The 72,089-nt window shown below is 36.3% G+C and overlaps 4 protein-coding genes across 7 annotated transcripts in view; 3 read left to right on the top strand and 1 right to left on the bottom strand.

Annotated features, from left to right (window-relative positions):
* The first annotated feature begins 8,156 nt into the window (after positions 1 to 8,156).
* Positions 8,157 to 11,242, top strand: LOC128243974 (uncharacterized). Its single transcript, XM_052961993.1, has 6 exons — positions 8,157 to 8,244; positions 8,653 to 8,821; positions 9,778 to 10,028; positions 10,248 to 10,364; positions 10,639 to 10,850; positions 11,027 to 11,242. Exons 1-6 carry the CDS (start codon positions 8,157 to 8,159, stop codon positions 11,240 to 11,242), a joined length of 1,053 nt encoding a protein of 350 aa, XP_052817953.1.
* A 255-nt stretch (positions 11,243 to 11,497) lies between these two features.
* On the bottom strand, positions 11,498 to 19,858 carry LOC128242237 (uncharacterized). Its single transcript, XM_052959323.1, has 4 exons — positions 19,636 to 19,858; positions 18,239 to 18,393; positions 13,666 to 13,749; positions 11,498 to 13,455 (listed from the first exon to the last, which is right to left on the bottom strand). The coding sequence occupies exons 1-4, from the start codon at positions 19,646 to 19,648 to the stop codon at positions 12,847 to 12,849; spliced, it is 861 nt and encodes a 286-aa protein (XP_052815283.1). The 5' UTR covers positions 19,649 to 19,858; the 3' UTR covers positions 11,498 to 12,846.
* An 11,089-nt stretch (positions 19,859 to 30,947) lies between these two features.
* LOC128243239 (low-density lipoprotein receptor-related protein 4-like) lies at positions 30,948 to 60,418 on the top strand. 4 transcript variants are annotated; one of them, XM_052960857.1, is made up of 28 exons: positions 30,948 to 31,373; positions 31,574 to 31,668; positions 32,990 to 33,073; positions 33,795 to 33,993; positions 35,043 to 35,136; positions 36,532 to 36,698; positions 37,176 to 37,428; positions 37,902 to 38,058; positions 43,013 to 43,123; positions 43,866 to 43,982; positions 45,430 to 45,588; positions 46,201 to 46,348; positions 46,829 to 46,954; positions 47,638 to 47,755; positions 48,622 to 48,778; positions 49,849 to 49,986; positions 50,812 to 51,042; positions 51,393 to 51,579; positions 52,139 to 52,293; positions 53,323 to 53,485; positions 53,871 to 53,983; positions 54,499 to 54,630; positions 55,717 to 55,911; positions 56,547 to 56,732; positions 57,550 to 57,729; positions 58,550 to 58,685; positions 59,015 to 59,188; positions 59,805 to 60,418. In XM_052960857.1, the coding sequence occupies exons 3-28, from the start codon at positions 32,998 to 33,000 to the stop codon at positions 59,932 to 59,934; spliced, it is 4,002 nt and encodes a 1,333-aa protein (XP_052816817.1). In that variant the 5' UTR covers positions 30,948 to 31,373; positions 31,574 to 31,668; positions 32,990 to 32,997; the 3' UTR covers positions 59,935 to 60,418. The 4 variants fall into 4 exon arrangements, with proteins under 4 accessions (XP_052816817.1, XP_052816821.1, XP_052816819.1 ...); XM_052960861.1 differs by having other exon boundaries at positions 31,574 to 31,664; XM_052960859.1 differs by having other exon boundaries at positions 31,574 to 31,658.
* A 2,999-nt stretch (positions 60,419 to 63,417) lies between these two features.
* The window catches only part of LOC128242063 (serine/threonine-protein kinase Nek4-like), a 20,253-nt gene continuing 11,581 nt past the window's right edge, over positions 63,418 to 72,089 (top strand). The window contains exons 1-3 of the mRNA XM_052959097.1: positions 63,418 to 63,789; positions 67,961 to 68,141; positions 68,396 to 68,478. Coding sequence (XP_052815057.1) covers positions 63,694 to 63,789; positions 67,961 to 68,141; positions 68,396 to 68,478 — 360 coding nt within the window. The 5' untranslated portion in view covers positions 63,418 to 63,693. The remainder of the gene's footprint in view (positions 63,790 to 67,960; positions 68,142 to 68,395; positions 68,479 to 72,089) is intronic.

Consider the following 72,089-nt stretch of genomic DNA (forward strand, 5'->3'; position numbering starts at 1 on the left):
CTCTCTGAGCATACTCATAGTTTGTGTACTTGTTAATATCAATATGTTTCATGGTTGTAATGTTTGCATTGTTTGTGCACATTTTTAAAACATTATTTGAAGCTTCAAATTATTTAATTCATATGCGTTTATTAAAGTTACAATAAAATATGGTGGTGTTGTTGCTTTACTTTGATTTAAAACTAGCATGTTTATGTATTAAATGTTGTACAAACAAGTATTCATACAAGCAATTACTTAAAACAGATATCTGTTCTTCATACATTTCTTTAAGAGTACTTATTTTGTCAACATCTGCTGGTGTGGATATTTACACTGGTCAATATATTCACGAATTTTGTCAATTCGCGAAATTCGCATTCATTTCAACGTCGCGAACTTAATCACTTATACAGTACATTTAAGAACCCACGTGCTGGAACTTTAGTATGTTGGTTGTTTGCTTTGCCTTCATTAAGTATTCTACGTAGTGTAAGTCAGAACCTTCATCGGCATATTCTGTCTAATGTATTTATCAAAATTATAAAAAAAAAATATGGTGGTATTGTTGCGTTTAATCATTTTATACTAGCATGACCATGTTGTATAAACAAGTATTCATGCAAGTCATTATTAACATCAGCTAGAGATCTGATTATTTCTTAAAAATGCGTTTAAAGACTTGTAGCAACCCTGACTTGTTGAAACAATGCCATTTTAAGGCAGGGTTTGCTCCAGCATGTTGTTTGGTTTTTGTTTGATTTAACCATTTCCTTAAATTTAATTCGGAGCCTTATCAATGAAATGATTGCATTTTTAAAAAATCGTGGTAGCTTCAGGTAAGGAAAACAAAATAATATTAATTGTACTTTATTATCTCCCTTGTTTTATTAATTTATTCTGCCCGGCAACCACAGAGGCGGTGATCACGTGGATCATTGTTTTAATACACTGGTAGCGCCAAGTGAGACGGTATGTACAAATGATTTGTTTTCTCTCGATTTGATGCGATATGAGCAATGTTTGGTTACGAATGTAGCACGGCTTGGTAAAAAATATAGCACGGTTTAATTTCGAATGAAGCACAGTTTGATTTCGAATGAAGCACGGTTTGATTTCGAATGAATTCGAATGAAGCACGGTTTGATTTCGAATGAAGCACAGTTTGATTTCGAATGAAGCACGGTTTGATTTCGAATGAAGCACAGTTTGATTTCGAATGAAGCACAGTTTGATTTCGAATATATCACGGTTTGGTTACCAATGTAGCATGGTTTCATATGATGATATAAGCTTTAGTTTTATTTATAAGTTCAATGCGGCAAAGAACTGAACACGTGCACAAATATATGATAACTGCGACTACTCTTTGAAAGATGAAGTCTTCCACGACTTTATGCGAATGCGAATGCACTGTATACGTTGTTACTATAATGTCCGAAGAATCGCGATGTCACATGACCCCACATGAGAAATATATGCTTCCGTTCGTACTCACACCGTGATGAAATTAGGAGCTAACTAATAGCTTTAAATGCTACATTTACTTATTCTTTGTACATGTTCGTTTTAGATATTTCACGTCCTAGGCCGGTGTTTAAGATGGTAGTTCACGTCTATTGCCGGAATGTCACGTCTGAGGCCGGTATTTCACGTATACGCAAAATAAATCCGGATAGATACTAATTCTTAATCAGTGCCCCAATGTGCAAAGTCATTGTTTCACAATTGTATGATAGGATAAGAACAATATCATGTGCTTCTTTTAAATAACGCAACTATGAAAGCATTTCATGTTAAAAATGTTGTTTTATTTTACATGTCCGAAACTTTCGAATAACACAACAGTATGAATGCAATTTAATTAGGGCCACATGCTTAGTTATCATAAATGTCTTTTATGTGAAATGTTTAACGGCAGTATCGTATAGTCCAAACCATTTGTATCTTATTTACAGAAAATGCATTTTTTTAATGTTTATTCAAACTCATTTTCTACGGCAGTGATTTATTTTTTTCAAATTGGTTATACATATATATATATACATGTATATAATTGTTTTAATATCTTAAATTCCCTTAGCAAAGTGTAGTCTAAAGAAGTCATTAACTTTATACATAACGCATTGCATGAACACACACTCAAATAACCTTTTAATATGTACATTTAGACGCCATGTCTTTCATTGTTGGCAATGACATATTTTGGCGCACAGGTGTCCGTCACAAAGCTTGGGTACTAAAATATTGCCCTTCAGTATTTTGATATTGCTTAAAAAGTAAAAATATGACTATATACCAATATCAATACAATGCATTCACTACTAGAACAATGCATTCACTACTAGAACAATGCATTCACTACTAGAACAATGCATTCACTACTAGAACAAGGCATTCACTACTAGAACAATGCATTCACTTCTAGAAAAATGCATTCACTACTAGAAAAATGCATTCACTACTAGAACAATACATTCACTACTAGAACAATGCATTCACTACTAGAACAATACATTCACTACTAGAACAATGCATTCACTACTAGAACAATGCATTCACTTCTAGAAAAATGCATTCACTACTAGAACAATGCATTCACTACTAGAACAATACATTCACTACTAGAACAATGCATTCACTACTAGAACAATGCATTCACTTCTAGAAAAATGCATTCACTACTAGAAAAATGCATTCACTACTAGAACAATACATTCACTACTAGAACAATGCATTCACTACTAGAACAATACATTCACTACTAGAACAATGCATTCACTACTAGAACAATGCATTCACTTCTAGAAAAATGCATTCACTACTAGAAAAATGCATTCACTACTAGAACAATACATTCACTTCTAGAACAATGCATTCACTACTAGAACAATGCATTCACTACTAGAACAATGCATTCACTACTAGAACAATACATTCACTACTAGAACAATGCATTCACTACTAGAACAAGGCATTCACTACTAGAACAATGCATTCACTACTAGAAAAATGCATTCACTACTAGAACAATGCATTCACTACTAGAACAATGCATTCACTACTAGAACAATGCATTCACTACTAGAACAATACATTCACTACTAGAACAATGCATTCACTACTAGAACAATGCATTCACTTCAACGAAGAGACAAATAAAATCCCAGCATGAGTGCTACGAGGAAGAGCAGGTTTGTATAAAACTAAGCTACACAATGTCCAGTTATCAGAAACTTAAACATGGCACAGGGCCAAAAAAACTGCAATAAGTCATTTACAACCAAGCAATCTAAAGTTCATCATTAACAGTACTTATATCAGATAATGAGCACTGATGTTTTTCTATGCTTTTGTCTTATACCCGAGGCATTTTAAACGCAATCCAATACTAAGTTTTTGAAGAAGAGACATCTGCCTTAAATGGATAAAACCGTCACATATCAAATAACCCTTTACCTTAAACTGCAGTGTCCCAACTGTAATCTCACACTGTGTAAACGCGACGTTGGCAACGAAAGTCCCGATTGTACGCATTTGACACGACAGACATACAGTTTATCCGACTTGTACATTAAACCTGTTCAACAATACTACTCTGGAACCAACCGCGTGGCGGCTCACGTGTGCAGTGGATAGTCTTGTTTGACGGAGTGGGAAGTTTTAAATAAAATTGAACAGCAATTAACTGAACTGTAGGAATGCAGATTTTTTTCTTCATTTTTCTGCTTTTCATTAATCTAATTCAAAAGAAATCTTAACGAACCAATCTGCCACCATATTTTCAGGGAAACGAACTATTTCGTTCCGTTTTACAGTCAATTATTTTAAAGCTTAGTCGAGTATTACAATTTACACTTACTGAGTTTCAATTGCAAATCAGATATGTCCGTATTATTGGACATATCTGATTTGCAATTGAAACTCAGTAAGTGTAAATTGTAATACTCGACTTAAAAAAGGTTATAATGGTTAAAAAGAACCGTATCCAAGCAACACCATTTGCATCGAATACAACACAAAGCTTACGTTTAAACATTTTATTTACAAAAATTATTGGAAATGTTAAAAAAAAAGTCAACTTTCTCGTGGGGGATGCTCACGTGAATGTTACTGCGCATGCGCAATTGAATAAATTTGCATATCTTATTATAGCACTAGCATTTACCGACAGTCAAGTGTTGGTTATGAACGATTATTCGTCGATGAATCACAGCAAAATGTATTTTTAAAAAGCCTGTTGAAATGATATTTTCATATTGCCCGCTTTCAAACAATATTGAGACATATTCAATTTTTTATGTGTCCATGGTGTGGTTTTAGACGCGTTGTTAAAGCGAGACTACCCCAGCGCTTGGTTACCAGTATTACATCCCTGTTCAATAGAGGCGCCCCATGGGGAAATTATACTTAATAAGCCGATAAATATCGGTTTTATAGTCAAGGAGCGGTACTGAAATCAAACTGCCGGGTACTGCTTCTCATAATCCGTAAATTGGCACTAATTGATTACCCCCTTTGTGGCCCCAATTAGGCACGCGCTTCGTGACGACACAAATTTTAATATTGTAAAGTTAGTAGACCATGACCCCTAGTTTAATAAAATTTAAGTATTATTTCCGTTACATTTCGATCTACCGAGAAAAGGTTCAAAAACATGCAAAAACTGCCGGCTACTGCTCTCCAACCAGTAAGTATTGTTTGAACTTCAAAGCAACTTCAAATGATTCATTATCGTTCTTTTAAACGTTAGATAAATATGTGATGTACTTTGAATATAAATGTATGAGTTGAGAAACAGGGAACAATTTAACAATAAACAGAACTATAACTTTTTAGAAAATGATCAAAATACTATAGTCTAGAAATGCTTATACATATAAAATCACGTTTGACTACAAACGAAATATTGGACGTGGTGAACATATTTTTAAAACTGGAGTGGTTAAGGAATAGAAATATTACAGACAAACAGAGCGCATTTGTACCAGTTGCTCCCTTCTTTATACATATTAATTATAATTGGAGAGAACGTGAGTCCTTTAAACCCAAATCAATTTTGACTTAACTTTTACTGATCATGCCTAGCGCGATAACTTATCATGGCGATATTTTGGTAGTTTACGTAATGTTTGTTGCCCTTTTGTTTGGTGTTTGTTTCGCCTTGATCCTGATGAGTCTTAGGTTACAGTAATGGTCCCTAAAGTTTCCATCGTTTTAGTAAATGATGTTGATAAATATTTGTTGCAAAATTCCTTTGTAATAGTTAGATGACATGAAGTTAGTTCTTAATAATTAAGAATAGGCGGAGTGAGAGTAAGAATTCACTTCATGTCATCTTACTGACTTAGAATACAACCTCATTGGCTGATACATTGTCGACGCAAAATCTGACGCAGGGAAGTGTATCGGATGATTAGCAGTAGGCGGATCTTGAAACACGCGCGAAAGTTGAAATTCTTAATGATTAAAGCTACACTCTCACAGATTGAACGTTTGGACAATTTTTTTTTTAATTTTTTGTCTTGGTATAAGTCAATTTTTGCGAAGTCCATGGAAACCAGTTATATAAGACTGCTGACAGAAAATTCGATCGCAGATTTTTATATGTAAGTTCAATATATGATGTTTTATATATTTTTCTTAAGCCGTTATTAACGGTTTGAGCCATAAAGCACTATTTTTCGAACGGAAATATGAAAATCTACGATCTCAGCTTTTGTCAGCAATCTTATATCACTGGTTTGCAGATATTTACGCAAAAAAATGCTCTTTCCGAGACAAAAAATAAAAAAAAGTTGTAAAAATGTTATATCTGTGAGAGTGCAGCTTTAATACTACTACTTAACGGTTGCCTGTCTGGAATCTCATTTTCTGAAAATGTAAGTTGTATTCTAACACCGGATACATTTATGAAGAAATATTATTATATAATATTATCGTACAAAAGAATGTGCGACAACAGTCGGCCAAAAAGTAGTCATCTACATCCGGGCGTTTGATTTTTACCCAAGGTTAAAGTTGAGTTTATCTTCCATATGTGAAATATCCGTATATGGACCCATGTCCGAGTGAGATAAATTAACTTTGAGTGTGTGTTAAAAGATCATCGCATTAGTTATTATTGGAAAATAAAGAAATCCAAAGTAGGAAGCGTCGTCTCAAATATTTTCATACGTAAAATTGCGTTATTGCATTAAAGGCCTTGTTCAAAGTGTAATGAATTCCCAAACCGATCGTAAGCCGTTTCCGTAGCGATTCTTTAACCAGTTCAAGACTAAATCAGAACAAAAACTGTTTGCCTTCGTAGAGCAAGTGTCATATCCGACTTCAAATAGGCTATGGATTAAAATGTAATAAATTGTCTTGGTCTTCACCCGGGTACCAGAGTTACCTCTATCAACTATGGCTGAATTTATCGGGGATACGAGGATGCCATTCGAAACACCTCTGCCATTTTCCATCGAAAAAACTTCGGATGTGTATGGACTGTTTACTATGTCAGAAATCTTTACATTTAACTACGCTGCTAGTAAATCGCGTAGTATTTTCAATTTAGTAATTAAACTTTGACTTTTTTCTCGGGAATCAAAATTATTTATGCAATAACACATGTCCCTGGCAATCTATTCAAACTTACTTATACACAACACATTAAAACACTTCAATTGATAAATAATATTTATTGGGGGGGATTAGCAAAAGGTATCGTCTGCATAGACGTGGTGCACATATCAATGACTTTAAAAATATATATCGAATTTGTCGATTTCTTCCTTATTTCTTATATGTTTTTTTATGCCCCCGAAGGTGGGCATATTAAAATCGCACCGTCCGTCCGTCCGTCCGTCCGTCCGGCTCTGTAACTTTCCCTTGTATGGACAGATTTTAAAATAACTTGCCACATGTGTTCCACATACCAAGACGACGAGTGGCATGCAAGACTAGTGTCCCTATCTCAAAGGTCAAGGTCACACTTAGTGTTTATTCACAATGGAGTGCTGCATATAAGGACATAGAGTATAGGTTGTCGTGTCCGGGCTGTAACTTTCTCTTGTATGGACAGATTTTAAAATAACTTGCCAAATGTGTTCCACATACCAAGACGACGTGTCGCGTGCAAGACCCGTGTCCCTATCTCAAAGGTCAAGGTCACACTTAGTGTTTATTCACCATAGAGTGCTGCATATAAGCATAGAGTATAGGTGGTCGTGTCCGGGCTGTTACTTTCTCTTGTATGGACAGATTTTAAAATAACTTGCCACATGTGTACCACATACCAAGATGACGTGTCGCGTGCAAGACCCGTGTCCCTACCTCAAAGGTCAAGGTCACAGTGTTTATTCACAATGGAGTGCTGCATACAAGGACATAGGGTATAGGTTGTCGTGTCCGGGCTGTAACTTTCCCTTGTATGGACAGATTTTAAAATAACTTGCTACATGTGTTCCACATACGAAGATGACGTGTCCTGTGCAAGACCCATGTCCCTACCTCTAAAGTGAAAGTGTTTATTCACAAGGGAATTCTGAATATAAGGACATAACAGTGTAGGTTGTCAAGTATGGGTGGTATTTTTTTATGTTCAGAGGAAATTTAAAATAACTAGCCATATGTATTTGACACATAAAGGCAAGATCAGCTTTTCATGTACTGACCTTGTTCGTAGGTCAATGTCACATTCGGGGCATTCGTCACATACTGTGACAGCTCTTGTTTTATTCTTCAAACTCTTATATGGCATCGCCCTGGAATAACATTTCAGCAGCGTTGTGGTATATATATTGATAATGTTTGATGGTAACAATCGGCAAGAGATGTCCTCGCATTCTCAATCCGCTGATGTCATTGAACAATACAATCAAACAATAACTATAAGCGAATGGTTTAGTAAAGATAAGCGTCAAGTAACGTTCAATAAATTAGGCATCTAAATCCAAAAGTTAATAACGCATCAGCTGATAAGACAAGTAAGCAGGATTTTGTCTATTGTCGCATTCAAATATTCATGTGTTTCCATAATCCCTTAAATATTTCATTCGTAGGTTTATCTATGCGTTGGTACAAATTTAAAACGTCAACTGGTGAAATGTGTTTTCTGGGGTCAACCATTCATTTTAATTAAAAACAGACCTATTTTTGGCGTATTTGTATTCACTCATAATAATTTAAGCAAAATGTTGACAAAAAGAAGAGTTGAAATTGCTTTAACTTTTTTGATTCTCTTTGTTTCTTTGTCCATGGGATTTTACCTAATTTCGGATTGTAAGTATAAAACAGTTCATAATATTTTAACTTGAAAGTATAGCGGACTTTTAATGTGACATTTGTGTGTTTGATACAAATATATCAAAAGGAGTCTGGAAACCATGCCTTGCATAAACAGGCTGCTGTTTTTTAATTAGAAAACCTTCTTTAAATTCAAAACAACTGCCATAAAACAGTGCTGTAGAAAACCCAAAATATAACACGAACTTCCAAAATCATACGTTACTGCCTCATTGTCTACTAAGGATATATAATTTTGGCTATATTCAAACGTTATTTGGCCCCAAAATCGGATCGGATGGAAATACGCCCCAAAGCTCACATACCCTATAACTGTTTTCGGTTCCGGATGCATGCCAGCGCCATCTTTAAACCAACCTTGTTGTTTTACTGCTTTGTTTTTAGACTATATGGACGACAGTTGGGCGGCGTCATTAGGGCAGGTGTGTGGGAAGACGGCTAAGGACGATTCACTTTATTTGAACTCGCATCTGAATCATCTCAAGATCGTGGACTATTCTGACAATATCCAGTGCACGACACAACTGGATGCGGGAAGACAACATGACGCGAGGTAAGGGAAACTTAGTCACATTCGGAACTCCTCGGCCATTGTCTATCGAAAACAAGCTCGGATGTATATGGGCGATTTACAATGTCAGAAAACTGTACACTTTAACTACGTTGCAAGTAGATCGTGTAGTAATTTCAATTTAGAAGTTAATCAAAATGACTTAACTCTTGGAAATCGTTATTATGTTTGCAATAAAACACTTTTCTTGCAATAACTTACTTAAATACACTTCCTATAATCATTATAATGAATAACATAATTTAAAATTGTACGAACTACTTCTACTGGTGTACCGGCATACATCCGAGGTTGATTTCGATAGAAAATGGCCGAGAAGTTCCGAATGTCAGCGACAGAATTGTAGTCCCCCTAGGGTCTAATGATTAAAACTTGCGCAGACAATACCATTTCTATGCAAAGAACATATGACATAAACACATATTAAAACAAACTCCGGATAGCGAATCCTTCCCTTGCAGAACAATTATGATTGTCAACTCGCATATCATGTGACGATGACCACATTCATGTGACGTCATTCAAATCGTTAAATTTACTTCATTTGAAATAACATTTTATTTCATACTTTAAGAATAAAAAAAATTCAGGGAACTTTTATAATATATTACATACATATATGCATAAAAAGTTAAAAACAAACATAGCTGACACCCAGCGTTTTTTTTGTACGCAGTGTCAGAAAACTTCTGCGCTCGTCAAGGCGATGATAATTGCTTCGAAGATTGATGTTGAAACACAAGTTTGAATATTTAATAATGTTATGAACGAAAATTATTTTAAACAGTTTTAAAGGAACAATATATTATACAGTATAGTTGTTTAAAATTGTGTAATTGACTAGTCTGGTATATACATTACCGTAACGTTTATATAAAAAATAGTAAAACAGAAACCTAGGTAAAGAACAACTATTAATTTCGTTTAATAACAATTAGGTACAAGATTGAGATCAAACGTTTTGACCTGGAATACACACATAACTGCACGGGCGACTATCTGGAGATCTATAACACCAACCTTGCAAACATCAGTTCAACGGTACCAGATGGAAGGTTTTGTGGGGATAAAGGACTCCTACCGAAAACGAGCTGGATTGCGAGCAGCCAGTACGTTGTTTTCAAGTTCAGGACGGATTACAATGTGGGAAAGAATGGTTTTAGGATTCTGGCAACTAGAACAATTCCTGGTAAAGTGTTTATTGTTTCATTCTTGGTATAAGTTCTGCAAAATCATTTTTTAAGTAAATAAATAAGACATGTACACATACATTTAGTGCACAGTTGTATTTTTGTTCTAACTGCGGCTAAAATTATTTTTGAAAAAGTAATTCCGAGACGTTTCAAAACATTCATATTATTCATATGAATAAAAAAAATAAATATGAATACTTTCTCCAATAAAAAAGCACCATGTCCTGAGGACTACTTTCATTGTCGAGCGGAGAATCGATGCATTGACCATCGTCTAAATTGTGATGGTACCCCACACTGTGATGACGAAGAAGACGAAACGGATTGCTCGTGTATGTATGAGACCATTGTATAATTCTTGCCTTTTTGTGGTATACAGCTCCTGGATATATCCCATCAGATTGTTGATAAAAATAATAATTTTTCACGGTCTAATTCAAATTCTAGAAATAAACGTGTTGTTGATAACATTTTGTACGTTCGCTCATTAGCTTGTTTAAATGCATTTAGTCGAAGCATTGATTAATATTATGATTAGTTAATTTTGAAACGGATTTTATTTGCTATAAGCAACTAATTATCACTATGATTCACTTCATATTTCAGTTTGGGAGAAGATCATAGGCGCCGTTTTTGCGCTAGGCGTTTCTGGCATAGTCGGTATTGTTTTTATCTGCATTGTTGGCTGTACGGGAATTGGCGTGGGAATATGTGTATGTACATGCTGTCGGAAACGATGCGCGCGCATATGTTGCAAAACACGTGATAACAAGGTGGGACACAACTTGAATGGAACTGAAACTCTGACCATTGATGACGTAAGTGTCACGTGTAGATTGTATCTATTGTATATATGACCTTTGAAAAACGATGACCTAATAAATAAGCCAAACCATCAATAGAAGCTTTTGTTACTTTCTTACATTCACAATATTTACCATTAAAAATAGAACATTGGAACATCTACACAATAATTCAAACACATTACTTACAGGAAAGGGCGAGCCAAACTCCGAATTCACCGACCCAAAAGTCCATTAAAACGTTGGGACCTACGCCGTCCTGCAAGTCTGAATCCTTGCCCATGCAAGACCTTCCCCCAACAACCAACTCGGGGAATGGACGCGCAGGTGCCAAGCAGAGTCTCGGGGGTGGGATGGGCGGTGAAAATGGGAGCAGGGACAGTCCGTCTATCCCCATGGTTGATTAAATGGATTTCTGACTTTGTCACAACTTCGTGATACGTGTCATGAACGTTTTTTTTATCGTTAAGAGGATATGTGAATGTCATCGTTGGGTTTTCAAGCATTATGTCTACATGTAATATTTCAAATATCTTATATTATTTCTTCGTACAGAAGACAATTTTTTATTTGTGTAGATTTGCAAACAAACACACCATATAATGTTGTTTCTTTCATCGAACAAGTAAAACAAACTTATAAAGGGCAATCAATTCAATACCTGTAAACAGTTTGTGTATTATATGAAACATGAATATCAAAGTAATCATTCTAACACGATAAAGCTATATGGCAAATATGTAAGCTCTGGAGGCTTGGTGATTCCATATTGTTTTAGCATTTATAACATCAAAGATGTATGTGTAGCGAAATAATAAATAATCAAACAAATAACATACTTTGTCAACGACAAAATGGAAATTAGGTAATTTCACAACTGGATACATGTTAAATAAACATCAAATAATAATAAACTGAAATAACACACTTAATTGTTTTTTTCGTCCTGATCATCAAACAATTAACTTTCAGATTTTCAAACTTATGTTGATGGATTTTATTTGTATCGTCAACTTAGCCTTCTTGTGGGTCGAAGTCGTTAATGTCCAAAATGATGATGGCAATGCTCCGTATGCGTTCTGTGAAGAAGGTACCCGTCCCAAAGATTGTTAAACACATCTATTAAGTTATTAGATGAAATCCATTAAAATTAAAATGATTATGAATGGGCAGTGTGAGCGTAGCGAACGAGTACTTTTTAATAATTAAGATTTAAATTCAGGTCATCTTACTGACCTAGAATGCAACCTCAATGGCTGATACATTGTCAACGCAAAATCGGGTAAAAGTAAGTGTGTGAGTGGCAGTAGGCGGAACTATTACACACGCAAAAGTTGAAATTCTTAATGATTAAGCATATTACTTAATGATTGCCTATCTGTAATTTCATTGGCTGAAAATAAAGGTTGTTTTCTAAATAATGTTGATGATGTCAATTGGACCTTTACAAACTATAATACCAAACTAAGCAACATTAAATGAACAAAACATACAACATTTTGCGAAAGTTCAATTTGTGTCATGAACAAGTCAATACATATTTACATATTCACAAGTGGAATTATCCAATGGTCTTCATCCAGTTTCCAAATCCAGTAACGTTGACTTCATCTCCATCGTTTATGCTATTTTCTATTAAACCAACGCTTCCCATACGATATAGTAATTTTTTGAATTTAGCGCAAATTGTGTTTTTCCCATTAGCAACAAAATCTGAACATATGTAGTTAAAACTCATGTCTTGATTCTGAATATTAGACTCTGTCCCAAAAGGCGAATTGTTAAAGTAAAAAGTGTGCGTTGAAAATCGTTATGAAAAAACACTAGTTTTTTGTAGAATATGCTCATTGCTCGATTTGTAGCAGTTTTACAAAACAAAATAGATTTGACGTTTTGATTAACCTCAAGTCTCGAGCTCAGACACAAGAAGTTGGTGAACTTGGGCCCTTGTATTGCAATGCATCATGTAATTTATACTTGTTTGCCCATTCATAAAGATTCACTTTCACTTTTACTTGTCCCCATACAAAGGGGGTGGAGCCGAGGGTTTTACAGGTGTCCGCAGCGGGGCCAAAGTGTAAGGAGGTGGTGGTTCCCCGCCCTTAAGCTGCTGGTGTGGTTGATGTTGCCTATTTTGTGTGTGCCATTCGTCGCTTTGCCGATGTTGCTGTTGTTGTTGTTGTTGTTGAAGTTTCTTTTGTAGAATTATCTGTTCTTTAAGTAATCGGTTTTGTTCCTGCAAACTAAGCATGTCTGTTTCTGATTGGCTAGTCCTGGGTAACGTAGGAATTGAATGTACGCTTGTTCTCTCAGTGCCTTGACTAGACGGTGATGGCCCAACAACATTGTCATCGATGAAAGTACGCCTTCTTCTTTTGCTGCTTCTTTTTCCGGTATCTAATCCAAACTCGTGTCCATAACAACAATAAAGACAAATACTCCCGATTGATGCAATAATGGTGATAATACAAGCAATCAAGGTTATGACTGCAATTGTTTTGTTTGCAACAACGGGGTCTCCTTCATATGCCGAATCGGCGATGCCACCAACGGAGGCGAATACAATTCCAACAAAGCATCCAAATACCAGAAACAATGACAACGCCCATTGGGCCCCGAGCTGAAGAGAGACAAAACGACTGATCAAAGTATCGCAAGAAGAGAATTTAAACAGAACGAAACGAAACAACGCAGTTACAACATCTTGCATGGTCCTGTTAATTGACACTCAAAAACCTCGTTTTAATTTTACAGTCAAGACATATGGAATAGACAAAATACATGGGATTACTTTTTGTTCTTTAGGATACATGTTTATGTTAAATCTTACCACATGTTTCATAGCGCTGCTCTCCGATGAGTTTGAAGACCCGCATTTTGATATCAGTATACTTGCAAGAGACATAATCAGCGCCTGAAACGAAAAACAACAACAACACCTTACAAGCATCATTGATATGTAGTTCTAGATGCATCAGTTTCTTTTAATGGATATTTATTTAAACATAAAGTTGAACATATCAAAGCATTTAGCGGAAATTCAGTACTCGCTATAATACTGATTTATATTCATTATCCAGTTATTTTGTTTCAGTCTCCAGACATGCCTTGCATTTTAATATATTTCCTTAACTAATGTAAATTACTTAAAATTTATTAAACATCCGCAGTATATTTTGAAGCTTGGACAACAAATAGATAATATTCATATCATTATATCAGGGTAAATCACGGAAAATGCTTTTGATGACAAAAATCGTTCAATTAATGACTGGCAATTTCCGGTCGAAGCTCGATAGTCTCCGCTAGTGATGACGTCAATAATCCCCATCAATTTTGTTGTGTAAATTACATTTTAAGTCGTTTTGCTGCGCATACGTCTTGTGCTTAGGCTTAAACATGGCATATGTACATACGCCATGGATTAAAGGTATCCTATGGACAAATACGTGCATTGGGGATACCACGTGACCCCATTTTATTTCAATATCGGGCGTAACGTCGTCGAAAATTATGTGTAGACCTAATATTATTTACAAATGGTTAAATATACCTGCAGTCATTAAGGCCGTCGATCACTAACTAAGTAAATGTTCATTTTAAATCAAAATTCTTTAAACGTTTCATGAATACACAGAGGGCAGGTTTATGTAAGACACACACACACACACACGCACGCGCACACGCACACGCACACACACACACACACACACACACACCTTCGTTGATTGAATCATTAATATTATCGAAGTGTCTTAAATGTATATAAATATCACAAAAAAAATCAAATATAACTTAGTTGGCATGTACTGTACCAGGAATAAATAATATTACCTGTATAACTAAGTGTTCATGTATAGCATGTACTTTTATGGCTTAACAACTTATATTGATTTTCACTGGTGCAAAACACTTTTAAGCTTGACTTAACAATTGAAGCTAGTAAGTAGGTAGATCAATGGAACTAAGTAGTTATACAGTATACATGACCATAGGCAGCTGGTTGGATTCAATGTACCGTTTTTCCCCCAGCATTAACAAAATATTTTAACGAAATCTGTGTTTTGATATGATACTGTTGATGATTTTTTTCATTGATGCACTTGTGGGAATGATAATGAATTTAATTAATAAATGCAATAATACGATGTAGTCATGATTATATTTTAGGTGTTTAATTGATCAACTAATTCTATTTTTTTAAGTATTTGGGAACTCATGTACCTAGAAAATGTGACCATTTGAGTTCATTTAAGGAATCAATTGCGAGGTTGATGTCATTATCGGGGTATGAACGCAAATGGGCTGGTCAAAGTGTGTGGAGTCCGAAAGACTCCATGCGTACTTGCGTTCATATCCCTGATAATGACATCAAACCCGCAATTCATTACGTACATTTAAACCAATAGTTCTTTATTTCATTGAAGAATTGTTGAAACAATACTTCATTTCATTTAAGAAAACCTTTCCGTAATCCTTTCTTACACATTCTGTAAATGGAAAGACCCGACTGTAACCGGAAACAGTTTATCCAATTGCGTCACAATAACACGGGAAAATATCGACCACTTGAAATCACGTTTAGACGCAAAATTGAAACACTTATGACAACAATACATTTAACATATCATAAATTAACACTTTCTAAAATGTTGATTTATATTTTACGGGACGTGCTGAGACAATACAAACAATAACAAGTTGAACAATTTTCATGTATATTGGTAATGCGATAAATTGCGATCCGAACATAGCCGAAGATGTTGCGTTCATCGGATGATAACCGCAATTTGCCAAAATGCAGTTCAATAAAGGAATGGAAGTTGAGGTGTTAATATTTATTACTTGAGAGAAAGTCTTACTTATTGAAGTTGTGTAAGCTGTTTTATTTGATGATAGTATTATGTTATCTGCCGTAGGCAGATTTCAAATTGAAAGCACTACCAGAGGTTCTGTGTAAATGCTAGTCGTAATCCATAACTCAACGTTCACAAGGTTGGCTTATGAATTTATACAAAAGTTTGATAACATTGTTTTTTCTAAAATAAAATAGTTTATAAAAATGGCATTTAAACAATAATACCATGTAACTTTGTACTACTTTATCTAAGGATTTAAGTTTAAAATAAGGAAAGGGAAGTAATTTTGCTAAAAAACACCTCGTGTTGTTTAACGCTGAATAAATCCCCGAAAACTGTTCAGGCACGCACATTGATGATTAAGTTGAGTTGAGTTGTGTTTTTGCAAATAAAAATATAAATATATGCACAGTACAGATCAATGGTTTATGGTTATAGCGACCTATTTATTTTTTAACCATGCGTAATGCTTAAGCTTAACTTATGCTTAATGCTTTACTTGTGCATAATATTTAAGCTTAACTTATGCTTAATGCTTTACTTATGCATAATATAATTGCACACCTTTTTTTACATTGGATACCTCAGGCCATAAATGAATTTAGTAAAAATATTATTCGTGGGCATTCAACATGTACTGTACAGTATAGTGTAAACCAGTTCAGTTTATTTTACTTGCCCGAGGTGCGTGCATTTAACATGCACATGCCTACCAGAGGTAATTTATATAATACAGTAGAGAGATTTAAGGAGTAGTTATTCAAAAGTGTATCTACCGAGGCAGACTTCAAATTAATAGCACTACTAGAAATTCTAAGTAGTTGCTAGGCGTATAACCATAACTCTGGCTCAACCTCATTCGGTAATGATTTTATAAGTAAGTTTATAACATAATTTTTTCCTAAAGGTGATAAATATTTAAAAAAATCAATAAATAACAAAAATAACAAATGCCAATCTTTTACAAATAAAAGTAGAAAAGTAAAAATTAAAAGGGAGATAATCTAACACCAAAAAAAATAAATAACCCAAAACTATAAAATGGTAGGGTTTCTTTGAAAACTGTTGACAAAAATATGATTTTACTGGTTTTTACCTGTCCTATCAGCCACATGTACCTTATACATGAAACCTCAAGCGACGTCTAACAGTTCTACAGTAAATGACATTTGTTTAGGCAAAGTTTCATTCACTAACCACGTCAAACCCGCTAAGGGAGTTCTATTACTTCTGGGCACTCTCACAATCTGACAGTCACCCGTCTTCCCCCAGACAAAATTCTTCTACTATGTGGTGCATTTTCCCTTGCACTACTAGCTCATTACAAATTTGCTCACTGTGTGACATTTACACCAGTTCGACCTATTTGCAATATCCCAGCAATATTTCTTTGAGAAAGTCCATCATTTGATAAGGATATTTAATACTGTACAATTTTCTTTTGCTCAGGTCATGTCTTTCCTTTTGGCAGAATTTTTTTGTTGCAGAAGATTTTTGTTTTAAGAGCATTTTCTGTTTCAAAACAGGTTTAAGAACAATAAATGATGCCATTGAAGACATAACAATGATTTAATTAAGCACAAAAGAAAATAGCAAAAAGAGAGATAACTCTAAAAATTGACCACCAAAAACAAGTAAGTAGTCATCTCCCTTTACAGGCAGCCATTTTGATGACTCGCTTATGGTCAGCTACTGTCTGAAACTTTTGTTAATGATGGTTTTCAATGAATGTAGCGTATGCAAATTTGATTGTGGGGGCAAAACTGATTTATCTTGAATAAAAGCTTTGAGATTTATATAAATGCATACAACGCATAGGATGAGCGAGGTATCATACTGCATAACGATATTATTATTACGCGAAGACTGTTGAGTGTTGACCCTGTTCTTAAACACACCGATAATAATATCACAAACTCAGAATTTTGGCCAAAACATATTGCATATTCAGAATTAATCTATCTCTAACGTTTTGTTAAATATTTCTACATACTTGTACTCTGTAAGAAATACCCTTTCAAATAAGCCTAAATTTATACGGATTTACCAGGCATTACAATTAAACAGTATGGCCAACAGCTCGCCGACATGACAAACCGGCATCCAATCGTATAAAACCTTTACTAGATGTCCAATATGGCCATATTTTGGCTACTTTGCACATATACATTATTTTATTGTCAATGGATGATAATGTACATACATGTAGACATTTCAAAGTTAAGCAGCTTGTCATAGAACTGGAACTTTTAACAGTGTGTGCAGTATGCTTGAGCGCGCGGCGCCCAAATAAAATTGTTCAGTGAGTATATCTGATTCAAACCGTTTGCTTAATGAGAAGGGAGGAGTCTGAGCGCGTAAGCATTTTAGGAGTGAGTACAGCCTGTTTGCCGCTCAGACATTATTAAGTAAAGACAGGCTATACCCTTTTGGGGTTCAATCATTAAAAAAGTTCCAAATATAACTATAGTCAAGCGCAATATTCCTTTAATGCCCTATGCTAGAGGATCATTAGATGCGTATTATACTGATCACAATACATACCAATGGGCCGGCTGAGAATCCACCTACATAATAAGGGATAGTGTCAACTTTGTTGTATATCAAGGCTCCCAGCAAACCACATATGAGAAGAATGATGCCCAGAACAGCCATCACACCTGCCAGGTACCCGTGCCTCCTGCGAGCTCTTTCAATGCCTGTCAGAACAAAATGAATGAACGTTATAACGTTGATTGTTTAACGCATTATTGCTATTATGAGCACGGTGTGTTTTGTCATATGCTTTCGTTTGGATGTTTTTCTCTTTGTTTTAACGTCGCCTTATTTTCCTGTAATTTCATTTATGACCATTTGTACCGTTCGATTTGTCTCGATGAGAACTCTTTAGTGGTGTACAGGTTTGTTTATGTGAAGTGTATGAATGATAAGTTATAAAATTCCCAAAGCATCTCAACTCGACAGTTTCAATTGAACTGTTAACACTGTGTATTTGATTTTCTTAAAACCTGAACAAACGAATGATATGCTGTGTTATCGACACAATTAAATCAAGCCATATTAGGGTTTTGTCTACAGGTCATGTCTATGTAGTTTCTATTGTACACCCCTGTAAGTAATATAATATCAAAGTTACTACTCGACACCATGGTTGGTATTTAATATGAAACTTCAGTCAATCTTATGGTCATACATCATTGACTCCATTCACCGCATATGTCGGTTATCTATATCGAGCAATCCGATTAGCTTCATCGTTCTTAAATCGAGTTAAGACCAGTATTGAATACCAACCAATATCTAGGCATATAATAAACGGATAAATTGTTTGATTCCGTGTAAAATTGCAATTTATTTCACCTCCTGATCATCAAACTAAGGCAAATGTTTCGCTTGTGGCTACCCCACCCGTGAAATATAACCTTTGATGTTTACTGGGTGAACTCTACAGAAGGGAACTGTTTGTTACAGTGTTATATCATAATAATACTTCACCGAGTGAGCACCAACGTATGAATCACAAGTTGCGTAGCCATTATCGAATTATTTATTATTTTGGTATTCACGATGCGAACTATATTGCGATCTTATACGCGGAATAAAACATTTGTTTTCCTTTCCTTTTTTTAGCCTGAAAATGGTAATAAAATACTTTTTTATTGCTTTTTAGTAGAAACTCGGGCCAAATTGTATTCGCACACAACGTCATTACGAAAATGACGTCGTTGATAATGTGTCCCAGCCCTGTGCGAGCTGGTGTTAGTTTTGGCTGACAGAACGGGCTAATATTTCATAAACAGTGATCAAGCAACGCTAAATCTCCGTAAACCACCGGAATGCATATAATAAATTGCGATCTCTTCACAATGTTTACAATGGTTTATATCAGTCAGATACAAGTACAACAACAACAACACATTCTCTATTGCGCATATTATAACCTGTAGTTTCCATTCGCGAAGATAGCAGTAATTCCTCTCAATAATCACATGCTGTTATATTGAATGAAATAGATTCACACAATAAGAAATGCCTCATGTCCGTCCATGCTTCTTATGATCAATATACTACGTCGAAAACAATTATTAGTTAACTTAAAGTCATATCTTTAAATCAGATCTACAATAGATCTGCAATACTCCAATAATCGTCATACATTCGTAGAGTGCGTCGATCGGGGGAATTCCAACATTGTATCATAGCCTGTATATAGAAGTTCTATAAAAAGACGTTCGAACGCAAATATATTAAACTTCCTAGATGTTCTTATGGTAAACAACAATCATATGATGTTAGGAATTGTTTGCAGTATTCTTTATAAAAAAATGTAATTTCTATATATATATATATATATATATATATATATATATTACTTACATTACCAATTTTAATATTATTTGTCATTTAAAAGGATAAACAAGGGAAATTTGTCACTCATTTATCACATGTAAAGGTTATCATACATCTGTAAACCAAATTGCGTTCAGGGTCAAAACTTTTACCAGTCGCAGCATGCCATGCAAGTAAGTTTTTATAAATGAGCGATTATTATTAACAATACGCTCAATAGAATCGGTTTGCGGATGCCAAGACCGTTCGAGAGGTCATTCTGTCATCCTTAGGGGGATGATGGACGAGATATGTCCGTTCGTGTGTGTCCCAGTGCCCACGGCCTGTTCGCATATACGAGTATAGAGTCCGCTTTCTGTTCACTTAAATGTATTTATGTTTTATTGAAACTCTTGAGAGGTGAACACGTACAAAAAGTTTTTTCAAAACAACACACTTAAACATTATCTAGATCTAGTCACACTGTATACGTAAATAATCTCAACTTTATAAACTTCACTTAGACTTGAACATGGCCTACATGAGTGTAGCAAGATGAACGCAAATGTATAACTATCTCATAAACTGTCCACTAATACTTACAATGTTTCCAACGTAATAAATGCACATTATGCATTAATCCTGCAACATAAATGTCAATACAGAGCAAAAAAAACTTAAAAGGGCTTCATTTAAAGTCAATACAGGATGACAAGAACTCATATATTAGTCTATCTAGCCATAATAATTCAGTTCAACTTTCCACAATTATATACTGCCATCACATACAATGAGATTTGACAAAATTCAGAAGTTCCCTATAGTGTGAGTAGAATCACTGTAGATAGTCGATTAATTAACATTTAAAGGGGCTGTACTCCGTAAGATGAAATAACGAAAAAAATAATAATAATTCTAAAACTGACATACACTTGGTATCGATGTGTACAATGCATTGAAACTTACTAACTGAAGTACCACATAGTTTATAATTAATTTATTTTTCACAGTTTTTATTGTATGTTTCCATTAAAAGATTACTAGGTATGCCTACCTAGTAGAATTCATTCCTTATGCGTGAATGGCTAGTCGAGGTTATCACGTGATATTAACAGGTAAGGGATATAGCTGAAATATTCCAACCGTTAGAAGTAAGCATTCGTGACACAACACCGAATTGCAATGTTGGCGACCCCACTTCGAACCCGGACTCCGGCTCGATTTTTTTACATTTTTGGTATGGGTTTTTTACAATTTTAAAATCAAAAAGTAAAACATTTTATTAAATAATTGTCCTGAGATTCGGTATAGAAAAACAACATTTTGGTGCCAATCTGGTGTACAGTCCTTTTAAGAACCAAAACTAAAAATGTTAAAAAAAATCATTTTTTAATTTAGTTTTGAGGTTCAATATTTAGCAACAATAATTCACATATCCGTTGCAACACGTGAAGCTGTAATTAGGAGTTGAGCAAATTTTACATAAGAATATTTTATCAGATTTCCAATAAAAAAGCTTTTACATTTACCCGGAAATGTCTTAATACAAAATGAACATGTTTATGTCTTAAGTCTTTGTGGTGATTGCAGCATTTAAAAAAAAAAAAGATATTTGCATTTTTGTTAATAGGAAATGAATGGCATCCACTATTTTTCATTAGTTGTATTGAATTACTTCTTGTTTGAAAAGATATCACCAAGAACTCTCAAGACATTTTAGATATGATTAGGTAGTCTGGTGCATTTTGACACAAAAACAAAGTTACAGTGTCGAAAGACTTTTCCGAAAATATGTGAATGCCTGTTATCCAAAATCTGATAAAATCTTTTTTAAAAAGTTGATAAACTCCCTACTACCCTAAAACATGTCACCAAGAATGTATGTTTTACTCCCGAAAAATATCGTTCCTCAAAACTAAATAAAACATGAAATTTTGTAACGTTTATTTTTTTTATCTGTTCCACCCACTTTTGCACTGTGGAAGGCCCTTAAATCAACACCATATAAAACCTGACTATGGCTACAGTCAAACCTATTTAGTTCAAATAACAGCCTGATCATAGGCTTCACTAAGTCCAATTTAGTTCCGAACAGGCTCCACTCCAGTTGATCTATGCCTAGATTATTTCCAGTTTCAATGAAGCCTAACAATTCCTACTATTAATCCCATTTGGCTCCAAATAAACTTCACATGAGCTATGCATGTGCCTCCCTAAAATTAAGTCTGAGTTGGACTTCAGTATGCAACCTTTAGTTCTATATTAATCTCCATATTAATCTCCATATAGACTATGCCTGTCTTGCTTCAAATGCAGTCTGCTGTAGACTACAGTTTGGTCCATTTAGTTCGGAATATACTTCGTATAGTTTATGCCTGTCTTGTTTCCAATAAAGTTTTATTTTGAATACAGTTTGGCCAATTGAGTTCAAAGAATGCATTGAACTGCACCTAAATGAATACCCTTTTAAACTTTAAATGTGAGGATAGTATTGCAATAAATCTCAGCAGATATTTAGTAAAATGTGTCATAATATTTTTATATATTAATTTCATTGTTTTTGACCAGACACGCTTAGTGATTATTTGAAAAACTGTAACACATTTTAGCATTATTTATTTAAAAATCTACAGAAACAAGTCAGTAGTCGAAAGTTCAAACTTAAAGGACCTCAGCCGATACTGGAGGTTGAAAACAACCCAAACATAAAATGTTTCCGACGGCAGAGAATCATAAACGATTGCCGCCTCAAACACATTCAGCAGCTAAATTACAGAAAGCGCATTTTTGTTTTTTTAGCATGAACAAATGATGAAAATTCTCTTTTAAAACGTAATTCTTTCTTCATCTTAACAATGAGTTGTCTTTTTCGTATGCTACAAAATAGAAATATACAATTTATATTTGATTGCGCGCAGTTCAGCACAATCTTCAGAGAATGGGTGACGTTAGACGCGCAACGTGATATTTGTAATTACTATGCTCTGTCGATGCATGACGTTTATCGAAGAAATGGGGAAAGTCACACCCGATAATGAAGCAACAAGTTGCTGTGTCACATAATATGGAAAGAAATGTTCCGCACTGTTTCAGAATCATCGAAAATTGTTTTAATTTCGATTTTGGGTGTTATCTTGATCTTTAATCAATATATTTTCCTTTTGTCTGTAATATGCTTTTGTGTTAGGTTGAGTTTGTACTGCATAAAAAATATAAATAAATGTGAAACCCCTTGTTCGTCCGTTTTAAATACCCCATCCCCCTACGCCCCCAGGTGATGCGTTAAAACCTTGAAATGTGTAAATGATACTCAAGAAATTATACTTATATTATATGGTCTTCAGTCCCCACCACAATGTTACAAGCATTAGTTAGGATGTTTATCTGCAATAGGCAGACTTCAAATCGCAGCACTACCAGAGATACTGCGGATGTGCTATTCGTAATCGATAACTCAACGAATATAGTTAAGCTGTATTGATATATGCATGTTTTATAACAATTTTTCTGTTTAAAGAGAATTAAATAACAATAAAAATACAATAAAACAATAAAAAAGTAGGAAATTTATACTCTAACAATTAATAAAAAACGTATAAAAATCAAAGGGAGGTAATATTACAAAGGGATATAATTTTACTATAAAACTAACTATTACGCTATTGCAGTTATACGTTTACAAGTATGCAAACATGCGTACACTGTAGTAGAAAACGTCAGGGTTTATTTAGCTAAGTGTGGGCTAAATTTCTTGTCATTTTTTTTTTTAATTTTGCATTGTTGAGCTTTACCATTTAATGCACCTAGATTTATCGAATGTTATGGAGAAAGGGGGTATACATTTGCTTAAATTGTGTTTTAGAAATCTATAAAAGAATCTTATAAAACATAGGAAAGGACATACAAGAAGTTAATCCATATGCAGTTACCTAAGTGTTATCTTGAATCCTATGACATCAATGATATATGTTGGTTCAACATTAGCCGGTTTTAAAAAGGAGTTAGTCTCCTAACGTTGGTAATGTCTGACGACCCCAGATCCTAAATATCCTTTACACATTCCAAGGTTTTAACGTCACCGTAAACAAACAATTGCTCTTCATTGGGTGCAGAAGGTCGTTAATAAAAAAATATCGCTGAAACATATAGAAAACAGTGTTAATACTCACCAAATCGAGGACGTTTTTCAGCCCAAACAATGAACCAGGAAACCTGGACGCACCTGACATTACTGCCATTGTTATTGTGCCTCACGTTTTTAATGTCAAAACTCTCGTCTAAGTAATTTCTACTCCGATTTATTTCAGGCAATAAGTAACCTCTATGTGGTTTTGGCCTATAATTATGATAAATCGTTTATCTTAATGGTCAAACAGACAACAAAGTTTTGTTCTCGTTCGTCAAACAGAAATAATGGCTTGTATGTATTGGGCACTTGGCTGATTTATAAGAGATTTTATTGCGGAATGGTATACAATAGGGATGTTCAAATTGGGTGGAGTCGACTCCATCAGCTTTTTGAACTGCGCCATGGGATACCATTACCCAATAAAATGCAAAATGATTAATTTTAACACCAATATTTACATAAATATAATATTAATATGTTCATTGCTGCTAAAACTATTATTCAAGAGAAATTTCTCTTTTTTCTCTTCCTTTCGTTGTTCTAAACGTTGGGTAAATTCGAACAGCTAAGGTAACCTTAATATATATGGGTCTAATTTCTATATTTTAAAATATACTTATATAATATCAACATATTATTACTGTATAACAGTCAGACAGATTCAACTGGAGTTATGAAAAATAACAAAAACAAGAAAAACCTGCTAAGTTTTCTTTATACAATGTATTTCGCGAAAATATGCAATTTTGGCATTTGTGAGTCACGAGTTGTCAAATTGGAGAGAAAGTCGAGTATATTTACTTGTTGAAAGTGTTGTTGATGGAGCAGTTGGTGTTAACACCATGTTGGAATACAGTGTTGGACAAATCAGCAAGGGCATTTTCATTTCTTTGGAAGTTAACATCGAATGAAACGAAGTGGGATAACGTGTTTTGCAATGAGAACTTTCACGGAAGTCGAACCAGACTACACGAGAAACCTTGAACTGAGCTCTTTCTTCTGGACGTTGCTGGGTGCTCTACAATATGTTCTTGGTTTATTTCCTTGATTTCATGTTTTACTGAATTGTCAGATGCTTTAAATTAATCAAATGTGAATTCCAAATTTGAAATAAGTCGTCATCATTGTCAATTATTATTTCTTCAAATGTTCGATCCATCATGAAATCAAAATCTTTAATAAAATCAATACAATTATCGTTGCTCATTTCGTCTTACTGCAGTCTTCAGTTTTGCAGGCTGCTAATATCTTTACTATGATTTTATTGAAAAAAGTAGTTCCATATAGTAAAAATGCCCCACCCAATAGTATTAATGACAGGACAGAAGTATCGAACAAAAGTACGAATAATGTGAAATTGATAAACAACAACCATCGTTAAGGAATTAGCGGTATTAAATGTAAATATCAGAGCTGAATAGCATTTGATCCCCGTGCATTCAAAGTTATTTTCCTGCCGATTTATAGTTAAGAGACTTACAGACATCGGAATACATGCTAATAATGTAGATATGAGCGTAAATATGCAATTGATTTTCTCGCTTCTGAAGCTGGCTTAAATATTATACAAGTAAACAGGAAAGTTATTCCAATTTTTTTTAGTTTGATTTCTAAAAGTTATATTAAATATGTTGTTTCTTACCTAAATCGATCTGATTACGTCGATTAATGTACCATTTAAGACATTTTTTCGACATTTCTAGTAAATAATAGAACTTCATTGAAAAATAAAAGTAAAAAATGTTTTATATAACATTAAAAGGTATCATAATATATATGCGTATGATTTGCTTTGATGAGTTTTAAAGCAATAAAACGCCGAGATCAATATTTATCGACGCTTGAAACAATTTTAAAGAATCTTCCAAACGTCCAGGGATACAATGTGGGATTATTTTTCGGACGAATAAACCGTTGACATCCGCTTACTAAAACTCTTTAAAAATTGTTTAAAGCACCTAGCCGATACAGACGATCGAATGAGACATATCGCTGTCAGACTATTTTCCAGCGTTGTCAGTGACACAAATATTTAGATTTATAACATTTTTGTCAAGGTGGATAGCAAAAATTCGATTTGGCAAGACCGAGTTATGAACAACCAACAACAAACAATGCATTAATACTACTACTGCTATAAAGTTCTTCGTCTGTAATTATACCTAAGTCATAACCTGTAATTAACATTCATACTCATATTCCCGTTTATTAATCACACGCCACGCTGTAGTATTTCATATTTTGGATTCATAAAATCAAGACAAACATTAAGTCATTGTATTGTGTAATTGGTATAATCAATAAAAATTTGGAAGGGTTTATCTGTCTTCCATTTTCTATTGAATGGAAGGTAGTTTCGCAATTAAGTAATTCATTGACATTTGAAGCCGTGTTCGTTCAAACTGCCTCGATGTTTTGGTAAATGAAATGTTTTTCATTTTGACACATACTTCCAGTACCAGGCGCGTAGCTGCCTATACGCGAGTACGCGGTTTAATCCACATGATTTTGACAGATTTATAAAAAAAATGCAGCCAAAGTTACAGTATTCTTACTTGACTATAGATGCTAATACAGACATATGGACATTGGACACTTAATTATACAGTTCAGTGGCAAAAAGGACATACAATTAGACTTCCGTTAGACAATCTGAATGTTATTAACATAATCGTGGCTTACATGTACTTATTTGCTATTTTAGATCTGCCGAGTAAAGGGTTTATTTGATGTTTTACTAGCCTAACACTTTTCAGTTTCCAGTTCCTAATAAAGCACATCAGAACACCCAGAATGCGACAGAATGTACCATTGTTTTCATAAATTTCTTCAAATTTGAAAAGTAACGGTTATATTACAGAAGCATCTTAAGTTAAAATGTTACCTTTTCCTTAAACTCAACAATTTCCTTAAGTTATTTATTTCATTCGAAGAAAGTGTTATGCTAATAGTATATTCTGCAATTAAAATATGGACACTGAAGATTTTAAAAATGAAAACTCCATTTTAAAGAACTAGTTTTTTTTTAATATTACAATTCTAAATTTTACACTTAAGTTAAAATATGTTAAAAAGATCTTAAGATACTTGTGAAATACGGACCAAAAACAATTAGTTTTAATGAGCACCTCTTCTTCAAATATATTGTGCTACTTATATAATTGACCGTCCACAACAGGTACAACTGCAAATACTTTAATACAGCGCAATTCCTTCCAGGTTAAGACACACTTGTGTATGGACACGTATACACACTTGTGTGCGGACACGTTTACACACTTGTGTGCGGACACGTTTACACACTTGTGTGCGGACACGTATACACACTTGTGTGCGGACACGTTTACACACTTGTGTGCGGACACGTTTACACACTTGTGTGCGGACACGTATACACACTTGTGTGCGGACACGTATACACACTTGTGTGCGGACACGTTTACACACTTGTGTGCGGACACGTATACACACTTGTGTGCGGACACGTTTACACACTTGTGTGAGGACACGTTTACACACGTGTGTGCGGACACGTATACACACTTGTGTGCGGACACGTTTACACACGTGTGTGCGGACACGTATACACACTTATGTACGGACACGTATACACACTTATGTATATCCACACACTTGTGTATGGACACGTATAAACACTTATGTATGGACACGTATACATACTTGTGTATGGACACGAATACACACTTGTGTATGGACACGAATACACACTTGTGTATGGACACGAATACAGACTTGTGTATGTACAAGTATACACATTTGTGTACGGACATGAATACACACTTGTGTATGGACACGTATACATACTTGTGTATGGACACGAATACACACTTGTGTATGGACACGTATACACACTTGTGTATGGACAAGTATACACATTGGTGTACGGACATGAATACACACTTGTGTATGGACACGTATACACACTTGTGTATGGACAAGTATACACATTTGTGTACGGACATGAATACACACTTGTGTATGGACACGTATACACACTTGTGTATGGACAAGTATACACATTTGTGTACGGACATGAATACACACTTGTGTATGGACACGTATACATACTTGTGTATGGACACGAATACACACTTGTGTATGGACAAGTATACACACTTGTGTACGGACAATAATACACACTTGTGTGCGGACACGTATACACACTTGTATGTGGACACACATACCACTCGTGTGCGGACACGTATACACACTTGTGTGTGGACACGTAAACCACTTGTGTGCGGACACGTATACACACTTGTGTAAAGACACGTATACACACTTGTGTAAAGATACGTATACACGCTTGTGAACGGAAACGTATTCACACTTGTATATGGACATGTATACACATGCCCCGTAACGAATGCCAGATAAGAAATATTTTCTTTGATGCTAATGAAAATATGGACATAGTGTAAAAGTGTGGACCATATATCGTTTAATTGCTTGATGGAAAAGGGAACGTATGGTTCCATTAGAACTCAACGGCAATAAGCAAAAATAACACATACTTCTATTGTTCTCTAAATTATATCAACAAAGCATCTTTATTAATTAGTTAAACAAAGCATTGTCATAAAGCAGTTTTGTGTTGCAGTTATGCTGTGCCACCCATATTGCTTTGCAATCAGCAATTCATGTCGGTTTCTACCTGCTAATTGTTAACTGTGGCTGAAAATTGGAAAGCATTAATTCTAAACCATGAGCCGATTTTCTTAAAAGCTTACAAAGGGTCGATTGATTTATACTCGAACTACTTCCTCATCGGCAAAGCTGCCTAATTATTAACCAATGATCTTCGTATAGTGCATCTGATGAAAATGTCAGTCCTAAAAAATCCAATTATGTGCAGGATCTCCGTAATGAACTGGAAGCCATCAATGAAACCGCACGGGGGTTCCTGAAGAAAAAAAAAACAGAATATCAAAAGAGACACTATGACATTACAACCAGAAAGAGATCTTTCAAAGGTTGTAAGGTCATTGTTTTACCGATTAGCTTGCAAAATGGAATGTACTTTCCGATAAGCTTGCAAAAGGAAGGTACTTACCAATTAGCTTTCAAAAAGGAAGGTACTTACCAATTAGCTTGCAAAAGCAAGGTTCTTACCGATTAGCTTGCATGAGAAAGGCAATTACCGCTTTGCTTGCATAAGGAAGGCACTTACCGCTTTGCTTGCATAATAAAGGCACTTACCGCTTTGCTTGCATAAAGAAGGCACTTACCGCTTTGCTTGCATAAGGAAGGCACTTACCGAACAGCTTACATAAGGAAGGTACTCACCGCTTTGCTTGCATGAGGAAGGCACTAACCGCCTTGCTTGCATAAGAAAATTTCTTACCGATAAGGTTGCATAATAAAGGCACTTACCGCTTTGCTTGCATAAAGAAGGCACTTACCGCTTTGCTTGCATAAGAAAGTTTCTTACCGATAAGGTTGCATAATAAAGGCACTTACCGCTTTGCTTGCATAAAGAAGGCACTTACCGCTTTGCTTGCATAAGGAAGGCACTTACCGAAAAGCTTGCATAAGGAAGGTACTTACCGAAAAGCTTGCATAAGGAAGGTACTTACCGCTTTGCTTGCATGAGGAAGGCACTTACCGCTTCGGTTGCATAAGGAAGGCACTTACCGAAAAGTTTGCATAATGAAGGCACTTACCGATAAGCTTGCATAAGGAAGGTACTTACCGCTTTGCTTGCATGAGGAAGGCACTTACCGCTTTGGTTGCATAAGGAAGGCACTTACCGAAAAGTTTGCATAATGAAGGCACTTACCGATAAGCTTGCATAAGGAAGGCACTTACTGCTTTGCTTGCATAAAGAAGGCACTAACCGCCTTGCTTGCATAAGGAAAGTACTTACCGATAAGCTTGCATAAGGAAGGTACTTACTGCATTGCTTGCATGAGGAAGGCACTTACCGCTTATCTTGCATAGGGAAGGTTTTTACCGATAAGCTTGCAAGAGGAAGGCACTAACCGCTTTGCTTGCATAAGGAAGGCACTTACCGCTTTGCTTAAATAAGGAAGGCACTTACCGCTTTGCTTGCATAAGGAAGGTACTTACCGATAAGCTTGCACAAGGAAGGTACTTACCGCTTTGCTTGCATGAGGAAGGCACTTACCGCTTATCTTGCATAAGGAAGGTTCTTACCGATAAGCTTGCATAAGGAAGGCACCTACCGATTTGCTTGCATAAGGAAGGCACTTACCGCTTTGCTTGCATAAAGAAAGCACTTACCGCTTTGCTTGCAAAAGGAATGTACTTTCCGCTTTGCTTGCAAACGGAAGGTGCTTACCGAAAAGCTTGCATAAGGAAGACACTTATCGAAAAGCTTGCATAAGGAAGGCACTGACCGAAAAGCTTGCATAAGGAATGCACTTACCGAAAAGCTTGCATAAGGAAGGCACTTACCGCTTAGCTTGCATAAGGAAGGCACTTACCGCTTTGCTTGCATAAGGAATGCACTTACCAAAAAGCTTGCATAAGGAAGGCACTTACCGCTTAGCTTGCATAAGGAAGGCACTTACCGCTTAGCTTGCATAAGGAAGGCACTTACCGCTTAGCTTGCATAAGGAAGGCACTTACCGATAAGCTTGCATACAATGTTATATTATTATTCTCGAAGAAAAAAACCCATCCTATAACAAGTAGGTTTCATTACGAAATATAGTCAAACATTTTGAAATCGTTCTATTGGCTATGAACTATGACATAGTGTCACGGGCTAAACAAACCGTCCACAGATTCATACCAGACTTATATACGTGACTTAAATCAGAAATGGGACGAATAAATGTTACTAACAATAAAAAGGAAGAAAAAGTGGCTTTTTGCATTTTTTTGAAATAAAACTGCCTCTTGAAGGCTTAAGGGACACTTGTGTATAATATTTATGATTCTTTACGGGAAACCAATAAAATTTTATTGTAACACTATCCTCATTAAGTTAACATTTGGACGCCATTTTGCCGCGCTTTTATGTTCAGTGTTTACCTGTAATGTTATATTTGTTATTGAAGTATAGGTTATAAACGGTTGGATAGCCTTTTATCAACCGAAACGCAAATGATCATATACAAGGAAGTTTGGATATCATGTTATTTACCCGGTTTCACAATTTGTGCAATGAGCTGTTGATGTTATTTAATTAGTCCGGATATTCATAGACATGTTATCATAGGATATATGAATGATGTAAGTTTTGATACATTTTTTGCTTGAATCTAATTCCCATATTGCTTTTGAAAATTAAAATAACCCGTAACTTTGTATGTTTAAAAATAAAAGAGAGTTAAATGACATAGATGTATTCACTTGAGTTAATAAATTTGCCCTTTACGTAGCATATTTACGAATATGCTTTAATTCAAAATCTTCCCTGTTTTCGTTTCCAGCTCTTCCAAATAAGATTAAAGGAAGCGAGCAGACGACAGAAGCCGTTTGGATAGCAGTTTATGCCAATCTAATCTTAAATCGGAAGTATTTGCAAGTATTTTAAAATATTAAGATACCTTTTTATGAAAGAAAACATGTTTACTATTTTGGCACACGAATACAGCGGTGTCGAATTTCTTTTTTATTGAAAGCTAAAGAATGTTAACTACAACGCCTTGTTATATCAAAATACACCTCTTTTACCTGATAGCCATGTTTTATAGTTATGAATTATTGACTTAAGTTTATAATCTTTAAAATGAATATTAGATTAACATAAAACTTCGATTGAATAAACACACCCACCATGTAAACCCGGATGTAAAATTTAAACCATTCTATTATATAACAACAAAACACGTTTATATTCCAAAATAATATTTTGAGCCTTTACTTACTGGACAAATAAGTTAAGTTTGTGAGAAAAAAAGAGTTTGCCTTAAAGTTTGAAAAATTAATACCAGTGATCCTCCACATTCTTTATTTATTGGAAGGGAGACAAACAATTTTTCTTTTCTTCACCATTTTAAGTTAGACAATGGGTTTTCTATGACGATTTAAGAGCTCCGGTTTCGTTCTATTACCCGAGATGGATTAGGTGATAGGTCTCCTCAAACACTTCGGCAAACCTCTTTCCATAATAATGTTTTAACAGTGCTACATCAGGCGGCGGTTTTTTGAAAAGTTTGTCGAAATTATTTAAGAAACTTAGCTCTCAATCAAACTCTAGTAAACGACCGAAGGCAGGGCTATGTACGCGGCGAAGACTGTGTCATGTTTCCTTAAATATGATGAGTAAATAGTAAAATATCTTTGTTTAAATTCTAAGCGCTCCGACGTAGCATTTATGACGTAATTTATCACATGGTATAAATACACTGACATATATAATATATTATGTTTTCTTCTCAAATGAAATTGACGTGAATCTTAATAACCTAGTTTGTAAAAATTTAAGAGCAAAACAAGCTTCTCTGTAAATTTATTTTTATTAAATATATTTTTCATGTTATATTCTTTATGTATCCTGACACCCATCCAAATGATGCCATACAAATATGACCAATCACGCATTCAGAATTCACAAATGCATGTAGATAAAGCGGATATCAATGAAATCGAACACTTGTTCAAGTCATGACTTAAAAATACATCTGTTGAAGAAAAACATGATAAACTTACTAATTATGATAAAAAACATATTACAAATGATAAAAACATGTATGAGACAAGTGTGTCTAAACTAAAAAAGTTTAAGAAATATTGTAAACGGGCCAAAAAACAAAGTATGTTTACATTATGCTGTCTGAAATGTTTTCATTGACATCAATACTATTGTTGAAATTCTTCTTCTACCTATTTGTATCATGTTTCAGGTTCAACTATGTCCACACTCGCGTTATATATCGCTGTGATGATTGTCGGATCCAGCATGAGCCAAACTACTGAAGAAGACAAAGGTTCGATGAAGTTTTAAACATGCTCTGTTTTAAGTTATTTATTCAATACTAATTTCTCATCTAACTAATAACCGCCAGTGGCAGATGTAGCGGGGACAATGTGCCCACCCCAAAAGTTGGCCTTAAAGTTATCCTTAAAAATACCTAATTATAAACTTTAAACTGATACCTTAACAATTAAAACGCTGTAAAAATATATACCAAGTATTTTCATTATTATGTTCACTTTATAAGATGTTTAAAGGAGGTCTTTAATGAAGGTTTAACATGTATCAACGATTTTATACGTGTCATTTAAATACCTTAGTGAAATGAAAGTTTTGAGAGGGGTTGACGGATGTCCCCCAACCTCTTGTTGTCCATTCCTTGATCCACCACTGACCGCAACAGTTGATCCAATACTAACTTGATTATAATGGTTGGAATGATAACATACGCCCCTCCCATTACCTGATATTGATTAATTTGTTCCTTGACCCACAAAAATCAGATGGGTCAAATCCGTTGAAAGAACATCAATTTGGTGTCACCTAATGATAGTGAATATAAGTATCTATCATGTGTTTCCGGTACGGAAAGAAAAATCCGACCCGAGGGCGCGCGTAAACCGGTAACGAAGCATGGAGATGTAAGACGGGATTTCCAGCACTGGTCACATGACCGGAAACACACGTCCGGTATGCAAGAAAATATGTTCTGACTATTCATTTACCACTTACAGAAATGGGACTTATTTTTACCGGATGGAACCACCAAAAAGTGGAGAACGTTCACTTCTGGCACTTGCAAGGCATGCCGGGATACGGGAACTTCAGTCTCAGTGTACAAGGGCTCTTGTTTAATTATCCCTATAACCATTACCTAAGCTTGGACGTTGATTACCGAGAAAAGGTCATGTATGCTTACAATACACACTTGAGGTATGCAGTCCGTCTACATGTGTTTTTATCTTTGTCTTTGACACCATAGTTGTATTTTTGCAGTACTGATAGATTCAGCAGGGATGCCAATGCAAGTTTGTAAAAAAAGAGGAAACCAGTACGAAATTGGAGTATCTCCATTACATTATGCACAAACAAGTCATATTTTCTTCAGATCAGATAAAAGACAACAAATTTAAATTTTGATTTATGTGGTCAAAAAGAGGTAATCAGCTGTAAAGAGGGAAATTGGCATCCCTGATTCAAATACCTTTAAGCTTGAAGACCTTTGATAGTTGCATTTGGTCATATAAGTAAACTGTTGCTGGGCTTTTGCCAAACGTTTATTTTTGTTTGTTTTAAATACACTTCTTAAGGACAATGGTTTTGCATGGTCATAATTGTGTTTCTTACAATAGGACAATTAGATCGCGCAAAGTAAGGAAGTAGTTTATTTATCATTCATTAAAAACAAACAGAATCTATTATTCAATTTCATCAAGTATTCAATCAATTCCGAACCGGATTAAAACTGTATAAATGATAACGGCGCCAAGATAAAGTAGGGCGGACAATTGACCCTTTGGCAATAAAAAAGAGTTGCCTCCATTAATAATTATTAAAAAAAATGATAAATTATATTTAATTAAAACAAAACGTGCAGAACCTTGTTTTTTCATTGTATAATGGTATCCATGTATATATGCTCTTGAACATGGGGAGGTTCGGGTCAATATAAATAATTTCAGACTTGCATAAAATGTCAACTGTTTATAAAAAAAGGTATTTTGCATGCACAATATTTCTGCTAAACAAATTCATTACTTTAGTAAATATTGACTGGTATTGTGCAACATTATAAACTTTTATAAAAAGAAAGAATATTAAACTAAGAACATCTAACGACGGTTGACTTATTTTTTTCCGGCCAGTAGTGGTGACTTACAATTCCAATGTAATATCACAGTCAAACCTTTAGTTGAAAACTGCTTTAGATGTATTTGTATAATAAATTGCAAGCTTAATAAGTCACATGAAATTGTGTGCAGGACCATAGATTATGTCGCCGGTTACACAGCGGATTACAAGAATATTGGAGATTTTGACTTCTTCCACGAGGGACTCTCGTCATCGACCATACAGGTAAAATATAGTCCATTTTTTGTTGTATGTATGTATTTCTTTAGACCTTGCTGTCAGTGATAATCCGTAAAAGTGCAAGCACTTATTTCCAAAAGGGACAGCACGCCGAAGAGACAGTGGCGAGATACAAGGAAGTCCGGGTGCGATACCCTAGCTCTTTTCGAAGAGACCCCTTGGTTCTTTCACGTGCTCGGTGTAAAGCACCGATGCACGGGGTACTACTTTCCTGGGTTAAACCAGTACTGAGTACACCACTTTTCCAAGCACTACCCTTTAAATGCGCCAGGCATAGGCGGGGGGGGGGTTCTTGTACCATCTAAAACTTTTTATGGTATGGCGCGGCCAGGGATCGAACCCACGAACCCCCGCTCCGTAGGCGGACGCTTAACCACTAGGCCACGTAGACGAATACCATAATAGATGCAAATAAAATATTTATTTTAATCGCACATTTATAGTGAGTTGGTTATAATAGGGTTATTAGTACTGCGTTTTGAGCCGGGAAGTTGTATTCGACTCGAGTGGATTTTTGCCGAAATCAAAACTTGCGAAAATCCACGAGAGTCGAATACGACAATCCGGATCAAAACGCAGTACTAATAGCCATTTTACTACATACTTTACTGGTTAGATCGCTGAAATGCCACATGTTTTCATAATAAATTAAGGAATGAATTGCGGGGTTGATGTCATTATCGGGGTATGAACGCAATTGGGTTGGTCAATGTGTGTGGAGTCCGAAGGACTCCACGCGTACTTTGACCAACCCAATTGCGTTCATATCCCAGATAATGACATCAACCCCGCAATTCATTCCTTATATTTACACCAATAGTTCATTATTTCATTCAAGAATTGTTAAAAAATACTTCATTTCATTTAAGAAAACCTTTCAGTAACCCGTTCTTACCCATTCGGTTAATAGAACGACCCGACTATAACCGGAAACATTTTTTTTCAAATGACGTCACAATAACGCGGAAAAGATCAACCACTTGAAATCACTTTAAAACGTAAAATTGAAACACTTCTGGTACCAATATATTTAAAATATAATAAACTAACACTTTTAAAAATGTTGATCTATATTTTACGGGACCTGCAGACACAATACAACCAATAACAAGATCAATAGCTTTCATGTATATTGATATGCAATGAATTACGATCCGAACATATCCGAAGATGTTGCGTTCATCGATTGATGAACGCAATTGCCGAAAGGCAGTTCATTTAAGGAATGGAAGTTGAGGTGTAAATATTGTCATTTTAACGACGCACTATTTTGTTTTATGACGTCATTTTAACGTCACGCAACGATACTTGTTATGCCGTGATATGTATTGCGTGTGGATTTATGATGGGTATATAATAACAATGAATATCGTACTGAAGGTTGCACTCGACTGGATTTCCCACACTTTGTACTGGACAGACTCGGGATACCGCTGGATTTTGGCCGCAGCAGCCCTCCCAGAGAAAATCAACAGCGAATTCTACAAGGTCATTGTGGAAACCAATCTTGACGCTCCGGATGGATTAGCAATAGATCCTCTTGATGCGTAAGGAAGTGTTTCAGTTAAACTGTTCATATGATAAGTAAATGTGTGTTGCGCCCATTCCTTATATTAAATCGTGGTGCGTTTATTTCCAACACAGTACATACATACCATGAACGGGTCCAGGATTTGACGTTAGAGGGGACGTAGATTGGGGCGTAACCATTTACCTTGCGCGCCTTCCTCAGAACCGAAATTTATTTGGTTTAAAGTGTGTGAATTAGGGATTTTGGGTTCTCCTTCAATACAATTTTAGCAAAATGGTGCATTTTGGGCGTATTGTGTTTCTGTTTTACTGCTGTATTGAAATTAAAAAATAACTTGGACGTGCATACTGCCAAACATCGATTTTACTTGGTTTCGCTTCGTTACAACTATACAACTACACTTATTTGTTAATGACGTTAGTACTGGCATATAATCCGTAATAATGAAGTATACTTAACGCCTCCTGCATTTTGTGATTATTACGTCTTTCAGATTCTTATTTTGGTCAGACAATGGCGAACATCCGAAAATAGAACGCTCGAATTTACTCGGTGGACAAAGGAAGACGCTTATAACATCTAGGCTGGCCAACCCTCTCTCTCTGGAAGCCGACCTTTTGTCAAAACGAATATTTTGGATTGATTCGATTACTGAGAACATAGAATCAGCTACATACGATGGCGAGGATCGTAAAATTATAAAGAGAATTGTCTTTTCGATCTTGTTTGATTTGGCGATATATCGGGTACACCTTAATTATTAACAATATGTATTAAACGCACAAATGCTAATGATTTAAGAAATGTTCATAATTAATTATGAACTTTTATAAACTGTATGGACATATATTTTTAAAATACTATTTGAAATTAGCTCTGAATAATTATCTGTTTTACTTGTATGTAGGCATCTGAAGCATTCTTATAATACGTAAACTAAATTATTACAATTGTACTTGTTTTTGCTGTGATATTTTAAACCTCTCTGTTAGTGTCAAACTACTGAATCATTACGTGAATTCCATTCTATAAAAGCTTATATCCTGGTAAAGAAAGTTCTAAAAATTATCTCTCATCAATTAATTTATTTCATTTATGTGCTTATGGAAATGACTTTATAACCATGAATACTTCATATATATCCTTCGATGTATTACGATGAGCTTGTAATACATAAGCCAATATAAATATCTTGTTCTGTTCTGTTCTGTTTATATAGGATGTAGTAGTTGTGACAGATATCTCTGACGACCTTATCATGTTTTACAACAAAACATCGGGCGCTAGAATCTACGACAGCTTATACCTTGATTCAGGGGACACAACCTACGGTGTTGCTACATATTTTAAAGAGGACCAACCCATTCGCGAAACAGGTAATTGATGTTAATTGTTTTAAGATTCAAGATTCAAGATTCAACTCATTTATTCAGTAACTTGAACACAAAGTATTCCTCGTTACATGATAGAGATAATACATTCAATTGAATATATATATAAAATATTAACATGATAGGTTTGGAATCTCAGACATGAAAAAAGAACTGATAATCAATATTTTAACATAAAACTTCACATTAAATACTTTTACATTAAACTAACATTTCACTTACACCCCACAGTGAGGATGGACTAACAACTAACAACTAATTAGTAAATATTTATATAATAATTTCATGATGAAAGGTAAATTTTATAAGATATATTATGGTATGCAAAAAAGCTAAAATGTAAACCTTTGATGATCATGAAACAATATTTACAAGTTTCAGTTTGCGAATGATTAATTATATTGCAATCGTTACGATGAAAAGCTATTTTGTTATTTCCCGATTTTAAAAACATGAAACTCGCGAAAGTGTCGAAAACTATGTGTGTGAAGTTGGCTCAGCCAACGGCAATCGACAATCGACATTCGATATTATATAGCAAATCTTCAATGTCGAGCTGCAATGTCGAGCTGGACGGAACTCTAGCTCGACATTCGAAATAATATAGCAAATCTTCAATGTCGAGCTGAAATGTCGAGCTGGACGGAATTCTAGCTCGCCATTCGATATTATATAGCAGATATTTAATGTCGACCAAGAACGTCGAGCTGGACGGAATTCTAGCTCGACATATGATTTCTTATAGCAAATCTTCAATGTTGAGCTGCAATGTCGAGCTGGACAAAATTCTAGCTCGCCATTCGATATCATATAGCAGATATTTAATGTCGACCTAGAACGTCGAACTGGACGGAATTCTAGCTCTAAATTTGATTTCATATGGCAAATCTTCAATGTCGAGCTGCAATGTCGAGCTGGACGGAATTCTAGCTCGACGTTCGATATTATATAGCAAATATTCAATGTCGAGCTGCAATGTCGAGCTGGACGGAATTCTAGCACGCCATTCGATATTATACATGTATAACAGATATTTAATGTCGACCTAGAACGTCGAGCTGGACGGAATTCTAGCTCTACATTTGATTTTCATATAGCAAATCTTCAATGTCGAGCTGCGATGTCGATCTGGACAAAATTTTAGCTCGCCATTCGATATTATATAGCAGATATTTAATGTCGATCTAGAACTTCGAGCTGGACGGAATTCTAGCTCTACATTTGATTTCATATAGCAAATCTTCAATGTCGAGCTGCAATGTCGAGCTGGACAAAATTCTAGCTCGCCATTCGATATTATATAGCAAATCTTCAATGTCGAGCTGCAATGTCGAGCTGGACGGAATTCTAGCGCGACATTTGATATTATATAGCAAATCTTCAATGTCGAGCTGCAACGTCGAGCTGGACGGAATTCTAGCGCGACATTTGATATTATATAGCAAATCTTCATTGTCGAGCTGCAACGTCGAGCTGGACGGAATTCTAGCTCGACATTCAATCTTATATAGCAAATCTTCAATGTCGAGCTGCAATGTCGAGCTGGACGGAATTCTAGCTCGACATTCGATATTATATAGCAAATCTTCAATGTCGAGCTGCAATGTCGAGCTGGACGGAATTCTAGCTCGACATTCGATATGATATAGCAAATCTTCAATGTCGAGCTGGAACGTCGAGCTGGGCGGAATTCTAGCTCGACATTTGATATTATATAGAAATTCTTCAATGTCTAGTTGCAATGTCGAGCTGGACAAAATTCTAGCTCGACTTTCGATATTATATAGCTAATCTTCAAAGGCGACCTGAAACGTCGAGCTGGACAAAATTCTAGCTCGACATTCCATATTTTATAGCAAATATTCAATGTCGAGCTGAAATGTCGAGCTGGACAAAATTCTAGATCGACATTCGATCTTATATAGCAAATCTTCAATGTCGAGCTGAAATGTCGAGCTGGACGGAATTCCAGCTATACATTCGATTGTATATTGCAAATCTTCATTGTTGAGCTGAAATGTCGAGCTGGACGGAATTCTAGCTCGCCATTCGATATTATATAACAAATATTCAATGTCGAGCTGCAATGTCGAGCTGTACGGAATTCTAGCTCGAAAAAAGTTATTATATAGCAAATCTTCATTGTTTAGTTGCAATATCGAGCTGTACGGAAACTTGTATGCCGTGGCTTAATTTCGGTCTGGAAGGAATAAAACTTTGGCATTCGATAAAACAAAGTGAATTTTCAATGCAAAACGGCGTCCTAGGTCGACAACCGCTGACTTATAGTGTGTTGTTTTTTAAGTGTTGAGCTGTAACGTCGAGCTCCACTGAATTTTAGATCGACATTCGGTGTTATACAGTATCAATGCAATGTTCCGCTGTACGGAATCATAGCTCAACAATCAATATTATGGTGAATTTTTAATCACGAGTTTGTTGGTTAAGATCGACACAGTCGTAGTAGAAATAGATCAAATATACTTTTAGTCGTTTTGATTTTTTTTTGTGCAGATTCTACTCATTCAGCAGACAAACATTTTTCTTAATCTGAATTGCTCTGTAGGCACCTTTTCGTAGTTGCTAAATATACTGTATAATGTACATCCAGTTTGTCTTTAAAATAATTAGTTGATCCGTTCCATGACTCAGACAAGTCCATGTAATTCAGTTGACCAGGCAGTTATTAATTTATCGTGCATTTCCGGTCCCTTTATGATCGTAACAAGTTTGTTAAAGCTGCACGTTCACAGATTGGCCGTGTTGACATTTTAGTTCAAATTTTGTCTTAGATTTAACGAATGCTTTCAATTCAATTGTACAATGAAGACAATTCTGCACGGTTGAGATATAAGTCATACAAGTTGAATAAAATAGACACACAAAACATGAATTCACCAAACAGCCACAGGTCTGATTTGAGGTGTACCGGCAGGAGAACGGATTCTCAACGTATCAGGTCGTTGCCCCAAGACGTTATTGTCCGAGTGTACGAACATCACATATACGGCCGTGTCAGCCTTGATGGCATCCTTGAGAATGATCGACTAAAAATCGCAGAAAGACACTTCCAACTTGCTGGAGTGACCATGCATCGTAGCAATCACTTTTGTGCCATCGTTTGCTCCCAAAGGTTTGGCAATTTGTGGTACGATGGGCTTCAATGTAGATTGCGGCCATTATCCTTGGCCGGACAGTTCATCGATAAATGGTTCCCGTACAATGCAATGTATTGTGAATTCCGTCCAGCTCTACATTGCATGTCGACATTGAAGATTTGCTATATAATATCGAATGTCGAGCTAGAATTCCAACCAACATCGACATTGAAGATTTGCTATATAATATCGAATGTCGAGCTAGAATTCCGTCCAGCTCGACATTCCAGCTCGACATTTAACATTTTCTATATAATATCGAATGTCGAGCTAGAATTCCGTCCAGCTCGACATTCCAGCTCGACATTGAAGATTTGCTATATAATATCAAATGTGGAGCTAGAATTCCGTCCAGCTCGACATTCAGGCTCGACATTGAAGATTTCCTATATAATATCGAATGTCGACCTAGAATTCCGTCCAGCTCTACATTGCATGTCGACATTGAATATTTGCTATATAATGTCGAATGTCGAGCTAGAATTCCGTCCTGCTCGACATTCCAGCTCAACATTGAAGATTTGCTATATAATATCGAATATCGAGCTAGAATTTCGTCAAGCTCGACAATTCATCACAACATTAAATATTTGCTATATCATATAAAATGTCGAGCTAGAATTCCGTCCAGCTCGACATTGCAGCTCGACATTGAATATTTCCTATATAATATCAAATGCCGAGCTAGAATTCCGTCCAACTCGACAATCCATCACAACATTGAATATTTGCTATTTAATATCGAATGTCGAGCTAGAATTCCGTCCAGCTCGACATTGCAGCTCAACATTGCATATTTCCTATATGATATCAAATGCCGAGCTAGAATTCCGTCTAGCTCGACAATTCATCACAACATTGAAGATTTGCTCTATAATATCGAATGTCGAGCTTGAATTCCGTCCAGCTCGACATTGCAGCTCGACATTGAAGATTTGCTATATAATATCGAATGTCGAGCTAGAATTCCGTCCAGCTCGACATTGCAGCTCGATATTGAAGATTTGCTATATAATATCGAATGTCGAGCTAGAATTCCGTCCAGCTCGACATTGCAGCTCGACATTGAAGATTTGCTATATAATATCGAATGTCGATTGTCGATTGCCGATGGCTGAGCCAACTTCACACACAATCGAAAACTATTGAAATTGCTAAAAATTATCTCTCACTCAATCGAACCTATCTACATAATATAACTACTGGTTTACTATAATTATTTGATTTATTAAAGGTTTTGAAATACGTTTTCAAAACAAATTCGGGTTGACTTAATAAAGACAAACCAAAATTTTTTATTATGTAATGCCACACCATAGCTCTTCCCATTCGGAACTCCTCGGCCATTTTTGTCGAATACAATCTCGGATGTATTTGGACGGTTTATGTATTAAAAAATGGAGCGTTTAAGTCCGCTGCAAGTAGATCGCGTAGAAATTTTATTTAGCAGTTAATCTTGATGACTTAACTCTTGGTAATCTTAATTATGTTTGCAATAAAACACTTCACTGGCAATCAATTTGAACTTAGATCAATAAATACAACTCTTAAAACACTACATTAAATTAATTATATAATTCAAAATTTGAGCTACTTCAACTGATGAACCGGCATACATCCGAGGTTGTTTTCGATAAAAATGGCCGAGGAGCTCCGAATGCGCTATTCCAGGTATTAAGGCTATTTAATACTTGCATATGTTGAAGGAATCATTGCATTCTATTATGCATATCTTTAGCATAACGTCAATACCACTTTTCTTTAATATGTTTCTATTTTAGATCACTGTCTGAGTTTGAACTGTGATCATATGTGCATTACAACCGAGGAGAGTGCTGTCTGCGCATGCTCAGAAGGTTACATGCTCAACCCAGACTCACATACATGTGACGGTAATACTTTATTTTGTTACGAAGAACTAAAAAAAAAAACAGAAAATATAAATCCCCAACTATATTATAAACATTTACACGGCCTCTATACGCCAGCTCCACCACTTTACGGTGGTGCAAAGAAAAAGAGCTGTCGACACTTCCGTGGTGGAGCCTTGCCATATGTTTACATGAACAAACGTGAGTATGATTTATATTTTATTTGATAATTTCATTTAACGGACATATTTCGAAAATCGGAGAATGTGGTACCGTGTAAGAACACTTCTACTGTAGACTGATTACTATTTCGTTTCAATGTTGTGCAAACTGTGGTGCCAGGAGCTTTTCTCCCGAATCGGACGTGTGCATATTTTGAGATCTGATTGCATAGCAAGTACATTTCGATGCTTACACACCCCGTAAGATAATTCCACGCATGCAAACATAACTGTTATGTATAGTACCTATGCAGGAACCCAACAAAACTAATAAGCACTTCTTAAAAAGGAAAACTGCACACATATTTATGAAAGTGGTGGCGCTGTTGCCCTAGTGGTGGTACTGTCGAGTAGTGGTGGCGCTATCGAGTATATTTTGCGCTTGAAGTATTATAAAAAGTTAATGCATTTGGAAGTCCGATTCGGGATAAAAGCTCCTGGCACCACAGGATTATTGACACTGAATATATTTCATATACAACTAGCATGGGCGTATATCAGGACTTGCCATCTCATGATATCCTTCCTTATATATTTTTCAGAGGTATCTGGGGGCCAGCATAGAGCAATAATATTTGCAAACGCAACCCAGATATGCCTCACCGACATACGCCATGCAAACCTTCCTTTTTTCCAGTGCGACACTGCTTTTGTTACTGGTAACAAACATGTACCGATACTTAAATAAAAGATAAACAATTAAATACAATAAATTTTAATCACAAAGCCTGAACTTACACTAACTATAATTAATAATTAAGTCTCAGCTACTCACATAGTTGAATTCATTTATTGCAATATAATTTAATAGTTGGATCCATAATATTAATAAGCAGTTTTATTTTTTTTATAGAATATTCATAGCGTACATTGTACTTGAGATATATTTTTACGAAGATAAATATAAGTTTACTTATATAGTTTAATTTATACAATAAGTCTGCTGTTGTGTTAAAAAAATATTTTCATCTTAAACTTGATTTTATTCTTTAACTACCATAATCTAGAACCAACATACTCTATCCATGTTTGACTAGCAAACATAAACGTGAAGTTATACAATAATAAATAAGTAAATCACATCAACAGTTGTCAATAAAGAAACAACACGCTCAGGTTAGGCAAATATAGCAATCAAATGTACTGTTTTGTCCGATTATCACCACAGTAGACATCTAAAAATGCATTTAATACGGATTATCTTGCCGTTGTGTTAAATACTATAAAATAGTGCTTTTTATCTCATGACTATATAGCATAAAATACAATCTATTTAAAGATTATAAGTATCTTCCATGGCCGAGAGTGTAAGATAGGTTCATTCCGACCCGAGCGTGGGGTGGTTTGCGGAAACGAGGTTTACCGAGTTTCCGCAAAACACCCTGCGCGAGGGTCGGGATGAACCTATCTTACACGAGCGGCTATGGTAGATGCTTTTTCTCCCACCTCAGTTAAACAAAATTAAGTAAAAATGTATTTTTTGCTGGAACTCTTTTGTGCGTAGTGAAAATAATGCGTATTGATATTTGATAGTTCGTGGTTGTCATGGATATGCGCGCATTGATTCAGATTATGTTAATAGTAAAATCGGTCTTTTTAAATAGTTCTAAGGAGAGTGAAGCATTATTTCTTGAATGGTGCGTGAAAACTGTTTTATGGTGACATTCGAAGCGAGAAATAATTAATTAGCGTTCTAAATGTTACCACAAAACAATATTTCCTTGATGCTACTGACGACAGTCTTCAACAAGGGAGGTAACTACAATGTGGTGACCATTAAAAAGAAGTTTCATACGGGCATTTTATCTTCGCCCGTGGGCAAGATAAGAATATCTAGCATGGTTAAATTATTGGATCTATATGGTTAAATTATTGGATCTACTTATCTGAGGTGGGAGAAATACACATCTATGTTTACATGTGATCATGTTTTATGTACTTCTCCTTGGTTGTGCATTTTGTCAGAAATTTGATCACATGTATAATGTTTGAAACTGTTTTAAGTACAATTCACCCAAGGCCGGTTGCCTTATATCTTGACTTAATTGAGTTTAGTTTGAGTTTATACTAACCTCTTTAATCTTTATATTTTTATTATGCATTTAGGTTCAACAAATGAACAAATCCGGTTTCTAGACGTGGATATGCATGACAGAGTCATGTATTTTGTTGTGGGAAACAGTACAATATACCAGCGTCCAGTAGACCTTCCAAAAGAAAATAGTGCCAAAATGCTGTTACATACAACATCTGGGATTATCATGTGTATGTGTAAATGTTTTTTCCACAAATTTGGTTTTGATCTTCATTGAAGTACATGTAGATATATTTTTAAAATACACTTACAATGTTTTCTTTTCGAATTGCAAAGTCATATGTAGATATTTTGTTTCACCAAGAAACTACTCTTATATGAATAACCTGTGGTAATATAATATTTCAATTATATAGAGTTCTTATATAAGCATACATACATTGATATTATTCCATATCCTACCAAAGTATGTCAAAATAATTCAAGAACACTACAGCGACAAGCTGGTATAAGTCAATTACATATGGGCATTAAGCTTACTAGTATTTGCACACAGAAACTAAACAGACATCAGCAAGAAAAATACAATCCTATTCGAAAATACCGCATGTTGTCGCATTTAACACTGCGTCGTTTTGTCGGGATAGTGTTCAGCTCTCGATTCGAAATAATAAAATCGCGATTCAAAATGTTCTGAAATCGATATTCAGTTTTATGCGATTTGAGTGCAAAATCCGACAAAAAAAGCGGTAACCGCGAAGAGGTTTACACTTAATTTTAATGCCGAATTTCGTAGGATTCTTGCAGTGGAAAGTATTACATGTTTTTATCTACATTTCAAGCGCTTGCATTTGATTGGGTCGACAAGTTGCTTTTCTGGAGTGAACTAGATGGTAGCATTTTTCTGTTGAGTACTGAAACGTCAGAAAGCAAAACGTTGACTAACAAAACATCAAACCCACAAAATGTTGCTGTGTTGGCGCATGATAGGTAAGCTTTGCTTCTATCTTTCTATCTTCTTTATTTCCTCCAATTTTGAAGATATACAAGCTATGTACAAGTTGTAACTGTATTATGTTTATAAATGAAAGGGTTACATAATGTTTTAATCAAACAACATGTAGATGCACAATACAAGTTTAGACAATATGTGTACAGATTTTTCGTGTATAATTCTATTAGCGTCAGCAACATGACCCGCGTGCCCTACGCATCTTTAACACAGTAGAAAATGAACTTAGTTGAAGGTTTTCCAATTCATTTAACAGTGGTAAGATAGGAGACCGAGATGTCTAAGTAAAAGTCTTAGTCTCATTTTTGCATTAAACGTCACTATTAAGATATTATTTAAAACAGATGGAACCATTTTAAACATATAATAAAACCATTCGTTGGAACATGCTTTAACTAACAGTGCGCTAATCATTGATCGGTTTATTTGTATCAATGACTGTATTTTATCTTAAAAAGGAGCATAGTTTGGACTGATGATGGAGGTATAAAAACGATGGCGATAGATGCATCCAGTGGCCCAACTGTTATAAAACCTGCAAGCACTGCAATTCGCGCGATCACCGTGGATTATGACCGAAAATTGTATGTGCTATTAAAATAAATGCATTTTATGTGGTTTGTACAGGTGTCAAATGTAGCAGATGAGGCATTTCGAATCAATTAAACAATTCACATTGTTTAGTGTTTCGATGGAATTTAGATATTTAATCATGACTATTTATTACATTGCTTAATTATTTAATCGTTAAATTGCAATAACCAGTCATGAAGTTTTACTGTAAACCAATACTGTCTCATTGGCCAGGTGTAGGCAAGTACGGTGAAAAAATAACTGGCTTAAGTTTAAGTTACCCTTTAAAAGTAATCCATGTAAGTTTGGTTAGTGGTCGCCAAGCCGGACAAGTGTGTTTTCTCCGGGTACTCCGGTTTCCCCCACAATCACAAGACCACACTCTCGCGCAACATTGTGTCAACAAGAGTGACTTAGTATAAGTTATCATAGCTTTCTGCACTAATATATATAATATTTAAACTAAGTAATCCATGGATTAATTCTTCAGAACTTTGTTGAAGGAAACAACCTTTCTTACGGCATCGTTGCAACCTTTTTAAATGGGAACTATTTCATAATGTATGGAATATCTAACTAAAACAATCACAGGCAAAACAGTTGTTTCAAAGTTTGTTAGAAGATCTGCAGATTAAAGATGTGTCAATAATGTTTTCAGAGTAATATATCTTTGAAATCAAATTCTTTATTTTAGAATATATTGGATTCAAGCTGATGACGTGATAGGGTCCATCCACATAAATGGCGAAGCGGACGACACCAAACTTCCTTCGAAAATTCAAAAAGGCGCATATCTGATTGAACTGTATAAGGTCAGTCAATTGGTAAACACTTTACTTCTTAAAAAAATGCTTCGGGCGCTATACGGTCTTATTGCCTTTTTAATCCAATGACAGACGACCCAAATGGCTTAAGAACCCGGCACCAATTTCTCGAAACTTCATAAGTCTCTTAAAACGTGATTAAGCTAAACTCACTAAAAAATATTTTTTTTTAATATTTACTTCTTTAAGAGTTTTTATACTTAAGATGGGAATTATCTAAATGTTAATTACATTTAACCATAATTCATTTATTGAAATTCAATTAAAGTATGTATTTTGGCAAATTAAAATAAGAAAGCCTGTTAAGCCTAAGAAGTTTCGTGAAATTGGGGCTCGGTTAGGTATTAAATAGTAGTCTTAATTCGATCTAAGAACGATGTAGCTAATCGGATTACTGGTTATTTATAACTGACCAATAGAGTTAATGAAGTCAATGATGTATGACCATAATATTTATATAAGTTGAATACCCCCTAGCACATATTACAGACAACCTTTTCCGCAAGATCAGAATAATTGTGTTTAAGTTTAAATTATGTAATGATCTCAATTCAAAGGGTTTTAAGACCTTTAAAGAAAATCAATTTACAGATAATCGCATTTATATTATTTATTGTAAAATCAAGTATGAACAAGTTGTATGCCTAAAATAAACATTCTGGTTACATTTTGTTTCGAAATTTTGGGCCCTATACTAAAATGAAATTGAGCAATAAACAAAGGCAACATGAAATGCGTCGTCAAGTTTGAATGTTTAGAGTAAATTGTCGACCAAAGATCAGAAAGAGATTGCTCACATGACATCGACGGGTAAGAAAATAACTGTAGTCAATGAATGTATTTAATATTTTTAGGAAAAATTGACCTGGGTATTTACTAGTTCTTCGGGAAACACGGCTTATGCTACCTATGACAGAAGTAGTGGAAAAGACCTGGCTAACATCACGCATGATATACAAAATGTTGTAGCCATGAAGTATCTTGATCCTTCTTTACAGAGAAATGATACGTGTAAGTAGATTGCAAGAATTATATAAACAAATTGGTAGAAAGGGGTTATATTCAATCTTTGTGAAGAAGAAATGTGGATAGTCTAAAGCTTTACTATCCCTATAAATGCTCTCTGGCTCAAGAGAGTGGAACACTTGTAAGAAGCCAATATTCGGTACGGGTATTCTATAAAACTCCTGCGCGTGTATACCACGTGATATATTGCGTCGTAAATCCAACGTCGGAAGGCAATATTTTGCTTCGAATCAAGACTAAACGAAGATAACTCATATTTTTTCACCGTTTTAAATGAAGCATAGCGCATTCTAACGCCGCTAACAGAGCAGATAGCCCCGCCCTCGGTCTTTTACCAGAGTTTGATTGAGAGTTTAGTATCAGAAACAGGTTTGTCGAAGTGTTTATGGAAACCGATCACCTAATCAAACTCCGGTAATAAAACATAGGCTATGCTCTTTAAGGATTATAGACTACTTTTTGTTTCATTTAAAATGATCAACAAAAAGAAAGGTTATCCTTGTTTCAAGTCATCATTTTAAGTAAAATGTTGCCTTCCGACGTAGCATCTATGACGTAATTTATCACGTGGTATATACACACAATCAAACTCGCTCAAAAGTAAGTGTTACGCAGGATTTCAGTAAAAAAGAAGCAGTGCTACTCGGTACTCAAATGGGGGGGGGGGATAACACTTCTTACTACTCATTGCTTTACCATCACGTAAGTAATATGTGCATGTCGATTTATTCATAATATCTTAACTTGTACTTAAGTAAAAAATACGTCACAAGAGAAAACATAACATACAATGTTATCTATGCATTCCTTTTGGTTGACAGCGCTGATTGCTAATAATTGTCTTAAATAAGATAACATAATTCATGTACGTGTATATAATACACATGCTATTATTGTTTATCAATAGCAATATGTGTATGTGTTGGATATCATGTGTGTCTCTCGTTTGGTTATAAGAATTTGGCCATTGTGCTTTTAGTTACGATCATAGTTGAATGTTTGGTTGCGGGGATTTTTCCTGTAATGTTACTTATTAAGATACGATTATTGTTAAGCACCATGTGCCCACGAAAATGGAGGTTGTGAGCAGATTTGTGTCACCCATCATACCGACTCTGACATCTTTATGAAGAAATGTGAATGTGAAATTGGTTACACGCTGCACAGTGATTCCGCAACCTGCAACGTTGCAGGTAAGACTATTATTATTTATTCGTGTTTTTTCCCTAAGAATTGTACAGTGTAACTCATTTTATAAAGAGAATGTGGTTCTTATGTGGAGTTTACTGACTAGCTCAAACTCAACACAGCGGTTACCTCCATTTGCCATGCAGTTATTTCCACAACGCGCATTTCATGTATCAAATTATGTGATGTCGTTGGAATAGTTAAAATAATCTTTTGTTTGAATTTTTTTATATTCTTAAACTTTGAAAAAAAATTGTTTAATGGATTTTTAATACATATCGGTTAAAAAGTTATTGTCATGAATTGTATTTTGGTGCCGTGACCAGGATGTCTTTGCATTGTTATGTTTCAATTCGCAATTAGCTAAAACCCAGTTATTTTCGAACGTGGTAGGAGAGCTCATTTCTGTTCGTCGAAGAGTTCTCAGCATAGGAGATTGCTATTGACTAGGCTAATAAACGACGTCTCGTACTCAAACTATAACGGATTTCGTCTAAATTGATTTGACGTTTTGACGATTGTTTAAACCGATGAAACATTGATGGTTGTTCATTTTTTATGGCTGCCAATTAACAGAATCAGTCAAGCTGAAGCTACTATTTTCACCCTCTCTTGTGCTTTCGTAGCATCTACTTTTCAAAAAATATTCAGAATAATTTTAGGCCTGCTATTGTATTATTAACATTAAATCTACTTATATTTATTTAGTAAGGTAATATTTTAATAATTTCATATAAAGAAAATATAAAAAGCCGGTGAAATCCAGGTTGTACCATTGGTTGAATTCTGAATGAGTCTTAAGGGTTTCAAAACCTTACATTATTTTTCAGAACCGGTTGGAGACAACTTCATTCTCGTGTTTGATGCAACATACGAGGAGGTCCGTCAAATTGACATGAGTACACTGAATCATGTGGTAATACCGCTACCAGAACCCGAGTTCGTGTACGGCATCCACTATGACCCACTATCAACGCGGATGCTTTGGTCCCAAGCCAACGATTTTATTGTTCACAGCATGCTTTTAAATGGTTCTAACTACAAAGAAATGGGATACACGTGTATGTACTGTACTGACATTTATGTGTAAGCAAACTGGAGAACTCATTTACTGCATATAATAAAGTGTTGATTACGAACATTCGGTTCGCAAACAAAATAAATTTGCATCAAAACTACCTGAGGATATTCTTAATTGTGCGCTTTCCTTCTTTTATAACAATGAAAATATTAAAGTTTAAACGTTATATATTTTACAACGAAACCAGAGTACCCGGAAAACCCCACTTGTCTGACTTGGTGACCACTAACCAAACTCACATGCGCCCATGACACTAACCAGACAACTAAAAATTATTTTTAACTAAAGGCCATTGACTTAATCGCAATGATAAACGCTTGTATTATTCAGTGCCAGGATCAGCTAGATGCCTGACAATCGATGAGACAACTAAGAACATTTACTACACAACTTACCCCGCTCCTGGGATGGAACAGCAGCACGTGGGTCTCATAGCACCGAGTGGACACAATATCAAACTCGTGGATGTATCCGTTGAAGACCGCCTAGGAAACATTGCCGTGCACCCAAAACTTGGGTACGAAAATATAGTACACAAAAATATAATGTAACAGTATGTAACAATACATAGTAATATAGACCATACTAAAAGGAATAAATATATACTCATAGTAGTTGAACTCAATACTGAATGTCCTGAATTTCGGTTAAAAAAGAAAAATGTATTGTTATTAAAAAGCGTTTCATCACTTTAAACGAAATTGACCATTTGTTTAAATGTATTATTTCAGTACCATTCCAGTTCTTTTATACATTCCTGCAAATAATTGAATTAGTCTTACCATTTTCTGTTTATTTAAATTCCTCATTGCAAATCTAGATATTGTTTGTTTGGATTTTTGGTTTGATTATGATTTTAAGTAATTAATAAACACTTCAACAATGCATTATTACACGATATCACACATAGATATTTGAAATATATGCAAAATTGCCAAAAAAGACTGGCATATATCTGGGTATATGCTGTGGAAACAATACATTTTGGACTTTTGTGATATTCAATTTCGAAAACGTCTGAAAAATTTAGCTAGCCTGTACATTTTGAAACCATGACAAATGAAATGATATTTCAGACTCATGTTCTATACTGTTCTGGAATTTACCGGTTCAGTTATCACATCTTATGTGGCCAAGGCCAATATGGACGGGACTCAAGTAACCAGAATTATTTCGTCTGTTGATGGAATGTCACTTGGAACTCCGGACGGGGTGGCGATCGATTATCAAAGTATGCTCTAACCGATCTTAGAAAACAGTTCTTGTAAATATATTATTAAATCTAGAGTTAAGATATATTCATAGAATCTCTCTTTGATCTCCGGACAGAGTGGCTATTGATTACTTAAATATGTTATTTGATTATATACTTCTCCCTTCAAGATGTTGAAAGAAAGAAAACAATAACAAGACTATTTATTTATGTATGACGATCTTAAGTGGTTATTTTTCTGACTCTATAATCCATTTTCGCATATCTCATGCATTTTCCGTCATTGTTTTAAAACTTCATTAAAATGAAATCTCAATACCTAAAAATAATCGTGTTTATAACTTAATGGTTGAGAAGCAGTTGATATCATCGTAGCATCAAGTTACTAGGGTTCAGCCCATAATTCAACACCCTTAAACAGCGAGCGATCCTGCGGAGGAAACCGACAAACACCAGAATTACATTTTTCGAATTTATGGGGCGGCTAAGCATAAATCGAGCACTTTGGGGTTAAAAGCATGTAGCTTGGCACACAAATAAAACCAGTGTGTGTATCAATGATTGTATTCTATCTTAAACCCCGCCTTCGTTTTATCACCAAAATTTGATAACGTGATAGGTTTCATCAAACACTTCGACAAACCTGTTTCCAAAATAATGTTTTGACAGTGCTCCGTCAGACGGCCGTATTGTGAAAAGGTTTGTCGAAGTGTTTTAAGAAACAAAACTCTCAATCAAACTCTGGTAAAATACCGAAGGCGGGGCTTCGTAAGAAGCATTTATGAAGCAATTTATCACGTTATAACACACTGAAAACATCCCCTACTGATCATTTCACGATATGGACCCAAGTCAGCAGTGTCCCCTGCTGACTGTGGCGGCCATTTTTCAAAATGGCCGACCATTTTTTCAAATTCTTCAAACGTCATGTAACTGTATGTCATAGACTTATGAGTCATGTTGGATGATTCAAATACATTTATGTATTAAATCGTATTGTTGTATCTTATACTCACGCCGCAAAATATCAATGTGTGTTATTTTCAGATGATATGTTGTACTGGAGCGATTCCTATCGAAACAAAATTCAAAGATGTAACCTGGACGGGACATTGTGTGTTACTATTGTCGATCTGTCGGACGAGGAGACATCCATTAGGGATTTGGTATTCGACGGCACGAACCTTTATTTTACGGATTATGCCAAAGAGTAGGTGACACTTAAACCGTTTGTTGAGTATTAATATTATAAATTATATTTGTACTTTTTATCAAATATTAAAATAAAGTATTAAAAGTGTGATCATGCTTGTTATCACTGCAGTATGTAATCACAATCCATTCAGATTTATAAAACACTCTTTTTAGGCCAGTTTTTTCGTTAATTAGCAATAATGTAGGCAACTTATTTGTAGTAACAAAATTTGCAGCTAGTATGAGATGTTTCAGCTAGAATCTTCACTCTCAAGTTCACTGATTTAAGTGAGATTATTTTTTAATTTCAATCTTCGTACAGCAGTTATGCATGATTTTACCATTCATTATGGTAATTTAATAACAACAATGTATTTAAATATATATGTATATTATTTCAGTTCTGTTACGGCGTTTAATGTAAGTGCCAACAGCACGAAACAGTATGGTTCCAACTTTGGAAGACTGAGGAGTCTGGACGTTTACAAAAGCAACTGGCCTAATGTTCAACCAGGTGAGATTATAAAACTATGATATCACGAGTGTGTGATTTCTTAACATTTATGTTTAAAACCGATGATAAATAATTTATCCCAAATTGGGGGCAAGAATTGGAGTGCGAATAACACATATTTGTACTATCTTGTACTTCTACTAGATTTAGAATGTTGTGAACGGTGAAAATAAAGCGAATGGTTTTATCTCAAGAGTAGCCGGGGAGATTGTAACCTGAATGAACTGGGCATGATCACCGAGCGGTGGGCGACTGCAGCTCAGTCCGTGTGCCAGCAACAAATTGCATGCATATTTTGTGTGTCCCTTGTTTTAGTCAATTCGCTATGTTCCCCCAAACGATGGGAGGGGCGACTGCAGATGTCCGTGTGTCAGCAACAAATTGCATGCATATTTTGTGTATCTCTATTTTTGGTCATTTCGCTATGTCCCCCCCCACACGCTGGGAGAGGCGACTGCAGATGTCCGTGTGTCAGCAACACATTGTTTGCACATTATTTGTGTTTCTGTTTTTAGTCAATTCGCTATGTTCTCCAAACGGTGGGATAGGCGACTGCAGTTCGATATGTGTACCAGCAGGGACTGGGAGAGTGTGTATGTGTGAGGAGGGCGAACATCTGCAAGAGGACGGACGTTCGTGCGGACTAAGTATAAGGCTTTGGAAATATATCCTTTCTGCTAATTAGTTATTAGATATCATGAAGTTAAATCTTAATGATTAAGAATGGGCGGAATGAGCGTAGCTGACAAACTGACTTAGAATACAACCTCATCGGCTGACACATCGTCAACACAAAATCTGACACAGGGAGTGTTTATTGAATGAGTGGCGGTAGTCGGACCAACAACCGCGAAAGTCGTATTTATCAGTGATAAAGCTTAAAACTTGATGATCATTCGGAACTCCTCGGCCATTTTTATCGAAAACAACCCTGTATATGGACAGTTTACATACTCAGAAATTGGTATGTTTAAGTCCGCTGCAAGTAGATCGCGTAGTAATTTTCATTTAGCAGTTAACCTTATGCACCAGTCAATTGTAACCACGGTCCCCAAGGTCCAGAGGTATACCGGGGAACGCCTGGGTAATGGGCCGTGTTTTTACCTTTCCAGTGGCTCCGCAGTGCCGGGTGAATTGGGTGGTTTTGTTTTCGCGCCAAATATAGCAGGGAAGAGGTCTTACATAGGGTCCCTGGGTGCGCGGGCAAAGTCCTCGTTATTTCCCGGACCTGGGGGCCGTGGTTAGAATTGACTAGTGCATTAATGACTTAAAACTCTTGGGAATCTTAATAATGTTTGCAATAATACACTTCACTGGCAATAAATTTTAACTTAGATCAATAAATACAAGCTTAAACACTACATTTTATTGATGATATAATAAAAAATACGATGTACCGGCATACATCCGAGGTTGTTTTAGATTAAAATGGCCGAGGAGCTCCGAATAACTTAATGATTACCCTTAGGTTGTTTTCTTCAATACATTCATTGATTGACTGCGTCATTTATCACGAACAAGAAAACATGATATTGAAAAAGTACAATAATTGATTTAATAAAACGTTGTTTCACGAACGTTTTGTAACATATCTGCTTAGAAACACGTGCAGCATAGTTATATTGAAATTCATTCTCAATTGACAAATTCTTTAATTCAAGATGCACTTCAAAGCATCACACTTACTTTAAGACATGCGGTTTTTTTTAAAAAAAAAATTTCATTTCTTGCAGAGTACCATTGCGACAAAGTTATCGTTCAAGAAGAAGGAGTGATCATAACATTTGATCAATATGCCTGTTCGCGTCTTGCTGGAGCGAAGTGTGAATACTTCTGTCCATATGGGTACAGCAAGGCCAACAAGTCAATCAACACTTTGCAATGTAGAAATGATGGTTGGACCCCTCAGTTTGAAATGCTGTGTGTCAGTGAGTTCGCTAACAATGAATAAGTAAACAATGTTACAGCATTTCGATGTAAACGAGCTTTTTGATGCTAAAATTATCTAAAATAACAATATAAAATGACCCATTTATTTGCTGTCATGTGCTTTGCAACTCCAATCCACCTTTGTTTTGTCTCTCGATTTTGAAAACCTTGTACTTATAAATCAGGGGCGGCCCAAGGACTTGACGTTAGAGGGGGCATAATTAGGGGGCGCAACCTTTTAACATGCGACCCTCCCTCTAAATCGAAAGTATATGACATGAACTGTTTGCATGAGGATTTTGTGTTACTCCCTTAAGACAATTTTAACAATATCTAATCTGAAATGGTGCATTTGGAGCTTGTATTAGTACTTTTTTTCTCCCATATTGATATTAAAAGAGAACTTGGACGATTTTAAAGGGGCGCGCGCCGGGGTGCCCCCCCCCCATTCAACCTGCTAGTCAAAATTTCATTGTAATCCAATGTAGCATTCTCGCCTTTTTCTAATTAGCCTTCCGAATCAATACTATTCGCCAGTATTATGTTGAAATTAGATAGATTTAGGAATCTGGAAAACACAGTACTTTCATTAATTATGTAAATTACATGTCAACTTATTTTAACTTGTTTTCAGAGAGTGACGTCCTTGAATGTCCTGTCTCTACTTCCAATCTTCAAAACGTAGCTGTAGACAAGAGTTGTAAAGACATATCTGTCGGATCGGCATGTGCCTACCAATGTAATACAGGTTTTCAAAAGAAATATGACGGGGTTGTTTGTAGGGTAGACCAAGTATGGCATCCAACTGACGCTTGCACAGGTATTTGTTCGATTATTCACTGATATTTTATCATTTGATGATATATTGAAAGAAAGTCACACTCTACGTAGAAAGGACCACAATGGAAATAAGAGTTTTCTCTTTTTTATGTCATCCTTGGTTTGTGTCATTGCTATTGATAATATCTATCTATCTATCTATCTATCTATCTATCTATCTATCTATCTATCTATCTATCTATCTATCTATCTATCTATCTATCTATCTATCTATCTATCTATCTATCTATCTATCTGTCTGTCTGTCCGTCCGTCCGTCCGTCCGTCCGTCCGTCCGTCCGTCCGTCTATCCTTGTTAAATGGTAAAAAAGTGTTCGGTATAATATATAGGAAATATAACACACCACTTCAGGCCATATGGCATTATAAGGACCGTCTAGTCAGCCCCCGAAGGTGAATGGACCTCGGCTAACGCCTTCGGGGGCTGACTGGCCGGTCCTTATACTGTCATATGAACCTCAGTGGTGTGTAATATTTCTTAAATATATTTTGAAGATCACACGTATATCTATAAAACTTTTAAGGCTTGAAAGTTAACAGCGATGAAGTTAACAACATCGTTCTAAACAATCGGACCGACTTAGTACAATTTACAATGCGCGAGCGTTAAAATGGCATGGCAACGGAACTGGAGACTTATACTTATATTGAACGTAAATAAGTCATACTCGGATATAGAAACTGCTTCGTGAGGTCAGCTTTATATATTTATATGACCATTTAAGCTCTTTTTAGTTTTAACTGTTTTCAGTTAGTACATGTGCGGCAATGTTGTATTGTTATTTTGCATATTTCAGAAATTAAGTGTCACAACCTCGTGGAGAATGGTTACGTTCCTTTAGATAAATGTGATTTCATGGTTAACAGTGAATGTAATTATGTTTGCGGCGGAAAGGGTGTTTACGAGCAAAGCAAAACTGTCACCAAAGTAAAGTGCCTCCAAAATGGACAATGGAACCAAACGGACGTTTGTTTAGGTATGTTGGTTAGCGATATTTCTGCGACATAATGAAACATGCATGTTGATATTACAGCTGCACTCTCACAGATTTACCGTCTTACTTTTGCGTAAATATCTGCAAATAAGTGATATAAGACTGCTGACAAAAGATCTGATCGCAGGCTGTTAGATTTCTGTTCAGAAAATTAATGTTGATGGCGTGACTAACGGCTTGAGAAAAATGCATAAAACATCAATTTTAACTTAAATATGAAAATCTGCGATCGGATTTTTTGTCAGCCGTCTTATATGCATTTTGGCATAATTTTGCTCGTTCGAAGACAAGAATAATAAAAAAAAGAGTTGACAAAACGTTCAATCTGTGAGAGTGCAGCTTTAAACACATATGTAATCCGCTTGATTACGAATAGTGAACACATCAATTGGTATTTTATAACCAAAACAAAAGTCATCATTCTTTGTATATTCTTAATGGTGTCCATATATTTGTACATATTATAGTCTTTGGAAATCAAATAATTTTGGCATGGATTTTATGGATTTCATATTTTGTTGTAAAAGAATCTGTTTTACTTTTTCACTGGAGCTATAAATAACTCGCATTTGCAATCCATTTTTTGCTCAGCTAAGTTGTATACATGTTTTCACCACCGAAGTTTTACGTTTTAATAGTTAATTGAAACACGTTGTTGATTCCAGAAGTGTCCGTTACGTTTTTTTTTGTTGATTACCAAAGTTTCCGTTACGTTTTTTGTTGTTGATTCCAGAGGTTTCCATTACGTTTTTTGTTGTTGATTCCAAAAGTTTCCGTTTTGTTTTTATGTTGTTGATTCCAGAAGTATCCGGTTCGTCTGCTCCTCTGTCTGAAAAGTCGTCCGATGGAATTTCCAAGGCAGGGGCGATAACTGGCATCATTTTGCTTATTCTTGTCATTATCGCCCTTGTGGCTGTTATCTTTTTCGTTGTGCGCAGGTACTAATGTTTGCTTCCTTCGAAGTATATCAAGCACGCGACATATAAAATTCCGGTTATTATCAGAACGTGTTTATCCAAGATTAAACTTCTTTTGATATTAAATAAGACTTATTTCAAGTATTAATGTTGATGAGTATAATTACACACCATTTCCTCGTCTTTGATCGAAAGTACAGAGTGACACAAAAGAATACAACTGAAATAGCACAAACCTCAGATAAATTGAATAATAGTTCAATGATTGATGTTCATAGTTTGTTTTTCCAATAGTATATACCATTCACGATATCAATTTCAAACAAACTATATTATACTTAAACCCTCAGGATGCAATCCTCTAAGTCTCCCTACTCAGCGTCCTATCATGGCCGTTCTGGCACCACCGCCATCGAGAACCCGGGCTATGGGATAACACCATCCGCTACTCCTGCCCCGCAAAGGCGGGAATCGGACAATCAGCCGTATTCGGGGTCGGACCTTAGCCAACAGGAACAAGTCACGTGAGTTTACAAATGACAGTATGCATTGACAATACTGTTGTGTGTTGTTGCTTTATTTTACATTTTAACGTGGCTCGCTCATATTTCGACAACAAAATGTTTGTTTTAACCGAAAAGCAAATATAAAAACACTTGTTTTGTAGTTTGTTTACTTTTTTTAAAAACAATAAAAGTATGAAAAGAAAATCTGAATTTAGTCGGGTGCATACCAACGCTGGTACAGTCAAGAGAAAAAATATAGACACCCGATATCTTATCCTCTCGGCAACTGAGCTATTGAAGCATTAATCAACATTTGTTGAAGGGTTCCAGCTGTGAAAATCTAAGGTTTAACCCTCCTAATGTTTTGACACATTATTTTTTCGTATTTTAAAAAGAAATTCGCAAAAAGTGGATTTAACCACCCACGAGCGAGCCCCATGAGCGAGCACCTTTTAAACTGGTGATTTAAATGTCTTATTTATTTAATCATCATTTTAATTTACCTTCCAGCAACAACCCCATTCTGTTAAGGCAATACTATATCTGTAAGATTACTTTAATCCCGTATATTATTAAATATAAACTAGATGAGATTATCTCAGCAAACGTCCGGAAACTTTTCCTTTATTTCAAGGTTTGAACCATTGCCAGGCAATTTGACCGTGGAAAGTGAAGGGATGGTCAATCCATTGTACGGGGCTAATGATACCTCGGATCAAAGAAACGGACAAGAGGACGCAAGAAAATATCAGAATTTTGAGTGAAATGTTTGTTCTTAAAGTACATGCTTGCAAAAGTTTAACATATTTGCTCATTGTGTTTACTTTGTCATATTGTATTGTGTTTACTTTGTCATATTGTATTGTGTTTACTTTGTCATATTGTATTGTGTTTACTTTGTCATATTGTATTGTGTTTACTTTGTCATATTGCTTGATAATGGATGCACGAAGTCGTTTTAATATAATTTATTTTAATATACAAATATATAACTATCTTGAGCTTCAACAGGCTACAATTTAAATGACATTGAAATTAAATGTTCATATAAAACTCTTTGTACACTTTGCGATAAACCAAATAACGATATAAAAAACTTTATGAGTCGTATTTTAAAATCAATTTGTAATCTGCACGTGACATATAATGTCATTCGAGAGTTGTTATTTGTTTATGAATTTTCTTATCATGTATGTTATTTATTTTCTTATCATGTATGCTATTTTGATTAAATAAAATTTGTTATGATTTAGTTTTATATATTTGCAAGGTGTACTTTAACCAGGTTTTCAACGAATACTGAGTTATTAGACTGAGAATGCCGTTTTGCGGGTGGTCGGGCGGTCTGACGTCCGGTTGTCAATCAGTTTGTTTCGGCTTACGTATGAACGTGTGATAGGAGTGGTGCATTTTGATGCATCTAGCTACGCAGGTATGTATCAATGAATCAAGCTGAAGTAGAGACGTGCCTTTGGATTGTACGAGGGTTGATCCAGAATTACGTGGACTTCTTACATATTTTCTATATTTTTCGTCCAAATCATTTAAAAATTCATGAATATCTTATTTAAAGTTTTCTACATAGACGGTGTGAATTTTAGGTCTGAAAATATAATGAGCATTGAAAAATTACGGGTTTTAAAATAACAGAAACGCACGGTCGGCGCGCCGCCTAAAATGTACGTTCACAAACGTTTTATGTATCTCTTACAACATGCTTTTCTTCCACGTTTTTCTATGAAATTCCGCCAAATTACGTCACATATTACGCTGACTTCATTCTAATATACTGTTCAAATTTCTGGCGTCATTTCCGTTTAAAAGTCGTTAATAGATTGTAATTCAGCGAAAATTATGTATTGCTCTGAAAATTGCAGGAATTATATTGGATATGTTATATGTTTTGTGTGTGAATTTTCTAAGTTTTATGTGCAATGATATTTGAATTATTAAAAACGTCCACGTATTTCTGGATCAACCCTCGTATTTTCGGGGTTGTGAGGTCACTGGTACTGAAAAACTGTTCCTGCTCACTTAGAGTGACATAAACCGGTGCCATATGAAGGCTTCCGCTCACTGACTAAATTTATGAGTGACACATAAGGGTGTCTCATGGTGGTTTCACTCGATAAATTAGTTAGTATCGACGTAAATGAATGAAACTAGGCACTTAGCAAGCTCACAATTACGCCTACCTTTGCATTGTTTTTCGCCGGGTCAAAGTCAAGGTCACTGTTTCTCAAAATGTTTCCCCCCCATTTTTTAAGATTACCTTAATAGAAAGTGAGGACATTTGACGTATAGGTAGATTATATATAGAGGTAGCATCGGGATTGCTTTTGGGGTCAGGAAGTTCAAGGTTTTACTATTCTCTTACTTTTTATGTTTGATGGATAGTGATGAAACTTGGTGTGCAGGTAGTTTATGTGAAGACATGGCTTGGGCTAAAGTGGTAAAGGTCAAGTTCCCTGTTACTTAAATTAGAAAATGTGTTATGATTGAATATTTTGAGTTAATAATAACTTGATGAAACTTGTTGTGTGGAAAGCTTGTGGTAAGTCATTCTTACGGATTGAATTAAGGGCTACTAGGGTCAAAATGGTTGTCACTAAAGCAGTATTTTTGTTCGTTCAAAACAGTTTTATAAGGAATAACGATTCTACAACGTATATGCGAAGACATGCATTGGTAATTGGGATCGATAAGATCAGGGACTATGTTGCTTTTGATAAACAGTTATTAATAAAACAATGAAAGATACAGGGACAAGCCCAGAAGTCGAAAATTAAAAAACAACAACTCTGTTTAGGCAAGTCAAGGGCCCAAACAACAATGAACTTTAGACTCAAACTATAGTTCAGTCAAATACAATGAATACAAAGAGAACATTTGTTGTTGTTTTTTCGAGTATCGAGCTAAGAATATCATGTATTTATATCAAACTAAGGCTAAAGAAAGCTACGCTAAATTTGTATTACGTTCAATGAATACACACTTGGGAAAATAATCTTGTTAAGATTGATGCGCAGCGTTTAAATTTTGAATGCTGCAAACGTAGATCTCATTTGGTGTTGGTAGAAACAAGGTGAAGGTCACTACTTGTATTAAGATACCCAAACTTAAATGTGCCAACTGTCATCATTTCACAGTATAAACCTGGTGTCGTCGCATTGCTTTGTTCAGTTGACCACAAAAAATGTATTTTTCCAATCTGAAATGTAGCATAGTTGCCTTGAAATGTAAAGAGAAATTAATAAGTAGTGTGTAACCTTCAGGCCCAAACATACACACCACCACAACCACTACCGCTGCTTTTACTTCCACCATTACCACTACAACTAACAACTACCAGCACCACCACCGACGCATAGGCCAGCACAATAACTTTCACCATCATCATCACCACCACTGCCACTATTACTACAACTACAACAACTTTCACCACTACCGCTACAACCACTACCACCACCACCACTACTACTACTGACACTTCCACCACCACCACCACCACCACCACAACTGCTACTACCACTACCACTACCACCACTGCCACTGCCACTGCCACTGCCACTACCACCACCACCACCACCACCACCACTACCACTACCACTACTACTACTACTACTACTACTACTACTACCACTACAACCACCACCACCACCACAACCACTACCACTACCACTACCACTGCCACTGCCACTGCTACTGCTACTGCTACTGCTACTGCTGCTGCTGCTGCTACTGCTACTACTACTGCTACTACTGCTACTACTGCTACTACTGCTACTACTACTTCTTCTGCTACTACTGCTACTACTGCTACTACTATTACTACTACTACTACTACTACTACTACTACTACTACTACTACTACTAGTCTACTACCACCACCACCACTACTACTACTACTACTGCTACTACTACTAGTCTACTACCACCACCACCACCACCACCACCACCACCACCACCACTACTACTACTACTACTACTACTACTACTACTACTACTACTACTACTACTACTACTTCATCGAAATAATAATAATAATAATAATAATAATAATAATAATAATAATAATAATAACAACAACAACAATAACAACAACAACAATAACAACAATAATAAAAATAGTAAAGTATATTCTTTTTTGACGTATTTAAATCTTAATGTGAATATGAAATCATAAACGTATGCATGAAAGCTCGATCATATATTGAACTTCTTCTTTCGGTATTAATTTACTTCCTGGTTAACTAAAGTGGCTTATTTCGACAAAACATGAATGTGGGATTGTACTGCCTCATGGAAGTATTAAGAAATGAAAGTGATGATTTATCTACGTATATGGTAATCAAACGGTGACCAGTATTAATTAGATACGTCATAAAAAAAAACAGGAAAGAAAAATCGGTTAACAAGAAACGCGCTGATTTTTGCTTTTAATTAACAAAAAGACCAAAGGCGGAAGTATAAAGACAAATCTTTTGTTTCACCAGCCAGCGATTTTAGACAATTAAGGAAATATGTCGGATGCCAAATTCAAGATTGGCAAGTTGCTTGGAGAGGGGGCATTTGGGAAGGTATTCCTGATTGAAGACAAGAATGATCCTTCACAAGAGGTACTTCCTATAATAATTATCGTAAAATAGAGTTTGTATTTTCATCAACTTTCGGTTTCGACTACCACAACCATATCGTTAATGCTTACATCGATACTTAAATAACTTCAGTTTACATGTATACGATTGGTTTAAACAGTATTAATTTAAATTAGGCCAATTTAAATTAATTGCGATATTCCGGACCACTGCGCAAATAAGTCAAGTCAGTACTTGTATTCTCTAAAGTTCATGTACAACATGAAAACATCGAGGTGCATATAAAAGTCAATGAAATATAGAGGCTCAAATCAAACCGTTTCCGTGGCCTTGTGGTTAAGGCGTCCGCCTACGGGGCGGGAGGTCGTGGGTTTGATCCCGGGCCGCGTCATACCGAAAGACGTTAAAAGCTATTATAAGTAGCTCCCTTGCCTGGCGCTCGGCATTAAAAGAGTAGTGTTTGGAATAGTGATGTACTCAGTACTGGTTCAACCCAGGAAAGTTGTATCCCAAGAACCATGAGGTCTCTTCGCAAAGAGCTAGGGTATCGCACCCGGATCTCTTGTATCTCACTCTGTTTCTTCAAGTCTACCAATGTCTGGATTTGACTGCGAATTGCTGTCACTTCTATCTCATATGGCATTTTAAACACAATTAAAGTCGTGTTGGCGTCACGGCGGGGTCAAGCTATAATGCAGCCAATTGGTGCGGGCAGACCTTGATAATCTCAAATAAACAAACAGACTCAAATCAGTTATAACATGATAAGATATTGGTGATAACATTAACTTTCATAATCTTTAACATAAACATTTAGATGCGATACTTATAAGAAGTTAAAGAGCATATTCTATACTTATGATATATTCTTGTCATTATAATATTTTAAAACAATGGGAGATTCACTCTTTAGTAAGCAACAAAAAAATAACATCAAGAAAAAAAAACAAGAAGAATACAACAATATTGTGGTATATGTGTTGGAGAATTAACCTACGGATCAATACTAGATATAGCTGGAAATGTAAACAAAAATGATAACATATATTACATCATACCGCGCTTACCTATTTTGTCTGAGAACAACATTTGTAATTTTGCACAGATTTAAGAAATCCTTTTTAGTAGCATTATTAAACAATTGTTCGAGTTTATAACTGTTTGGATGTCTGTAAAAATATGGTCTAATAAATTGTTTTAGTTCATTATCAAAATTAAGGCATTCAAATAAAAAATGAAATCCGTCACCAAGTTTGTTACATGTTTGACAAAGTCTTTCGTTAGTAGATATTGTTCAGTAAAGGATTAATGTACGCCACTGTTCAAGAAATTTCACGTTAATAATTACTTTTTATACTTGAATGGGCAATATCTTATAGTGTTCTTAATCTGTGTCATCATATTATCATGCTCTTCTCATGTATGTAAATAATATGTAACCGTCAGAAGTAAAGGCGATGAACTTGAATGGTTGTGCTAATAAACTATTAAATTGAATTGTTGCAGACCCTAGTTTAACATTTCCATTTGAGTCAATAAAATTGAAGAGGCGTTGGAATAAAGAGGGGGCGGGTGGGGATGACAATCTAGCAATTAATTCACATAAGCCTGACACGTGAGAATTAACAGTATGTCAGAGCAAGTAATACAATGAAGAGATATATAAACGAGTTAGACATACAAACAAAGGTATTTCAGACAGAATTGAGAAGAAAGCGTTACCACTTATTCAAGGTCTTACTACTGTTAGCGATATACGATTTAAAGGGACTGTACACCAGATTGGCACCAAAAAAGTGTGTGTTTTTTCTGTAAAGAATCTCAGGACAATTATCTAATAGAATGTCGTACGCTTTGATATCATAATTGTGAAAAAAGTACCAAATTGTTAAAAAAAAATGTGTCAGAAACCGGGTTCGAACGCGTGTCGCCAAAATTACAGTCCAGTGTCGTATCCACTGATCTACGACGGCTTACTTTAATTGGGTGACATAATTAAGCTATACACCTACCTCGGTAATATAACGTGATAACACCAACTAGCCAATCACGCATAAGGAATGAATTCTACCTGGTAGAGATACCCAGTAATCATTTTTTAATGGAAAAATACGAAATAACTGCTAAACTTGAATAAATTGTAAACTATGTGGTACTTCAGTTAGTAAGTTTCAATGCCTTGTAAACATCGATGCCATGTCTATGTCAGTTTTCGACAATTTTCTTTTCTTTTTTCGCTATTTTATCATACGGAGTACAGCCCCTTTAAGCTGTACAATTATCAACACATGCTGATTAATGCGTCAGTTTCCTGGGTCGCGTTTCCGTTTTTAAATCATGATTCTTTATTATGCTTGTGGATTTTTTGTTGGTAATAAACTAGTTTTGGTTGTCCAGTATAGCGCACTCGCTCCTCACCTATTAGGCGACCCGGGTTCGATCCCCGGCCCGGGCGCGTGTGTGTTTGGTTTGTGGTCACAGGACAAGCGGGTTTCGTCCGGGTACTCCGGTTTCCCCCACACTCTCGCTCGACATCGTACCAACGAGAGTGATTAATATAAGTCGAAATAACTTGTTTCACAGTCGTTGTTTAAATAAGTTTAAACTAAACTAGTTTTGGATTAATATCAGTTTCATGAAGCGTGTGTTTGTTGTAACAGTTTCAAATTAAAAGAAGAACTAGTTTCATTGTTTGTTGTACAAAAAGCGAAATTGTTTTATAACCTATAATCCAGAGGGGGTTCGGTAGTTTAAAAACAGTTTCTTGTTTTTCTAAAACAAACTGGTTTTCATTGAAACTGTTACAATTAATACACATCTTGTGAAACCGAATAAATCCAAAAATAGTTTATTACCAAAAAAAAACGCCCTTATATATCGTTTTCAAGTTCGACAATGAAGCAAACATAATCCTTGTTTGTTGGAAGGGTGCCCAGGGTTGGTATTAATTTGTTTTTACAAGTTTAATTATTCATAATGTCTAGAATCAATACAGTATTTAATCCAATAATTAACCTGTCCTACCTCTATGTTAGCATAAATATGAATCTTTTCTTTATGTCTGTTTAAAATAATCAGTCCACAACAAATAAACATACATGTGAATGTACGATTCCTGATTGGTTTTATTATCGAGAAATATAAACCTATCAGAAAGTAGACTTGTATCGCCTATAAGATAAAGAACCAGAAGAGTATAATTTCTAGCCAGATAGCCCATGCAACGATATTTATGTATGCGGTAACGATAATTTGCCACCCATTAAGCACCAAATATTTCTCATTGGATTAACAAAAAAATCGTAAAAAAATAATCTTTAACGAGCCTGCGTACCGAACGAAATGCCATATTTTGATATTCACCGTATCACGACGTACCGTCCCTCTAGCCCGTACTATAAACTACTATGGGGATAACAATGACCTTATGAATAGCCGGTGATGATTGAGATAATGAACTATTCAATCAAAATCAACATCCAGCATATAATCGGCGTCCAGAAGATTTGTTACTGAATGAATGTAAGCAGTGTCCCACGGTGGTCCAGTTAACCTGTGTACACCCTGTTCTAACGGGAACCTCACCGTCTTATTGACTAGTGTTTCACTGGGCGATGGGATTTATGCAAATCGGAAAGAGAGAGCTTATGGTTCTCTCCGAACTCTTCCGTTATTAAAGTGCATGCATACAAAATTGAGCTACCTCTACGGGATTAGGGAACCATCCAAGCTTTCTTACATATGTATCCCAACAAAGAGTTATTTTCTATTGTTTCAGTACGATATTGAGCTCACAAGTAAAACCCCACTACAACATCATTACAAACAATGTTGACATGATTTTGAAACAAAAATGGGAAAAAATATGTTTTTTGGAAGAACATGTAGCTGAATTTTGAAGAGCGCTGTTAAAGCTATTCATACAGGAGATTTAACCTCCCTCAGCTCCTTCATCAACACACCCTTTCCAAATGGGGCCTCTCTGGTAATACTATACAGTCAAAACCCGCTGGCTCGTTATCGCTTGGCTCGATTTCTTCGTTGGCTCGAACTGGATGAAAAGGACCAATTATAATTAACTTTGGGTAAGCATTATCGATGGCTCGATATACGCGAGGCTCGAAGTATTTTTGCCGGTCCCTGGGATATCGAGGCAATGGGATTCGACTGTAGTTCATTGTCTCCATTTCAGTACGCGATGAAAATTATGCAGATCGGAAAGATGGAACCGGAGGAAGTGACGCTAGCGCTACAGGAGATCAAATTGCTCTCGGATCTCAACCACGAGAACATACTGGCTTACGTTGAAGCCTTCCCGCAAGACGGATGTTTATGCATTGTCACAGAGTTCTGTTCCAACGGGGATCTCTCGGGTAGAACCATTGATCTTTTGTAGCTATGGTTTTAACAGTATCCAGCGCATAAGTTATTTATTTTTTTTAAATTTAATTTAGCGTACATGAATTTCAATTGTGTCACCATTGTATCTTAACGTAGAACATATTTAAAGGTAATTATGTTATACTACGTATAAAGGCAATTACTTATCTTCTAGGTAAGACATAGATTGAGAGCAATGTTTTTCATATTTTTTAAGCATTTCAGTTGTTTGTTTGTGTTTCCGTAGATTATATTGAGAAACAACACGGAACGAAACTAGAAGAGTTGCGGCTCATTGAATGGTTCAAACAACTCACTAGTGCTATTGAGGTAAACCAATCCCGACGTAATTCTGTCATCCATCTCTTAGGTGTATCCATAAAGTATGTGGACAGTATATTTTATAGCAATTTTGTTTCAAATGATTTTACTATTGTTACAAATGATAGCAAGGGAAAACCAGTATTTGACTATTAAGAAGGTGTAGCCAGAGGCTCAACGGAGGTTGTACCCACTCCCCCCACCGAAAATAGGCTCCAAACGTAGGTCACAGATTAATTGTTGTTGTTTTTTTTTGTCTAAATGATTCATTCGGTTTTATATGCAAATGTTACAAGCATATTGACATAACTTTCTCATGCACTTGTTTAGGAGGAAGTGTGTGGTCGAAGTGAAGGGAGAGGGGTTGGTCGACAATAGGGGTGAGGAGGTGGTCGACGTTAAGGGAGAGGGAATGGTTGACGTAAGTTCAGAGGGGATTGTTGACGTTAGTTTAGGGCGGTGGTTGACGTTAGAGGTCAGAGGATTGTTGACGTTAGTTTAGAGGGGGTGGTTGACGTTAGTGCAGAGGAGGTGGTTGACGTTAGTTCAGACGGGGTGGTTGAGGTGGTTGACTTAAGTTTAGAGGAGGTGGTTGACGTTAGTTTAGAGTGGGTGGTTGACGTTAGTTCAGAGGAGGTGGTTGACGTTAGTTCAGAGGGGGTGGTTGACGTAAGTTCAGAGGGGGTGGTTGACGTTAATTTAGAGGGGGTGGTTGACGTTAGTTCAGAGGAGGTGGTTGACTTAAGTTTAGAGGAGGTGGTTGACGTTAGTGTAGAGGAGGTGGTTGACGTTAGTTCAGAGGGGGTTGTTGACGTTAGTTCAGAGGAGGTGGTTGACTTAAGTTCAGAGAGTGTGGTTAACGTTAGTTTAGAGGGTGTTGTAGATGTTGGAGGAGACGGTGTAGTTGACGTTTATTAATTGAGAGGGTGTAGTTGACGTTAGTTCAGAGGAGGTGGTTGACGGAACTTTCCCATGCACTTGTTTAGGAGGAAGTGTGTGGTCGAAGTGAAGGGAGAGGTGTTGGTCGACAATAGGGATGAGGAGGTGGTCGACGTTAAGGGAGAGGGAATGGTTGACGTAAGTTCAGAGGGGATTGTTGACGTTAGTTTAGGGCGGTGGTTGACGTTAGAGGTCAGAGGATTGTTGACGTTAGTTTAGAGGGGGTGGTTGACGTTAGTTCAGAGGAGGTGGTTGACGTTAGTTCAGAGGGACGTGGTTGAGGTGGTTGACTTAAGTTTAGAGGAGGTGGTTGACGTTAGTTTAGAGGGGGTGGTTGACGTTAGTTCAGAGGGGTGATTGACGTTAGTTCAGAGGAGGTGGTTGACGTTAGTTCAGAGGGGCAGGTTGACGTAAGTTCAGAGGGGGTGGTTGACGTTAGTTTAGAGGGGGTGGTTGACGTTAGTTCAGAGGAGGTGGTTGACTTAAGTTTAAAGGAGGTGGTTGACGTTAGTGTAGAGGAGGTGGTTGACGTTAGTTCAGAGGGGGTTGTTGACGTTAGTTCAGAGGAGGTGGTTCAGAGAGTGTGGTTGACATTAGTTTAGAGGGTGTTGTAGATGTTGGAGGAGAGGGTGTAGTTGACGTTTATTAATTGAGAGGGTGTAGTTGACGTTAGTTCAGAGGAGGTGGTTGACGTTAGTTCAGAGGGGGTGGTTGACGTTAGTTCAGAGGAGGTGGTTGACTTAAGTTTAGAGGAGGTGGTTGACGTTAGTTTAGAGGGGGTGGTTGACGTTAGTTCAGAGGGGGTGGTTGAAGTAAGTTCAGAGGCGGTGGTTGACTTAAGTTCAGAGAGTGTGGTTAGCGTTAGTTTAGAGGTTGTTGTTGATGTTGGAGGAGAGGGTGTAGTTGACGTTAATTAATTGAGAGGGTGTAGTTGACGTTAGTTCAGAGGGTGTAGTTGACGTTATTTTGAAGTAGATGGTCGACGTAAGTTCAGAGGGTGTGGAAAACGTTAGTTCATAGGTTGTTGTTGACGTTAGAGGAGTGAGGTGGTAAACGTTAGGGGAGAGGCGTTGGTCGACGTTAGGGGCGAGGCGGTGGTCGTCTATAGGGGTGAGTCGTGGTCAACGTTGATTAAGAGGGGTCGTTTGACGTTAGTTCAGAGGGGTTGTTTAACGTTAGTTCAGAGGGGTTGTTCAACGTTAGAAGAGAGGGGGTGGTCGACGATTGTTCTTAGGGGGTGGTCAAGGTTTGGGCAAGGGGATGATCGACGTAAGGGAAGATGGGGTGGTCGACGTTAGGGGAGAGGGATGGTCGACGTTAGAGGTAAGGGGGGTGGTCGACGTTGGGGCCGAGGGATGGTCGACGTTAGGGTTGAGGGATGGTGAACGTTAGGGGTGAAGGGGTGGTCGACGTAAGGGTTGAGGGGGTGGTCGACGTTAGGGATAAGGGATGGTCGACGTTGCGGGTAAGGGGATGGTCGACGTTAGGGGTGAGGGGGTGATCGACGTTTGGGGAGAGGGATGGTCGACGTAAGGGGAGAGGGATGGTCGACGTTAGCGGAGAAGGATGGTCGACGTTAGGGGCGAGGGGATGGTTGACGTTAGGGGAGAGGGGGTGGTCGACGTTTGTTTTGAGGGGGTGGTCAAGGTTAGGACAAGGGGATGATCGACGTTAGGGAAGATTGGGTGGTTGACGCTAGGGAAGAGGGATGGTCGACGTTAGCGAAGAGGGATGGTCCACGTTAGGGAAGATGGGGTGGTCAACGTTAGGGGAGAGGGATGGTCGACGTTAGCGGAGAGGAATGGTCGACGTTAGGGGAGAGGGATGGTCGACGTTAGTGGAGAGGGATGGTCGACATTAGGGAAGATGGGGTGGTCGAAGTTAGGGGAGAGGGATGGTCGACGTAAGCGGAGAGGGATGGTCGACGTTAGTAGAGAGGGATGGTGGACGTTAGGTGAGAGGGATGGTCGACGTTAGGGGAGAGGGATGGTCGACGTTAGTGGAGAGGGATGGTCGACGTAAGGGTTGAGGGATGGTCGACGTTAGGGGTGAGGGGTGGTCCACGTTAGCAAAGAAGGATGGGCGACATTAGGGGTGAGTGGATTGTCGACGTTAGTGATAAGGGGATGGTCGACACTAGGGGAGAGGGATGGTCGACGTAGGGGTTGAGTGATGGTCGACGTTAGGAGAGAGGGATGATCGACGTTAGGGGATATGGGGTGATCAACGCTAGGGGAGAGGGATGGTCGGCTTTAGGGATGCGGGGTTGGTCGACGTTAGGGGTGAGGGGGTGGTCGTCGCTAGGGGAGAGGGATGGTCGACGTTAGGGGTGAAGGGTTGGTCGACGTTAGGTGAAAGGGTTGGTCGACGTTAGGAGTGAGGGGGTGGTCGACGTTACTGCAGAGGTGGTGATTAACGTTAGTTTAGAGGGGTTGTTGACCTTTATGGAAAGGGTATGGTTGACGTTAGTTCAGAGGGGTTGTCGACGTTAGATGAAAGGGGGTGATCGACGTTAGGCGAGATGATGTTGTTAACGTTTATTGAGAGGGGTTGGGCGACGTTAAGAGAGAGGGGCAGGTCGAAGCAGTGTGCGCTAGTTAACACTGATATGACCTTTGAATCAACTTTCATTTCTAAGGACGAAAAAATATGGCTTGTTGATAAACTTCTGTTTTCCTCTG

Source organism: Mya arenaria, chromosome 8 (assembly GCF_026914265.1).
Source record: "Mya arenaria isolate MELC-2E11 chromosome 8, ASM2691426v1".
NCBI lineage: Eukaryota > Metazoa > Mollusca > Bivalvia > Myida > Myidae > Mya > Mya arenaria.

Coding starts and splice junctions, on each gene's coding strand:
- LOC128243239 (XM_052960857.1), top strand. CDS start 32,998: ATGTCCACACTCGCGTTATATATCGCTGTGATGATTGTCGGATCCAGC. Junction 35,137..36,531: donor TCTCGTCATCGACCATACAG/GTAAAATATAGT, acceptor ATCGTACTGAAG/GTTGCACTCGACTGGATTTC. Junction 48,779..49,848: donor TTTACAGAGAAATGATACGT/GTAAGTAGATTG, acceptor ATTATTGTTAAG/CACCATGTGCCCACGAAAAT.
- LOC128242237 (XM_052959323.1), bottom strand. Junction 13,750..18,238: donor GATTCTCAGCCGGCCCATTG/GTATGTATTGTG, acceptor TTTTCGTTTCAG/GCGCTGATTATGTCTCTTGC. Junction 13,456..13,665: donor GCAGCGCTATGAAACATGTG/GTAAGATTTAAC, acceptor GTCTCTCTTCAG/CTCGGGGCCCAATGGGCGTT.
- LOC128243974 (XM_052961993.1), top strand. CDS start 8,157: ATGTTGACAAAAAGAAGAGTTGAAATTGCTTTAACTTTTTTGATTCTC. Junction 8,245..8,652: donor ATTTTACCTAATTTCGGATT/GTAAGTATAAAA, acceptor CTTTGTTTTTAG/ACTATATGGACGACAGTTGG. Junction 8,822..9,777: donor GGAAGACAACATGACGCGAG/GTAAGGGAAACT, acceptor AATAACAATTAG/GTACAAGATTGAGATCAAAC.